This window comes from Cololabis saira, chromosome 23 (genome assembly GCF_033807715.1).
Source record: "Cololabis saira isolate AMF1-May2022 chromosome 23, fColSai1.1, whole genome shotgun sequence".
NCBI classification, from domain to species: Eukaryota; Metazoa; Chordata; class Actinopteri; order Beloniformes; family Belonidae; genus Cololabis; species Cololabis saira.
The window spans coordinates 33,844,737-33,916,825 of NC_084609.1; the positions used below are offsets into that span (position 1 = coordinate 33,844,737).

General features: G+C 41.4%; 2 protein-coding genes across 3 annotated transcripts in view; one reads left to right on the forward strand and one right to left on the reverse strand.

The window, feature by feature from the left end:
- Positions 1–2,937: 2,937 nt before the first annotated feature.
- On the reverse strand, positions 2,938–50,468 carry sult4a1 (sulfotransferase family 4A, member 1). Its single transcript, XM_061714866.1, has 7 exons — positions 50,116–50,468; positions 42,978–43,108; positions 42,012–42,092; positions 19,770–19,896; positions 19,564–19,658; positions 7,570–7,708; positions 2,938–4,291 (listed from the first exon to the last, which is right to left on the reverse strand). Exons 1-7 carry the CDS (start codon positions 50,282–50,284, stop codon positions 4,179–4,181), a joined length of 855 nt encoding a protein of 284 aa, XP_061570850.1. The 5' UTR covers positions 50,285–50,468; the 3' UTR covers positions 2,938–4,178.
- Positions 50,469–55,678: 5,210 nt separating this feature from the next.
- Positions 55,679–72,089, forward strand: part of pnpla3 (patatin-like phospholipase domain containing 3) — a 17,720-nt gene continuing 1,309 nt past the window's right edge. Inside the window, exons 1-10 of one of the 2 annotated variants that reach the window (XM_061714781.1) lie at positions 55,679–55,991; positions 57,937–58,169; positions 58,273–58,338; positions 60,852–61,061; positions 64,078–64,138; positions 64,249–64,425; positions 65,113–65,245; positions 67,436–67,543; positions 68,465–68,582; positions 69,771–72,089. The exon at positions 69,771–72,089 is cut by the window's right edge and continues 1,309 nt beyond it. In XM_061714781.1, coding sequence (XP_061570765.1) covers positions 55,805–55,991; positions 57,937–58,169; positions 58,273–58,338; positions 60,852–61,061; positions 64,078–64,138; positions 64,249–64,425; positions 65,113–65,245; positions 67,436–67,543; positions 68,465–68,582; positions 69,771–69,923 — 1,446 coding nt within the window. In that variant the 5' untranslated portion in view covers positions 55,679–55,804 and the 3' untranslated portion in view covers positions 69,924–72,089. The remainder of the gene's footprint in view (positions 55,992–57,936; positions 58,170–58,272; positions 58,339–60,851; positions 61,062–64,077; positions 64,139–64,248; positions 64,426–65,112; positions 65,246–67,435; positions 67,544–68,464; positions 68,583–69,770) is intronic. The other variant, XM_061714782.1, reaches the window with a different exon arrangement.

Sequence of the window (72,089 nt, forward strand, 5' to 3'; positions counted from 1 at the left end):
ATGCACAACTGTGAGAAAAGTGACTGACTCATGAGCCCCCACCCTCTTTTTTTCTCTGTCCAGTTTTATTCTTTTTTTATTTCTATCTACTTTATGCAGGCTTGCATGACTGTAATAAGTGAGTAAGTGGAAGGCTGAGGGATGAGGTTCCCAGCTGGGCTCTCTTAGTTCTTGCTTCAGCTCTGGCAGCTCTATTTTTGGATGTCGTTGCAGTAACCACTCTTGAAATTATAATGCTTTATATTAGATTCAAGATAGCCAAGTGAAAATAGCTAACTTGCAGTGACTGAATTAAGCCTTGCTTTAGAAAATCTATAGTTGATGTAACATTTGTCATTTGCCCTGTGTTTTTTTTATAGACACTCTGCTCAAATTTGATCAGTCAAGAGGCATTGTGGAACACATTCACCAAGGCCCAATCGCTCAAAAGGTGTAATCTGGATAAAAATGTCCAAATTTAGTTAACTTTAGTGAAAATGTTTCTGTATTTTTGCAGAAATACAATTTCTGCACTGTTTGTCTTTGTTTTTACTAATTTGGGCCTCAATTGTAACCGAAAAAAGACCTCAAAAATGATCAGTGGATTACCAAAGAACATATGCAAAAATTTGAATTTTCAAATGATTGAACCTTTATTTACTGTGAACACTTTCAACATTTTTAATTCATAGCCTTTTTTTATTTACCATACATATCACACTTGACTGTATTTTTATTTTCTTTGTGATTTTGATGTATAAAATGTATGAAATAAAAAGCATCATAAAGAAACTCATGAAAGCAGCGCATGAAAATACATTTGTGTGTACTACTTGATACAAATTGTAAAAGAAGTGGGAATAAAATGCAGTTTTTCATTCTCTTAACTCTTAACCGTTAACATAACTCTGTTTTTTCAGTTAGTTCTCTTTCTGAGGTTTTACTTAATGCTTCCTCATCTAGCCTTTTCTGGCACCAGGAAAATCCCTGTATTTTGATACTTTGGATCAAAATGAATTTTACTCAAAGGTTCTAAGCACCAGAAAGTGGGTCTTAAATCCCCCCTGCAACGTCAAAAAAAAAGAAAAAGAAAATATAGACTTTAGGTTTAATCCTTTTGATTCTATTTAATAGGATTAAGGCTGCCAGATTTCTCTTGAACAACCGGGCCAAGGTGTAAACATCTGCTACTTACTGAGCACTTTTGATTGGATTGCACTACAATACAGACCTATATCCACAACTGGCACCTAAAAAAACATAACCATATATTCATCTTGCCCAAGATGAGATCAACTTTTCTGGAAATAGAGACATCTGGGACTGTAGAAATGTGTATTGTGATCAGACAAATCAATATTCTAGACATTTCTTGGAAGTAATGGGTATGACATGTACTGAAACAAAGCCAAAAAGGACTTTCCAGACTGTTGGCAAAAGGTCCAAAAGAGTGGGATTTGATTGTATGGGGTTGTTCTCATCAAAGTTAATTTCTAAGATGGCGGTATTCTGTTATGGCAGCGCAAAAGGATAATGAGATTTTAGGAAAACATATAGTGCCTTCAAGATTATATCTTGCAGAGGACATCAATACATGTTTTTATGTCACACTGGCATAGATGAGGAAGAACACGAGTACTTGACTAGCCTCCAAAGACGTGAAAATATTGATGCTGCACTGTTTCACTCTTTAAGTCATGTTAACAGGAAGAATGTTACAAAATAACATTTGAAATGCTTCATGTTTTCATTTTTTCAAAGCAGCATCAGTGTTGTATCTCCAGTCCAGTCTGCTGTTCAGGTGAACAACAAAATATTTATTCTCCTGCACCCAGTACTCAAGTTGAGGGGGGATGAGGCGGGATGAGGGGAAATGGCATCCCCCCCTGAAATAAAAACGGTCCAAATCATCCCCCCTGAAATAAAAACAGTCCAAATCATCCCCCCTGAAATAAAAACAGTCCAAATCATCCCCCCTGAAATAAAAACAGTCCAAATCATCCCCCCCTGAAATAAAAACAGTCCAAATCATCCCCCCTGAAATAAAAACAGTCCAAATCATCCCCCCTGAAATAAAAACGGTCCAAATCATCCCCCCTGTAAAACTGCCATCCCCCCTTTCCATCCCTTATGTCATTTCATCAATGAATGTGGTTTTACTGCTATTTCAACATTTAGAGTCATCGCCAGAAAAATAACGTATTTGACAATTTTCACCTGTTTCAAGTAAATTTTCACTAGAAATAAGTAGAAAAATCTGCCAGTGGGACAAGATTTATCTTCTTATTACGAGCAAAAAAATCTTGTCCCACTGGCAGATTTTTCTACTTATTTCAAGTGAAAATCTACTTGAAACAGGTGAAAATTGTTGTTTTTTTCCAGTGATGAGTCTTGTTTTAAGTGTAATGAGATTTTTTTACTAAAATGAGACATTTTAACTAGAAATAAGACAGATATTCTTGTTAAGATTGTGAGTTTTTGCAGTGATCCATGTTACTTATCCTGTGAAGGACAGAGTCATATTGATAAGTTCAGAAAAGTGTTTTTTATTGTTGTGTTTTGATGTATTTGATGTAAATGGTAAATGGTAAATGGCTTACACTTATATAGCGCTTTCCAGCTGTACTCCTACAGCCCCAAAGCGCTTTACACTGCAAACATTCACCCACACACTCACACATTCACACACCGGTTGTCGGCGGAGCTGCCATACAACGGCGCTGGCCTGACTACCGGGAGCAACCGGGGGATTCAGTGTCTTGCCCAAGGACACTTTGGTGGACACAGGAGGAACTAGGGTTCGAACCACTGACCTTCAGGTTCATGGGCGAACGCTCTGCCAACTGAGCCACCTTCCCACCATGTAAGCCCAGTGGATATTTAAAGCTTACAGAAGGCTGCATTTAACTGCTGCTATGTCATTCCTGCAGTATTTCTGCAGGTGTTTTGGTCACTGCTATTATTTGTAATATATTATATTATTTGTAATCAGCACAAATTATCTGTCCCCATATGATCAAATCCACCACCCCCCCTGATTTATTTTTACAACTCGAGTACTGCCTGCACCACCTTAACCTTTTCCCCCATAATGGAGAAATTATACAACTTAATCCTGGTTCTCTTAAAATCTCCTTTGTTTTGTGCGGCATTGTTTGACTCTTTAAGTCATGTTAACAGGAAGAATGTAAGAAAATAACATTTGAAATGCTTCATGTTTTCACTTTTTCAATGCTTGAATGTCTTGGAGTTGTTGGAAAGTGGAATGGCAACATTGCTAATTGATGAAAGGTTATTAAATTAACTTTGTAATGTGATGAAGGCCAGAAATTCAAAATTGTATCTATGTTGGATATATATACAGTATATGGATGCATTCTTAAGTAGTGTTTTATTCCAACAATTGCACATTTTCTGTTTTTCCCACTCTTGTCCTGGACATACTAAACATTTATCATCTCACAAATAAGGCTTTTAGCGTCATTCTTTCCAGAAAAACGGGTATTCTCATTCAAATCAGATGAATCTAGATGCAAAGGCCAAATGACTCTACTACCACTTAATGTCTGTAGTTTTAAGAATAATGTTTTTTTCCATAATGGCACTGAGTAATATGGACTAAATTAGGGTTCAACTTTTCTTTAAAAAAATTATTCAATGTAAAAAAACTTTGAGCTGAAACATAGTGATTGATAAGTGCTACGTGAGAGTGTGATGAACTATTCTGTTCCTACCTAGCGATGTTTTTAACCATATTCCACCACACGTGTGATTATTAGAAGAGTCTAATCATAGATATTTACACACAAATGATTGGATCTGAGCTTTGAGGTTTATTCACCTTGAAAAATTAGTACCAGTCCAACGCTTTGCAGAATATACACTTACATTGCACAGAAGTGTGAATATATATTGAAGGCTGGAGTGACAGGAAACTTGATTTAAATATTGACTGAGAAAAATTCAGTAACATTTAAGGAATTCTCGAGTGATTTCTTTCAGGCCACAAATATGTGATATTTAAAATCTTGTTAAATTGTTCAAGACTGAATTATGTGAGAAGTCTTACAATTGATCCCAGTAATAGACGACATGATTTAACTTATGACTCATTCACTCAGATTGACAAGCATGGCTTAGGGTTAGCACTGGTATCGTCAGTAGAAGCAGGGCCGGATGGAGAGAGCAGTCCAGGGCAGTCACAGGCAGAAGTCAAACGTTAGGTCGGACTTGCCCATCTTCTGTCTGTATGCTGCATCAAATTTGTCATTCATGGCTACTGTGAAGACATCTTTCCACAGACCCACACGACCTGCAGAGAGAGAACCAAAAGTTAGGGTTTGCACAGACGGAGTTTTTCTGAAAAGTGTTTTTTTTTTTCATAAAGAAAACATCACATTTTATTTGACTTGATCCACCAGCAGAGGAAATGCAACTTGCCACGGCAGCAACTTAACTCACCTGCTACACTGATACAAATATTGTGATTGATCTACTTACAAAAAATAAGGCATGACTTTTTGCATGAGATTATTATGTAGATCAAGAAAAACTAGTCTTTGTTTAAACTACTTAATTTTTTGTATGTAAATAATACATTTTACAAGTACAGTCAACTTAATTGTGTTAAGTTTACTTTATTTATCAAAATTAAGTTGACTTTACTTGCAAATGAATTTTGTACATACTAAAAATTAAGTAGTTTATAGAAAGACTAGTATATATTGATCTGCATAAAAATCTATATTAAAATCTCATGCGAAAAAGTCGCCTTAATTTTTCATTAAAGTAGATCAAGCAAGATATGTTTTACTGTGGTGTTCTACTTAAACAAATAAAGCATGTTTCATCTGCATGTTGATCAATCTGCCCAATAGATTAAAATTGTTAAAGGAAAATGCAACCAATGCTGATTAAGTTCAATGGAACTGAACAAAATCTTTTTGCAAAATTAACTGATTCCTTATGTTAAAAAAACAAATGGAAAAAGGTATGCATGTGAACTTCCTAATGATTTCAATAAAGAGACTTGGTCACCAAATTTAAAATCCAAATCCTGTGAAAATGTAATCCAGTAGATGATACTCAACATCTTGCTGGAAACACTGAAGGACCTAATCGTCTTTAAGTAGAGTCTGCTCTGTTGTTTCTTAGTAACAGCATCAGTCTTGCATCTCCAGTCCTGTCTGTTGTCCAGGTGAACACCAAAATATTTATTCTCCTGCCCCACCTTAACTTTTTCCCCCATACTGGAGAAACTACAGAACTTAATCCTGGTTCTCATAAAATCCACAAATAAAATTAAATCTCCTCTCGTCTTGTTGACATTCAAGCTGAGATGATTATTCCCACACCATGCCACAAAATGGCAAGAAGCTGCAAAACAGTTCTTTTTCAAGGGTTTTAGCTCCCCAGCCCCAGTTTAAGCCTAACAGGGTAGTATAAGACCCTGGAATGACCTGGAGTTATTTTAATAGATATATTTATTGAGGGCAATAAGAGAAAAAAAAAAAGATTTACAATAATAGAAATATCAATATTTTCCTCTTTAACTTTTCAAAACATTAAATAAAAATAAATATTAATAAGAAACAAAGAAAAAATAAATTAATTAATTAAAAACAACACACCACTCTCCCTTTCAAATAAACAATCAAACTTGTTTCTTTATTAAAATATAAAATTAATTAATTTATACATTTATCAATATGCCATACCATATGTCTTTGTTAAAGAGCATAATACGAAGTCTTTCAGCATAAAAGTACGTATTTTTAATGTGTGACAGCGTCCTGTATCATAACTAAATCTCTGCCGTTTGTAACAAACCAAACCGTGTGAAAATCGGGTAAAAATTCAGGGAGTTGTGGGCCGCTCGGTGGCGCGGTGGGTTAAGCAGCGGCTCATATACTGAGGCTACAGTCCTCCTCCTGCAGCGGTCGCAGGTTCGAATCCCGGCCTGCGCACCTTTGCTGCATGTCATCCCTGATCTCTCTCTCTCTACCCCTTTCATATCTGCAGTTTGAATAAAGGGCCACTAGAACCCAAAAAAATCTTTAAAAAAAAATAAAAAATTCGGGGAGTTCTGGATGATTGTAGTCGGGGATAAAACCCATCCAAGATGGTGGCCGCGCTGGATGTCAGCTCCAATAGGCAGCATCAGTGTATGAGGCGTCTACGTATATGTCTATACAGTCAGTACCCTGACACACACTGACACATTCACACGTTTATGATCTGAAGTTTGTGCTTAATGTTTGCTTATGTAGCACATATAATCAGGCTACCATCAAGTGTGGGCTAGTGACAGGCTCGACTCAAGGAGCTGAATGAAGGACAGTTAAACACTGAGACCAAGGTTTGAATTTAACTACAGTATATTGTTAAAATGATTAAAACAAACATTACAAAAAGGACACAACATATAACATAGAAAAAAACTAAAGACAAAGGCCTTTCAAACAGTAACTAGATTAGAAATTTGAAATAGTATTTAGAGTTGTCAAATGAGTAGTGCACTTTAACTTCAGTTCTCAACCACAGTCAAAGTGAGTCAAGCCAAGCCAGGAAAGTCCAAGGCTTGAGGCTAATTGAGCTCTTGAACAAACGCTCAAATCCTTTCTGCAGGTATTCAAGTTTCAGGGTTTGCTCGACAACCAGTTAGATCAGGTCAAAGAAGTTCAGAACTTCCAATGAAGCCTGACCAATGCAGAATGAAGCACCGTACACCACAGCATAATCCTCAATGATTCACCTCCTCAGCTGTGGGAACTAGTGGAAATAGCTGAATTAGCATTGAAACACTAAATGATTTCAAATGCTGAAGTGGATCTGAGCTCACCTAGTCCAGGTGGTTTGCAGATTTCCTTCAAGGCTTGAGAGAAAATGTTTGGTGATGGTGGCAGCAACAGTGTCTGAGCAAATGAGTATGTTTGAAAAGTGACAAAAGCTTTGAGTTCAAACTTGTTCCTTGGACTTAACTGGATAGAGTAGATTATGGTAGTACTGTCTTAAAAAGCTCTCAAAATCACATAGAAGTTAATGGGTTTTTTTTACATGTACTCCCCTTATTAGGTTATTAGTCATAATAGCAATTGTCCATGTCCATAACTGATAACGAAGCTGAGAGTGGACTTCAGTGTATCTGTCCATAAAGTATAAACAGAGAGCTTTGTAACTTCTACACAATCATAAAAATCAAGCAGGGGTTTATCTTTCGTCAGTGTTACCCTCACTGTGACATAGTTTGTTACTGAAGCTTTAATTATTCTACCTTATTTTGTCATTTTATAGAGGTGAGATGTCACGTTAGATATTTTTCTCTCTTTTTTGCTAAGCTCTTGGAAAAGATTGACGAGAATCAAAGCACTCTTTGTGGGGCTATAGTTTGAGCATGTAAACTTGGCACAAAAAGTAAGGACATTTGTGTTTGGAAGATTATTTCTTTGTATTTCCAATGATGTAAGATTTATTGCCAAGAAGCATTCATACAAAAAAGAAATAATCTACCAAACACAAATGTCCTTACTGTTTGTGCCAAGTTTCTATACAAGTACCTTCTTGCTGTCTTCTGTTCACCCTTTCACTCACCCCTGCAGATGGACAGGGCCTCAGTATTGCAGCACTGCTCAATCAACTGGTTGCAGCTCTCCACCATGCCTTCCACTTGAGCTTTATCACAAGAAACACCTAGGAATCTGGCCAACTGCTCCACCATTGTCTGCAGATCCTGGAGTGAAAGAAAAAAGAGAGAGGCAAAGATTTTGTTTCGTTTTTTTGTATGCATACATATTATTGGTTAATACCAAGTTGGTAAAAACCTGAAGCATATATATGCATTTGAATATATGACATAAATAATTGTTTTTAAATATATAAATACATATATAATATATATATATACATATATTATATTATACATGTATGTATGTATGTATATATATATATATATATATATATATATATATATATATATATATATATATATATATATATATATATATATATATAAATTTATATATATATATATTAGGGCTGTCAATTTCTGGCGGTCAACGGCACCCGTAGTTTGAGGAAAAGTCTGGTGAACTACTGCAAATTTTTTTGAAAAGCGAGGAAAGATGGAGAATGAAAAGAGACTTTTGAACGGCAAGTTCACTTTCAAAAAGATGCCATATGGTTCGCAGGACAAGACTGAAGTTATTTTCATGTACTGTCGATTTAAAATTAATTACCATCGAAGTACGTCACTCACTCTCACTCACTCATCTTCTCCCGCTTATCCGTTACCGGGTCGCGGGGGCAGCAGCCTCAGCAGGGATGCCCAGACTTCCCTCACCCCAGACACTTCCTCCAGCTCTTCCGGGGGGAGTCCGAGGCGTTCCCAGGCCAGCCGAGAGACATAGTCTCTCCAGCGTGTCCTGGGTCTTCCCCGGGGTCTCCTCCCGGTGGGACATGCCTGGAACACCTCCCTAGGGAGGCGTCCAGGAGGCATCCGGTACAGATGCCCAAGCCACCTCAGCTGACTCCTCTCAATGTGGAGGAGTAGCGGCTCGACTCCGAGCTCCTCCCGGGTGACCGAACTCCTCACCCTATCTCTAAGGGAGCGTCCAGCCACCCTGCGGAGGAAACTCATCTCGGCCGCTTGTATCCGCGATCTTGTCCTTTCGGTCACTACCCAAAGTTCATGACCATAGGTGAGGGTAGGGGCGTAGATTGACCGGTAAATCGAGAGCTTCGCCTTTCAACTCAGCTCCCTCTTTACCACGACGGTCCAGTACATCGACCGCATTACTGCGGACGCTGCACCGATCCGCCTGTCAATCTCACGCTCCATTGTTCCCTCACTCGTGAACAAGATCCCGAGATACTTGAACTCCTCCACCTGAGGCAGGACTTCTCCACCCACCCGGAGAAGGCATGCCACCCTTTTCCGGTCGAGAACCATGGCCTCGGTCTTGGAGGTGCTGATTCTCATCCCTGCCGCGTCGCACTCGGTCGCAAACCGCCCCAGCACATGCTGGAGGTCCCGGTCTGATGAAGCCAACAGGACAACATCATCTGCAAAAAGCAGAGATGAAATCCTGAGGTCCCCAAACCGGATCCCCTCCGGCCCCTGGCTGCGCCTAGAAATCCTGTCCATAAAAATTATGAACAGGACCGGTGACAAAGGGCAGCCCTGCCGGAGTCCAACATGCACCGGGAACAAGTCTGACTTACTGCCGGCAATGCGAACCAGACTCCTGCTTCGATCATACAGAGACCGGACAGCCCTTAGTAGAGGGCCCCGGACTCCATACTCACTCAGCACCCCCCACAGAATGGCACGAGGGACACGGTCAAATGCCTTCTCCAGATCCACAAAACACATGTAGACTGGTTGGGCAAATTCCCATGAACCCTCGAGCACCCTGCGGAGGGTATAGAGCTATTCCAGTGTTCCGCGACCGGGACGAAAACCGCATTGTTCCTCCTGAATCCGAGGTTCAACTATCGGCCGTAATCTCCTCTCCAGTACCCTGGCGTAGACTTTCCCCGGGAGGCTGAGAAGTGTGATCCCCCTGTAGTTGGAACACACTCTCCGGTCCCCCTTTTTAAACAGAGGGACCACCACCCCGGTTTGCCACCCCAGCGGTACTGTCCCCTTCCTCCATGCAATGTCGCAGAGGCGTGTCAGCCAAGACAGCCCTACGACATCCAGAGACTTGAGGTACTCAGGGCGAATCTCATCCACCCCCGGTGCCCGGCCACCGAGGAGCTTACGAACCACCTCGGTGACCTCGGCTTGGGTGATGGATGAGCACGCCTCCGAGCCCCAACCCTCTGCTTCCTCAGTGGAAGGCATGTCAGTCGGGTTAAGGAGATCCTCAAAGTATTCCTTCCACCGTCCGACAATGTCCCCAGTCGAGGTCAACAGCTCCCCACCAGCACCATAAATGGTGCCGGCAGAGTACTGCTTCCCCCTTCTGAGGCGCCGAACGGTCCTCCAGAATTTCCTCGAGGCCGACCGAAAGTCCTCCTCCATGGCCTCCCCGAACTCCTCCCAGACCCGAGTTTTTGCCTCCAAGACTGCCCGAGCCGCGGCCCGCTTGGCCTGCCGGTACCTATCTACTGCGTCAGGAGTCTCACCGGCCAACATAGCCCGGTAGGACTCCTTGCCGAAGTACGTCGAGTCTCAAATATCACTAGCAAGCCAAACACACGACCGATGCAGAGAACGCGCACACACACACCCCTCGTCAAAAGCAGACAACGCTGGATAGGAGAAGGGGATATTTTCCTCCATATGAGGTTAGACATAATTACATGGAAAATGTAACTGACCAATGCACTTCTTGTACAATGTTTGTGATGCATATGATTCATTGTTTTACATTCAGCTATTAAAAAAACAAGGAATCTTAAGTTAGTCGTTATTACAATTGTAAAGTTGGGGACTGCATTGTGTTTGTATTTATGAAGGAATGTTACAGGTCAAAAGCTTTTTTTTGTGGAAAGTGGAAATCCGCTGCTAGTCTGAAATGAGAAAAACACAGGGCACACAAGCCTTTGAAATCTGTGAGAGAGAAAACAAAGAAACAAACAGACACAAGAACAGGCAGAGACACAAACAGCAACCATTCCAGGTCTCTGAGACTGAATCAAGACTAGACTACTGCCATTATGTGTCCCCCAATGTGTAGGTGAGGTGAGTGAGCAGGTGTGTTTGTCTGTGTATATGTGTGTGTTTGCAAAGTGAAAACAAGTTTTTACCTGAATTACAACTATAGTGAAGGAGGGAGGGCACAACCACGCCACCCGAGGGATCAGAAGCCGACAAGGGAGACCAGCAAGCCCTGCAAGACCCTAACCCTAACCCTAGCCCTAACCCTAGCCCTAACCCTAACCCTAACCCTAGCCCTAACCCTAACCCTAACCCTAGCCCTAACCCTAACCCTAACCCTAGCCCTAACCCTAGCCCTCCAAGCGCCAACAATCGCACTTCCGGGTTGAAGCTCACGTGGATCCATTGAAGTTCCTTGACTTGTTCCTGGAGTCTGGCTCCAAAAGTGACTCAATCTCCATAGACTTCCATGTTAACATGTCCAACTTTAGAGCAGAAATAAAGGTATTTACAGCCTGGTTCAAAAAACTGTTTTGATCTAAATTGGATTTTCCACCCAGGGGGGGGGGGGGTGAATTTCTTTTGGTATAATGCCAGCAGAATTTATATAAAGCATTAAAGCAGTAACTTTTCCACCTTAATCTAATATTTCATCATCATCATTGTGATGGTACATCAACTTCCAACAGGTTTAATGAACCTCTGTCATGGTCTGAGGGGTCTGTATCTCCTTCACTGGCACTATGTAACTTTGAGGAGCATGGTAGGAACCCTTCCACACTACTGGTAAAGCACTACCGCTTTTGTCCAAAGGAGCCGCCAAACTCAACAAAAGCTGAAAAAGTTACATTGTGCTGCTTTAAATGTATTTCTAATATGATTAATTGTCGACTAAGCCAAGGTTACGGTTATCACTTCCTTCTTTGTAACTGTCAGCTACTGTGCTTAGCGAAGCAATCACCCGTTTGTATAACACAGCGTCAGCTAAACTTGGCGGCCATTTTTGATTTTTTGAGTCAACATGAAAACCTGTATATTCTGCTGTATACATCTGATGGCTGAAGGCACTGGAAGCCAAAGCTAACTTTGGCCTAAGGTGGTGATGTTCCCATCAGCTTCCCAAACAACATTCTGCAGCTGCTATGAAAAATGTTGGAGTTTTTTTTACATCCAGAACCGGACTCTTGGCATAGGCGTAGGGAGTTGCCTAGGGTACCATCTGCTGGATGGGTGCCACTGCAAGCCATTAAAAAAAAACAAGAAAAAAACAACAGAATAAACATCATAATTTGGAACACTGACTGGATTTGAACTTACAAAACTTTAAGGAATAATGGTGTTCATGTATATTTAATAACATTCAATATAATAGCTTAAAAAACAAAAAACAACCTTACAAAAGCACCGCAAAAAATCATCCACCTCCATGTAACCCAATCCTCTGCATTGTCTTCTCTCACGCCGACTAACTTAATGTCCATGTTCATTTTGCTAAATATCTTAAACAGACTTGGAGTTATGGTCGCAAGAAGTACTCTGAATTCTGAAGTCTGTGAACCTTTGGCAGTAATGTATTGCATCACTTGCTGTTTCTTACAGCCATAACAGTCTGCCGTTTGCACAGTGTCACAGGCTCCAATTCTTCAAATCTTTCTCCAAATCTTTTAAATCTAGGCAATAAGCTTGTTTTCTCGTAAATATAAAACTATATTTGGTAACTTCCTTTTTTCAATTGAGCACTTGAACCTTTTCCCTTCTGTAACTTTCATTGTCACCAATCACCGGTACATTTTCAGTTTACTAGCCTGTAAGCCTGGCCTCCTCTCTCCTCCGTCTTACTGCTCAGTTTGTGAAATGTTTAGTTATTCCTATGCCTCCTTTGGCGAAGACGGTAAGTGTCTGAAGTGTAGTTTAGTCATAGCGCTGGAGGCGAGGCTCAGTGAGTTAGAAATCCGTCTCTACCAACAAAGCCGTAGTCCGGTAGATACTATAGTTAGCAAGGCTAAAGTAGTGGCAGACCGACCTAAAGGAGCTTCTGTTAACCGTTGCCCTGCATCTCCCGAGCAGTGGGTTCCTTCAAACCTCTGGGTGACGGTTGGAAGGAAGCGTAGTCCTTAACAGAGGCACACAGAACACCACCACTTTCTTCATGTCATGTCATTTTTCCTCACTCAGCGACACACCTGCTGTGAAACTGACCTTGTTGATTAGCGACTCTATTTTGAGACATGTGAGGCCAAATCCAGCAACCATAGGAGCGAGAGTAGGCGACATCGAAGCAAATGCGAAGCTGCTGGCAAAGAGTGATCAAAAATTCAGTAAAATTATCATACATGTGCTAATGACAACCGTCTACGCTAGTCGGAAGTCACTAAAATGTATAATGTGTTGGTTGGTAACTAAGCCAAAACCATGTCGGACTCCTTCCCAACCTGACGAGGTATGTTTATTCGTATGTCATCGCTCCGCCGCTGGTTTTCTGAAAACGATATGGCGTTTATTGACAATTGGAAGACATTTTGGGTAAGGTTAGTCTGATTAGAAGAGACAGCATTCATCCTACCTGGGATTGTCCAGCTCTTATTTCTAGAAATTTGGCTGATATAATTTAATTAGACACTCCCCCTGACAATCAAGGCCAGGACGCAGGGTTGCGGTCTTACATGCATCTCTGCTCCTTCTGGAGGACTACCGCTTGCCAATAAAATAGAAAATAGAAGTAGAAATCTCATATATGTAATTAGCGATCCTAACAAGGTCCCAGCAAAATAGAATTGGTGTTGATTCCCTGCCCTAAAAGTTCATCAGCATGATATGAGAGGGGTGTGGATCAAACTGATCTTGTAATGCATTTAGTGCAAATTAAAGACCGAAATATTAGATGTGGACTACCAAATATATGATCTTTAGAGATCTGGAGATGTCTCTTTCACTCTCTCTCTCTCTCTCTCTCTCTCTCTCTCTCTCTCTCTCTCTCTCTCTCTCTCTCTCTCTCTCTCTCTCTCTCTCTCTCTATATATATATATATATATATATATATATATATATATATATATATATATATATATATATATATACATATAAATATACACACAGATATACACATAATATATGTATGTATGCGTGTGGGTTTGTCTGTATGTATATATGTGTGTATCTGTATATAAAAGTAGGATAAATTAAGAATTAAGGTGTAATTTATCTCATGATATTAAAGAAAAGAATCATATAAAAAGACTATATATCTTATTGTGTACGTGTAGTGAGAAGACATCCCTTTATTTCTGGAGCACCACCATCATCTGGTGGACAAATAAGAAATTACATCAGTACACAGCTAACAAACTCCCCCTGGTGGAGAGGAGGTGTACTGCCCTCTTGCGCCATCTGGTGGACAAACGCTGCAATTAATTGATAAATATATATTTTTTTTAAAAAGGAAGCAGGCTTACATTTTAACCAAATAGTTTTTTTCCACTCACAGAACGATTTGTTATAAAACGTTCAAAATAAAGTTCAAACACACACACAAACAAATGATATATTAAAGAAGAATAAGTGCATTTACAAAATATACAAGCATATATATATATATATATATATATATATATATATATATATATATATATATATATATATATATATATATATATATATATATATATATATATATATATATATATATATATATATATATATATATATATATATATAATATATATACATATATATGTATGAAACAATAATAAAAGGACAATATAATATAATACACACTGATATAATAAATAAATAAATAAATAAATAAATAAATAAATAAATAAATAAATAAATAAATAAATAAATAAATAAATAAATAAATAAATAAATAAATAAATAAATAAACAAACAAATAACATTTTCAAAAACATTTTTAAAAAAATTCTGAAAAAGGTTTTGCCATTCGGAGAATTTAAATTTGACCCAAGATCACGACATCTCGGGAAGATGAAGATACATGATCAGTGAAGAGGACACCTCTAGCACACAAGCCAAGAAACGGATTTTCAGCTGGAAGGAGAACCCACAGAAAATGACAGATCTACGCCATTGACGGTTGACCGGAGACTCCACCACCAAGAAATTAAAGAAGAAAAAAAGACACAATGAACTCCAGGTCACCTGCCCTGGGGAAGAACTGAAGGCCTGGGTGCTTCAGCAACTAGTGATCCTCCGACCAGGAAAACAAAAGGTTTTGGACAAGAAACTCAACAAGATGTGGCAGAAATGGCAGGATCGCAGAATCATATCCAAGACCACAGATGGCCCTCTCCAAGCCACCAAGACATCGCCAGTATTGCTATAGTAGCTAAAGGGGCTTACAGAGAAGAAAAAACTGTTTGAAAAGATGCTAGTCTGCATTCTTGGTTTCCATTGAAGAAGGGAATGGAGAAAGAAACGCCGAGGCTGGACTGACCATGTCCATCTGCAACCTTATGGCAAAAGTAAAGAAGGATCATTCCAAAGCAGCAGAGTTTACTCACACACAAGAATCTGAAAAACAACAAGGTGAAGATGGCAAATCAAGGCAGATAAACTACAAACCCCACCTCCTGCATCAGGGGCGGTGGTTTATCCATTTCTGCATTCACCCCACAGCCCAGAAAACCCCACTAACAAGGATCCCGACAACGATCCTTCCATCATGGCCCCTATACTCAGAATTCAAGGAGGATTCCTGGATGTAGAAGAGAAGGGAGTTGAACAGGGCAGGAGACAGGTCAATGATCAGACTTCAAGGACATTGGAAACAATTGATTGGTAACTCATAGAACAAGAGAAGGCTACAGCTGCATTGGAAAGGTCAGTCTTGAACTGGTCCCATTGAAACCTACAAAGTGAGGAAGAGGAAGACACAAAGGTTTCCAGCAGAAGTTGACCAGTCGGTCCTACAGTACTAGCCGGTCCTCCACATACACCTTGCCCAAAAGACCTGACCGCACCCCCACCCCACCTGGCCTAGACATGGACAGTCTATTCCGGATTCTTCCTGCACCCTCAGAACCTCTCACTGACATACCCACAGGAGAAGAGGAACTATGGGAGGCTGAGGCTCCTGGACTGAGAACCCTATGCCATCCACCCAAGAAGCCCACAACATCAACTTACAAGGGAAAAAAAATGTATGTCCTCTTTGGACATCGAGACATAGAAGGACTGTTATAGAGTCTACAACCACTAATATCTGGAGTTCACCTTTGGATCTCTGCATTTGAAGATTCCACTGCAGGGGATGTTTTGTGTCTTGGAGACATTCAAACATTGTTGTCCAGAGCAGACGGGAACAGACTGATCAAAAGGATCCTGAGCAACATTAGAATTTCTGAGGCTCAATCAGACACAGCAGAGAAAGATAGCCAAGATCGGCGACGAAAACAAGAATCTCACCTGGCTAGATGCCTTACCATTGGCACTGATGTCAATGAGGAATTCCCCCAGTGGCAAAACTAACTTTATTGAGACTGGATATGCGGATAAAAATACCTGGTCAACAGAGTAATAACATCAACTTTGTCTAAGGGTCACCAGGGTCCCCCTCCTTATCAACTGCCTTTTTTAGGTGCTGATGGGATGGGAAACGGTGCCGCTGGAATCGAGGTAGGAAAAGAAGGAGACGTTTTCAATCTGAGACCATACCATATTCAAATCAAATCAAATCAAACTTTATTTATAAAGCACCTTTCATACATAAAATGCAACACAAAGTGCTTTACATAAAACAAATAAACATAAAACGTATTAAGGCCCTGCCCCCCTCCCCCCTCCCCGCACACACACAGACAGACACAAGCACACCACAATTCACCCAAGTTACACACACGGACACACGGTGCAGGCCCGGTTCTACGAGGATGCATAAGCATTGCACCCTCAGTTTATGTGTTTGCATGCTCAGTTGAAAAGACGAAAAGAAAACTGACAAATGCGCCCGCGTTAAGCCTGATTTATGGTCCACGTTAAATCGACGACGTAGCCTACGGCGTAGGGTACACGGCCACGCACTCCGTACGTTCGCGTCCCCGCGTATCCTACGCCGTAAGCTCTGCGTTGGTGCAACGCGGAACCATAAATCAGCCAGAGTACGTCACTCATCTGTTTCCTGCACCAGCAAGACGCTGCTCTCTGCTGCTCCATTAACACAAAGTAACGATTTATATTCGTTAGTGGTTCAAGCACAACGACGCAAGCAAGTTTACAGGACTGTCTCAGAAAATTACAATATTGTGATAAAGTTCTTTATTTTCTGTCCTCTTGGCTTGGTTTCGCGAACGAAGATTTTATGAAGGGGGCTGTCCACGTCGACTGCAGGCCCGCTCGTGGCTGACAAGCCCGATGCGGGACAGACAGGTCCGGCCGCAGCGGCTGCAGTCAAAGGTCACGTCAGGTACAGCTGCTGAGGCTTTCAGGTTCTTCCTCCTGCGGCGTTTCTCCTTCAGGTTCTCTGTGCGGGAGTCCTCAAAAGCGGTGACAGCCTGGTGGACGGTGCGGCGCCAGGCGTCACGGTCAGCAGCGAGAGTGGACCACTGGTGGTGGTCAATGTGGCAGGCACCGAGGGACTTCTTAAGAGAGTCTTTGTAGCGTTTCTTCGGTGCCCCTCTGTCACGATGGCCGGTGGAGAGTTCGCCATACAAGACCATATTGGGTAGGCGATGATCCTCCATTCTGGAGACATGCCCTGCCCAGCGTAGCTGCGATTTCTGGTGAATTCGCCTCATATCCCGCCCTCTACCTCAGTCGCAATTAATTGCATTATTTTCTGTAATGCAATTAAAAAAACAAAAATGTCATACATTCTGGATTCATTACAAATCAACTGAAATATTGCAAGCCTTTTATTATTTTAATATTGCTGATTATGGCTTACAGTTTAAGATTAAGATTCCCAGAATATTCTAATTTTTTGAGATAGGATATTTGAGTTTTCTTAAGCTGTAAGCCATGATCAGCAATATTAAAATAATAAAAGGCAATATTTCAGTTGATTTGTAATGAATCCAGAATGTATGACATTTCTGCATTACAGAAAATAAAGGACTTTATCACAATATTCTAATTTTCTGAGACAGTCCTGTATATTTATGGTTACATTTATTTTTGTTGATATGTTTTATTTTCTGTTGCTAGATTGTCTGATGGGTGAGGTAGCCCAGACTAAATGCAGCATTTTCTTTGTTCTGCAGCCATATTGCTGCAATAAAGCATTTTAAATACACTTTAAATATTCTTGTTTTGCTAGTATCATTCCACTTGAAATTATGGGAAAATGCATAATTTAGTGTTGAATAACGTGCCAGGAATTTCTGATCTGAGATGCAGCCCTAGTCATCATTTTCTAGAACCGGCCCTGGTGGCCTCTGGGGCCATAAGTGCGAGGGCCCAATCAACGCTTTAACATTCAAAGTATCTATTTTTGCCTAATAGCAAGGCAAATATTATATTTGTTAAGTGCTGTCAGATAAAGCTGAAGAAGAACTCTACCATAGTTATTGATTGTAGTTATTGATTTGATTTGGGCCCATGTCATACACAGCAACTACTCTGTATTTAAGCACTGAATCAGTTTTAACACCTGGAGCCAGGGCCGCCGCAAGGGGTGTGCGAACCGTGCGACCGCACGGGGCCTCACGTCACAAGGGGCCTCGCGCTATGGGCCGTTTTTTTTTTTTCCCTTATAAATATCAACAGTCGCGTTCCATTACAGACCTAAATGTGTACTAGTCTGTGCATATCAATAAATATATGTTCAATACAACTGTTCAGACCAAGCGCAGACACAAGCTGCTCTGATCCAGATGGGTGGGGTGTGGAACAAACTGTCACACAATGTCGAGAGAACGAGACAGATTCAGGAAATTTCCATCAGGGAATGAAAAAAGAAAAAAACTAAAGAAAATGGAAGAGTTTAATGCCTCTCTGAAAGGCTGGTTTGATAAATTTGTTACAAAAATCATGGATCCGACCGGGTCTCAAGCAGCCGCCGGGCCCCGCATCGAGGCAAGCCCAGATGATGATGAGGCAGGGGAAGGTATCCAGTATTTTGCTAATTGGAGAGTTAATATTGCGCATGGGTCAATGACGAATAAGGATTTTCAACAGGTCAATTTTAAAATAATAAAAAAAGAATATCTATTGCAGTAGTTCAAACATTAAGAATGTTGAACTACATAAATTCATATAAAAATTTTACATGAAGTGATTTCAGAGTTTTTTGTCAAGATGAATTGGCACTAGCCTTAAAAAAGGTCATGTGGTGCAACCATGATTCATATTAAAATAAATTAATTTCCTTAACATCTTGACATCTTTTTTTTCCAAGTTTTCAGTATTATACAAAAATGGTTGTTTTTTCAATGGTCGCGCCACATGATATTTCATACAATGGACGTCAGTCAAACTTTGTTTGTATATTATGATGGAAATATAAATACAAATGTGTTGCAATCTTACACACTACAAGATATTTCAGAAATCATGCCAGATAGAACAAAAGATTGATTTAAATACATTTAGAGTAATTTCAAATAAGTTTTCAAAACAAGAGTCGTGATCGCACCACATGACATTTTAGCGCTTAAAAAAACAACAAAATCCCAGATAACTAGGATTTTTTTGTAAAATTCAAGTGAGTCCATATGTGAGACAGGTAGGTCATATATCTGGTATTTTTTTATCCATTTAAACCTTTTTTGAATTGAAAAAAAAATCAGTTTTTCAGAAAATATAGGTGTCACGTCATTGACCTGCATATAGACACCCAATCCGACCCGAAAAACCCCAAAATGTTGCGAGGGCCGCCCCAGCCATTTCACACAGGGCCTCGTAAATCTCCCAGACGGCTCTGGCCGGAGTAAATAGAATAGTACGTTTTCAAAGTGATCATATTTGATCATATTTGTTTGGTACCTTTTAGACACACAAACTGGAACAGGAGACAAGCATATTACCTTGTACATATCTTCATATTTCAAAAATAGGACATTAGAATCCATACGATGTTCCCAAAATTCCTGAACATGTTCAAACCAGGAACCATATCCCACTGCAGAAGAAATTCAGAAAAAAACAGTAAGAAAAGGCTGACCAGAATAACGACAGACAAATGAAATGAAGTGGGGCAGTGGCTCATTCCTTCAGTAATATATATACTTACATTTGTCATTCATGAAGCGCCGGCAGAACTCCTGGAAGGTTCCCCGGTAACTCATTGTCCTGAGACAGCGGTGGAACTGGTAGTAAGAAACCACCAGGTCCTTGGGGTTTCTAGCCATATAGATCACCTACAGATGAATCACAACAACATGCATCATGAAAACAAATAACAGCAAGTCAGTATTACCATACAATAATCACATCATCAGGAAACAGACTAAGCTGACATGTACTCAATGTATTTTCTGGTGTAAATTCCAGCACCAAAAGCCTCTTACACACTGCACTTTCAATGCAGCACTTTTGGGCCAATATTTCTTCCAACAATTCATATGAATTTCCCTGTGGTACAATGGTGGAGCAATACGTTGTGCCTCTGTTCTGCCAAAGTAGAAGCTTTCAGTAATCACACACTAATGAGGCGCTGTGCAACTTCTGTTTGATCCATTTTTTTAAGAAAGGAATCAGGGGAAGGCTTTTATGTCATATGATTAAAGACACAGACTAGTTTAGACTAGTACAAGGGAAAGTAAAGCGTAGTCAGAGCTGGGTAGAGGAGCCAAAAATTGTACTCAAGTAAAAGTACTGTTACTTCAGAATAATATAACTCAAGTAGAAGTAAAAAGTAATCATCAAAATAATTACTTGAGTAAAAGTAAAAAAGCACTTGGTGAAAAAACTACTCAAGTACTGAGTAACTGTTGAGTAACGTCTGATTTATTTTTTTAACAGAACCATTCAAACAGACAAAAGTACAAAATAATCATCTTCAGGCAAATTAAATCAATAAAATAAATTAAAATAAATTAAAATTAATAAAAAATAGCTTAAATTAAAATAATCTTAAAGTAAATTCAAGTACTTTAATAAATAAATAAAATAACAGAATAAAAAAATGAATTAAGCACAAGTAGCACAACATTTCCAGCCTTTGTACTTTTCTTTTTTAACCAGCAGAACTAGAACAAACATGAACTCATAGAAACTCTGTGTGTGTTTGAGTCTGTGTAAATGTGACAAAACATGCAAAAACAAACATTTTTCCCAAAGAATCACCCAGTGATGTCATGAGATTGACGCGTACGTGGATAAAAGGAATAAAAGAAAAGTAACAGCTCAACGTAGCCTAATGTAGCGGAGTAAGAGGAACAGTTTCTTCTTCACTAATCTACTCAAGTAAAAGTAAAAAGTATAGTGATTCAAAACTACTCCTAAAAGTACAACATTTCCCAAAACTTACTCAAGTAAATGTAACGGAGTAAATGTAAGTTGTTACTACTACCCGGCTCTGAGCATAGTATGTACTAGTGTAGTATGAAACTGTTGGTGCATGGTATCCCACTGTGAGAGTGCTGAAAATAAAGCATTTTGACAGTGGCATACAGTAGGTTTTTTGCTGTGATTGAGTTTTAGGTTTTGGGAACCAGGAGCAAATAATAGCATCTTTGTGTTTAACATTGAACAAAAATATTATAACTTCAATGATTGTGCCAAACAATGATTTACATAAGAGAAAAACATTTGATGACCTGTTTGCTAATTGGAGGGAACCTCAGTCGCTATCAATGTGCATTACTTCGCTACATATAAAGGCCAGGCAAATTGATGTATTTCTGCTGACAGCTCAGTGGCTGTCACTTTTTGCTCACTCATATCAAAAGGGATTTTTCCTTGAAACTAACTTTTGATTAATTTGACTTATGAAGAAAAAAGTCAAATGCAGTTATACCTCAACTGAACCAAAGCAAGAACATAATATAATAATATCACATAAGTCAAGCAATAACACTATGATAAAGTATCAATGAGAACATTTATTGGTATGAAAAAAAATATTTTTGACTGTACCGAAGTAAATAACATTCAAAAAAGGTGTGATAAAACAGACATGTACAACTTCAATCTACATCCATATTACATTAGTAAAACATCTCTTCCCTCATTAATTTCAAAAAATAAACACAGTCACACATTGAATAAACTGATCTGGGGCCTCATTTATAAAAGAGTGTGTAGGATTCATACTAAAAGTGTACGTGCGCTCAAAAGCCGAAAATGGCGTGCGCACAAAAAAATACTGATTTATAAAACTGTGTGCACGCACACTTGCACGCAATGTTTCGCTTTATAAGTCACAGTCCAGCTGGAAGGTTGTGCACGTGAAATCGCCTCATATCCCGCCCTCTACACGCCCACTTCATACCATAAATGGTCAATGCAAACTACATGATGACTGTATTTGCATATAAATGAGGCTGCTGAGCATGCGCAGCAGCTTCCTGCAGTCTGTCTCTGCTGTGCGTCAGGATGAATGAGACATATGTTATCCTGCTAAATAATTTAGAAATATATTTTGGTAATTTTAAATACTACCGTATTTTGACGACCATACAGCGCGCCATGTGGAAAAGCGCAACCTCGGTTTTGTGTGTCATTTCTGTATTTAAAACACACAAACGGCGCACCGACCGAAAAGGCGCCGTCTAGACACCCACGCGCACAACACACAAGCATACAAGTGTGCGTATTTAAAAATAGAGCGGTAGCAAAACTTAGTTTGATTGTACTTTATTTAAGTTATTACATTATTCAGTTGTCAGGACTCAGCGCTTCGGGCTTTATCCGAGCCTGATCAGCTGAGACCGGGAGAAGTGATCAGCTGAGACCGGGAGAAGTGATCAGCTGAGACCAGGAGAACCGATCAGCTGAGACCGGGAGAACTGATCAGCTGAGACCGGGAGAACTGATCAATGAGACCGGGAGAACTGATCAGCTGAGACCGGGAGAACTGATCAATGAGACCGGGAGAAGTGATCAGCTGAGACCGGGAGAACCGATCAGCTGAGACCGGGAGAACTGATCAGTGCAGCTCTGGCCGTGCTGAGCAGCCGAGTCACTTTCCGATGCCGGCGTTCTGCCGAGTTGTCCTACCTTTGGAATCGTCCTACCCGTAGGATGAACAGAAAACCAAGAGTGGTCAGCACCTGTATGTGCACTGTGTCTGTGTCTGTCTAACACTGGACCACTTCAGCACAGAGATCCAAGACTCTGCTCTAGGGAATCACAATCGGCTCATTAGCCAGTCATCATGGGCCAGGGAATCTTCATGGTCCCTGAATGCTCTCTCCATCCTGATCCATTTACGTGATCTTCAAGCAGTGCCAGTACATCCATGGTGCAGCATTACACACGGCTGTCACCACACAATTTATAATCTTACTCAGCAATGAAACTGATTGTTACACACCTTGTCACAATTATTAATCAATCTGGTGCTATTCACCACTCCATACCATTTGAAGATGGACGTATGATATATGAACGTAGTACCTACTGCAAATACCTGCGTAATGGCTCACTTACGGAACACATAGATCTATAACACTGCCGGCTTGGGTGTACATGGATCTATAAGTCTGATATGTGATGACATTAACAGTATGACATGAATCTGGCTTCATTTCACCACCTCACCGTCTGCGTCACCAGTTCCCCATATCTTCAAAATGTTTGTGTGCTAGGATCAAAGTTTACGTAAAGATACGCACATTTTTCGGTTAGTTTTTTTTTTTTAAATCCCAACCTTTGCGTAGAAGGTGGCATGTGCATCTTTCAAGCCCTGTTTTGTGCGCAAGCAAGCTTTATAAATGAGGCCCCTGTTCACTAGGGTAAATGGCCTCGCATAGTGAGACTGAATTCACAAAAATCACTAGGGCAAAAGGATGATAGACATGAACAACTCTTGGGAATTGTCTTATTAGCTTTGGCTGGTGAGAGCCACTTCCTCTCACGTGTTGCTACAAGGCACTTGATGCATCACCACCAACACCATCGCCAACGGACCAGTCAGCATCATTCTGACGGGAGCCTCTCTTCTGTCAAGTGGCTGGCAATGCTCATTTAAATTCCACCTGTGGAAAAATAAATACAACTGTAATGAAGGAAGCTTAGGTTTCATGTGAAAGAAACCTTTGAACATGTTTTTTTTTTCTGCGTACAAGAAGCTTTTTGGATTCAGTTTAACCCTTGTGCTGTCTTTGGGTCAAGGGAGGGTGAAGGGAGAAAAGATGGAAGGAAGGAAGGGAGAAAAGATGGAAGGAAGGAAAGAAGGGAGGAAGGAGAAAAGATGGAAGGAAGGAAGGAAGGAAGGAAGGAAGGAAGGAAGGAAGGAAGGAAGGAAGGAAGGAAGGAAGGAAGGAAGGAAGGAAGGAAGGAAGGAAGGAAGGAAGGAAGGAAGGAAGGAAGGGAGAAAAGATGGAAGGGAGAAAAGATGGAAGGGAGGAAAGAAGGGAGAAAAGATGGAAGGAAGGGAGAAAGGAGAAAAGAAGGAAAGGAGGAAGGGAGTAGGAAAGGGAGTAAGGCAGGGAGAAAAGATGGAAGGGAGGAAAGAAGGGAGGAATGGAAGGAAGGGAGAAAGGAGAAAAGAAGCAAGGAAGTAGGAAAGGGAGTAAGGAAGGGAGAAAGGATGGAAGGAAGGGAGAAAGGAGAAAAGAAGGAAAGAAGGAAGGAAGTAGGAAAGGGAGTAAGGAAGGGAGAAAAGGTGGAAGGGAGGAAAGAAGGGAGAAAGGATGGAAGGAAGGGAGAGAGGAAATGGAGAAAAGGAGAAAAGAAGGGAGGAAAAGCAAAAAGGTAATAAGGGAACGAATGACGAAAGGGAGGTAGGAAGAAAAAGGAGTAAAGGAGGGTAAAAAAGGAGGAAAAGAGGAAAGGAAGAAGGAAGGAGAGAGCAGGAGGAAAGAAGGATAGAAGAATTGGGTCATTTTGACCCAAAGACAGTACAAGGGTTAAAGCAGGTGATCTGATCACTCTCTCAAAGACATTTGGAAGTGTTTGGGGTTTATTCCTACCTTGACTATAAAGAAAAGCCTTTTTTTCCAAAAAAATAGTTGTAGTTAACATAAAAAAAGAAAAAGAAAAAAGAAATGGTAGGCTTTCAACAGTGTTTCTTCCAATATTAGGACTCTGCAGCTCTATTGGTGCAGTCCTGATGTGCTTGTTCACTATTGGACAGATAATGTGACGGCTGGTTTGTTGTTGGGGTTGGTTGAACCTGGTTGAACCTGGTCCCAGCGATGTAAACCATCAGTCAAACGATGGGTGGAGGGGTCACACAAATTACAACTAATCAATGGAATGGAATTCTGTGTCTTGAAAGAAAGGTATCCAAAAGATTTATGTAAAGCCATATGCAAACACAAATTCGTTCTGTAGATTATGGCCCATTCCCATTCCCCCTTACCCGTACTTTTCATCTCTACCCCTAAATTTTGCGCGTTCCCATGAGGGTAGTGGTGTCCCAATTCCTCTTTTCACAAAAATTTCCCAGAATGCTTTTCGTCGTCATTTGCGGACTGAATCCAAAAAAAAAAACATGGCGGACATTTCTTATTTTTTAGTGAATAAAATCAATATTTTGAATTAGTTTCTATGGAAGCCCATAGGGGACTTTATTCAAATGCAAATGTAATTCCACAATAGCATTATAATTTTCCACATATGCATGAGTTATTTGGGACAAAAATGAAATTAAAATGCCATAATTCAATTTGAGTTTTCATTTTCACATACTTGTATGGGCATTCTATGACAATATTAAAATGAAAATGGAAAAGCTGTTTCACATTTTATTTTGAAAGATTTAACCTGATTTACAGAGGACAATATTCAAATGCAATAAGAGAAACAGCGCCCCCAGGCTAATGCATTTACATTTAAATGTCACCAAGCTCTTTTCTGGACAAAATTTAAATTAAAATGCAATTTTCTAACAACTTGCAAATTAAAATGAAAACGGCATTTCACATTTCATTTTCAAAGACTGAAACTGCTGCACAAAGTACAATATTCAAATGCAATAAGAGAAACAGCGCCCCCAGGCTATTGCATTTACATTAAAATGTCACCAAGCTCTTTGTTGGACAAAAATTAAATTAAAATGCAATTTTCTAACAACTTGAATGTTCAAATGACAAGGGCATTTCACATTTCATTTACAAAGACTGAAACTGCTGAACAAATGACTATTTTCAAATGCAATAGGAGAAACAACGCCCCCCAGTCTATTCCATTTTACATTTACATATTACAACGCACTTTTAGGGACAATATTCAATTTGAAAATGCAATCCTTTACTTTTCCTTTGCCCTGAGCTCGGACTCACAGGCTCACGCCAGGCTACAGTAGCAATACAGCCTTCACCCCACTAGTCGGCGAGTAGCTCTCACTAAGTCAGTACGTTTACATGCAGCAGTTCGTAATGATAAACATTTGTATGTAAATAAAAAAGTTGTACCCCAAATTCTGCTGTCACACACATGAGCCTGATAAATTATTAGGGTTAGGATTGTTTTTATGTGAGTAAGAAATTAGGTAAGAAATTTACCTTTTAGGTCTCATTTATTCATTCACACACGAAAATAGTCATTTGTTCAGCAGTTTCAGTCTTTGTAAATGAAATGTGAAATGCCCTTGTCATTTGAACATTCAAGTTGTTAGAAAAAATTGCATTTTAATTTAAATTTTGTCCAGAAAAGAGCTTGGTGACATTTAAATGTAAATGCATTAGCCTGGGGGCGCTGTTTCTCTTATTGCATTTGAATATTGTCCTCTGTAAATCAGGTTAAATCTTTCAAAATAAAATGTGAAACAGCTTTTCCATTTCATTTTAATATTGTCATAGAATGCCCATACAAGTATGTGAAAATGAAAATTCAAATTGAATTATTGCATTTTACTTTCATTTTTGTCCCAAATAACTCATGCATATGTGGAAAATTATAATGCTATTGTGGAATTACATTTGCATTTGAATAAAGTCCCCTATGGGCTTCCATAAGTTTCAGCATAAAAATGCGTTTTGATTAAATTTCTAGCGAGAAACATATATTTTACTTTCATAATATTCACTTAGTGAATGTACATAATCACTCGTTTGCCAGTTGTTGCGAAGATCACGCCAGAATAAAGGCTGATTTATGGTTCCGTGTTACACCAACGCAGAGCCTACGGCGTAGGTTACGCGGCGACGCGCGCCGTACGCCGTACCCTACGCCGTACCCTACGCCGTAGGCTCTGCATCGATTTAACGCGGAACCATAAATCAGCTCCCAAGCCGGCAGCCGGCTGTACTCATCTCGAAATTTTCTGAGCAAATTTCTTAACAGGCGTTATTTGGATAAACTGAGCCCAGGTTGGGGATCTTAACGGTTACTTTTACGCCTGAAAAAATATTAAAACTTAATAAAGTGGCATATTAACAGTGCTACAGCTGAAATTAAAACAGCTTTTAGCTCTGGGATTCCTGATATGGTGTGACGTTTGTGCAAACGTAACTACGCAGTCGCTTACGTACCCGAACGTAAACCACGCAGTGACGTAGCAAGCAGAATTTAGGGGTGGTGCTGAAAAGTAAGAGTAGTGGGTGTATTGGGACTGGGCCCTGGGAAGATTTTAAGGGCCCTAAAAATTTGTGGCTTGATTTTTAGGGGTAGTGGTAGTGAGGAAGGGCTAGTGGTAGAAAGTAGGGGCTGTATTGGGATTGGCCCAAAGTTTACCTGTGTATCCTTCACTGACTTCCTCTAATGTCTCTTCATTTAATTGATGACATGGCGGAAGATGTGGATGGGTAGGTTATCCAGAAAGTCAAACTGGTCTGAAAACAAGACATATGACATGACATATTTAAAACAGGGTTGCAGCATACAATTATTGTATGTGGAATGTCATCTCTGTGTAACAGAGTTGAAAAATCCCACTTTAATCATTTTTGTTTTCAAATTATATTTAGGGATTTTATTTATCATTTATTTATTTTGTTGAATGTTTGTGAATTTTATCTAAATTAGTTATTTTATTTTATTGTTATTTTTATTTGCGTATTTTGAGGAAACTGCCTTTTTGGCCCTACCCTTTTTTTTTACCTCCTGGGCTTCCGTATCTCTTTACTTCAGCTCCTCAGTGCTGCGTTGCTCTGATGAGTGTAAGTTGTGTTGGGAACTGCTGCTGCTTTTCTTAAGAGATTTCTTTAAGAAATTATCCATATATGTTGATATTTTTGGCGCATGTTGTATACTTTAAATACTACTGATATTACGTGGCTGTTTTGTGTTGTTTTGATGATTTAATATGCTTTTTGTGGATGTTTTATTTTCGCGCCCTTGGTGTACAGCGGCGGGCGGTAACCGGTTTAAACCAGTAGGTGGCAGTGTAAACCAGACGGCGCTGCAGAGCCTCGATCTGAGTGTTCACTTTCCCGTTTTTGTTTTGTTTGTTCAGGGAGCAGGAGTTTAAAAGAGGGTCCAGAAGACTTATTCTTGTGTTTTTCTGTCTTCTGCAGGTATGTTTCCTTTGTCAAATTAATTGTTTTTATTGTGTTTAAATTAGAGAGTGCTGCGTTGCTCTGATGAGTGGAGCAGGAGTTTAAAAGAGGGTCCAGAAGACTTATTCTTGTGTTTTTCTGTCTTCTGCAGAAATAAACGTAGCAAAACCTATTCATGACTCATCATTTGTTGCAACGGATCCAAACCTGTTACACTGGTGCCGTGACCCTTTGGATCTTCAGATCAGCTTGATGCTCATCGCCGCGGATGCTGTGATGCTGTGCTGCTGTCCTGATCTGCGTTTCAGGATTATTGTATGGTCAGGTTTTGATGGACTGTAGATTTTGGCGTAGTGACATGACCTTATTTTATTATTTTTATTTCTTGCATTTGTGACTTTGCTTTCTGTGTTGACTGTTTCTGTGAAAAAAAAAAAAAAAAAAACACAACGCAAGTGCTTTTGAAAAAAAAAAAAACGGCAGCTAAGGTGAATATGGATGGGTTTAATACTTTTAACCTGTCAAAGGGTAGGGGTATTTGGCTAAATGATGTCCCTGTTAACAGAAATGTGGGACATACTCAGTTCATGGATGATGGTTGTACAGATACGGGGTTGGGTCAGAGCCCGGGTTGTACACCTGTTACTGGGTCCATGAGGGAGGGTCCCCATACTTCCACACCCGGCAGTGATATTAATGCCGTTCATCAGCTCACCAACATGATGGGGCAGTTAGGTGCTCAGATTGGTGAGTCCATTGTTACAAAGCTGATGTCAGCTGGTGTTCTGAATAATAGTAGTGTCCCTCAGACGTCTTCTGCCGCTCAGAACGCACACTGTGATGTTAGCGGTCTTCAACCTTCACAAATGACAGTTCATGTTAAATCTGACAAGGGGCTTCAGATGTTCAGAGGTGACAACGCTGACAAATTCTCGGTCCAGGACTGGATTGACATGACCAAGTCTCATCTCAGGAGACATGACATTCCTGTATATGACCAAGCTGAAGAGATTATGTGTTATCTGATGGGCAAGGCAAAAGATGTTGTGAAGATTGCTCTGCGTAGTGATCCTACACTTGATGTTAAACAGAAACCTGAACTGATATTTGATGTCCTTCTCCACTATTTCAGTGAGGCCCCCTCGTGTCTCCCACTCGCTGATTTCTATGCTACTCTGCCTAGACACAGAGAGAACCCAGTAGACTACTGGATAAGACTGAACAAGGCGGCAGACCTGGCTCTTGAGGGCCTGCACAGACGGGGCAAGCGGACGGAGAAGATGAGTGATGAAGTGGCTCTCATGTTTGTCAAACACTGCCCCGACCCAGAGCTGTCCTACATTCTCAAGTGTAAGCCAATTCATGAGTGGACTTCACGTGACGTTCAGGTGAGGATTGATGATTATCAGAGTGAGTTGAGGGCTAGTGGCAGGATCAGTGGGGCCATGCAACTAAAGAGCCATGTCACGTCCATCGCTTCTGAACAGTCTAGTTCACCATCCTCTAACCTGACGGCGTCTGAGTGGCAATATTCTCAAAATCCCCCAACTTCCTCTCTGCAAGCACACCATCATGTGTGTCGTCCTCCTTGCCCCTCTCCTGCACCTGCCCTGGCTCAGGATCAATTACACCATGCCCTGGGCCATGCCTCTGTGCCTGCTGTGGCACAAAATCTCCAGCAGTCGGAGGAGAGACTTCTCGCTCGCATGGTCGACATGTTTCAGGACATGATGGAGAAGATGCAGCAACGCCATACTGCCCGTCCAATTCGTGGTGGGAGGTTCCAGCGTGGGCCCCGTGACAGACATCCTAGAGAGACGGGTTGTAGAGTCTGTAATGACTCGAGTCATACCACCAGTTCACACTGCATGTCTGAGAGACTCTGTTTTGCCTGTCACGCTCCTGGTCACACCAGACTGAACTGTCCTGCTGGTAACCCTTCCCTATCCAAGCCTGAGGGAAACTAGCCGACCTGTGTTTGGAGGGAGGCAATACAGGTCACACTACAAACTCCCAAACTGATGACATGTCTGATGCAGAGACGATTTACACATCTCTAAGAGGCTCCGGTAGTGATGCTGACATTGTGTTTCAGAATATTCACAGAGTTGGCAGTAGTGACAGCCTTTTCTACACGCCTGTGGCAATGAATGGGACATTGGTGATGGGAGGAATGTTGGACAGTGGTTCTATGGCATGCAGTATCAGTGAAGTAGCTGAGATTAAATTGAGAGAGGCTGGGGTAATATCTGACCAAAAACGGATTAATGTGGATGTGGTGCTTGTGGGATGTGGAGGACTTCGCGTTAAACCGAAGTGTGTTTTTGATGTGGAGATGGAAGTGTATGGCTGTAAAATGTTAGTCCCCACACTTGTTGTTCCAGGACAACATGATGAACTGATTCTGGGGACTAATGTGATAAAACACGTCCTGCGTAAGTCTAAGCAGTGTGAGTCATACTGGAAGACAATGTCGGGCCCCTGTCCATCCAGAGACACAGAGGTTGAGCGTTTCCTGTCTATGCTCTCGGGTTTGAGCCCCTGGAGGGGTGATGATATTCCTGACAGGATTGGCACAGTCAAGTGTAATTCAGCCACCTGCCTTGAGCCTGGCCGCGAATATCTCATCTGGGGAAAACTGCCGAAGAACACTGCTGTTTCTCCGGGTAGCACTGTTATGACGGAGCTCACGTCTTCTCGTTCAGCTCCCAGAGGTGTTCTGGTTGCAAAGATTGTAACTCCGCTGTGGGGTGATCGGTGGGTTCCGCTAAAGCTCATCAATACATCTGACAGACCGGTACTGCTGAGACGCAATGCAAAGCTGGCTGATGTCTACCCCTGTGTGGCTCTTGAGGACATGGATGTTGCTGAACGCTCGCAGGTCCCCCTGGTCAGCTGTCCCATGTCAGTTGTACCAGCTGCTGCTGGTGTGAACTCTCCCCAGGACAAGCTTAGTTCAATCGGGCTTGGTACTGTTGACATTGGGTCATGTGAAGTGTCGGAGGACTGTAAGGGGAGGTTAGCTGACCTTGTTTTGCAATATGAGGATGTCTTTTCACGCCACCATCTGGATTGTGGGGAGGCAAAGGGCTTTGTACACCGCATACACCTGTCGGACAGCAAACCGTTCAGGCTCCCATACAGGAGAGTGCCCCCCAGCCAGTACCATAAGTTACGTCAGGTGCTTACTGAGATGGAGGAAAGGGAGATCATCAGGAAGTCGACCAGTGAGTATGCATCACCATTGGTGCTTGTATGGAAGAAAAATGGGGATCTCCGCATCTGCACGGACTTTCGCTGGTTGAACAAAAGGACCTTTAAGGATGCTCATCCCCTCCCCCATCAAGCTGATTGTTTGGCTGCACTGGGGGGCAACTGTCTTTTCAGCACGATGGATTTGACCTCTGGCTTCTACAACATGCCGCTCCACGAGGATGACAGGAAGTACTCAGGCTTTACCACTCCTATGGGCCTTTATGAGTACAACCGTCTGCCACAGGGCCTCTGCAACAGCCCTGGGAGCTTTATGCGCATGATGACCAGCATTTTTGGGGACCAAAACTATCTGAGCCTGCTATGTTACTTAGATGATTTGCTGGTGTTTGCATCTGACGAAGAGACTGCTTTGGTGCGCCTAGAAATGGTTTTTGACAGGCTGCGTGGCAATAACTTGAAGTTGGCTCCCAAAAAGTGCTTCTTCCTCAGGAGGTCGGTGAAGTTTCTGGGCCACGTTGTGGATGAGAGGGGTGTTTCGACCGATCCCAGTAAGGTCGAAAGCATCGCCAACATGACAAGTGCTGACCTCATGGAGCCTGATGGTGTGACTCCATCCCAGAAACGAGTGAGGTCCTTTTTAGGGATGGTTAATTACTATCAGCACTTTGTGCCCGGATACTCTGCGAGCGCCAAGCCGCTCTTTGATCTGTTGAAGGGTGCGAAGAGGAAGAGCGGCCGTCACAAAACCAGAATGTCCAGCAGGAAACTGTTTGCATCTGACTGGACTTCAGAACAGCAGCAGGCTTTTGAAAGCCTGAAGACTTCGTTGGTTCACAGTGTTGTTTTGGCTCACCCTGACTTCGGCCGCCCCTTCATGTTGTCAACTGATGCATCTCTGGATGGAATAGGAGCTGTTTTATCTCAGGTTCAGGAGGGTGAAACACGAGCGAGACCCATTGCTTTTGCTAGCAAGTCATTATCTCAATCTCAAAAGAACTATCCAGCTCACCGTTTAGAATTTCTGGCTCTGAAGTGGTCAGTCTGCGACAAGTTCAGTCACTGGCTGAAAGGCAACAAATTCACGGTATGGACAGACAATAACCCGTTGACTCACATTCTGACAAAACCAAAGCTGGACTGTTGTGAGCAGCGCTGGGTGGCCAAGTTGGCAAGCTATGACTTTGACATTAAGTATGTCCCAGGTCAGCAAAATGTCGTGGCTGATGCTTTGAGTCGCACGCCGTTTGTCAGGGAGAGTGTTGGCCATAGATTGCTCGCTGAGCCATATACAGGTCTGCTCGCTGCTGTCAAGGATGTGTCATCTACGTCGGTTCAGAACGCTTTCCGTTCATCCTGTGGCCGCAATAACACATCTCCAGTGAGTGAAATATGCCCAGTCCTCATGCAGCCCACTTCTCATGCAAGCTCAGTCTGTTGCGCTGGAGGATGTGTCTGCTGTACTTCAGTCGCACATTGAGTGGGATGCTGGTCCACGAACTCGGGCTGTAGCAGTGTTGCAGTTCCTACCTCAGCTGGTTCAAACTGGACATGACGCCTTGCCTGCCTACACTGAGGGGGACCTCCGTGATAAGCAGTTGGAGGATGGATGTCTCTCGCGTGTTCTGTTCTATGTTGAGAGGCATCGGAGGCCTTCGAGGAGAGAAAGGTTTAAAGAGTCTGTCTCTGTCACTAGATACCTTAAACACTGGGATAGGCTCACTGTGATTGATGGTGTGCTGTACAGGGTTTCGAGGGACCAGAAAACCAGAGCAAAGCGCTTCCAGTATGTTGTCCCTGACTCGCTGAAGACTGAGGTTTTGCAGGGTGTTCATGACAAAGCTGGACATCAAGCCCAGTTCAGAACCCTTAGCTTAACTAGACAGAGGTTTTTCTGGCCGAACCTCGACAGGGATGTGAAAGATTATGTCCGTCATTGTCAGCGATGTGTTGTTAGCAAGACTGTTGAGCCTGAGGGGCGGGCTCCGCTAGAGAGCATTACATCAACAAGACCGCTGGAGCTTGTCTGTATAGACTTTTGGTCTGCCGAAGACTCCAGAAACAGATCTGTCGATGTTTTGGTGGTAACAGACCATTTCACGAGGATGGCTCAGGCGTTTCAATGCAGAGACCAGACAGCTAAACAAGTGGCGAGGGTTCTTTGGGACCGGTATTTCTGTGTCTTTGGATTCCCGGAAAGAATTCATAGTGACCAGGGTGCTAACTTTGAGAGTCAGCTGCTGAGTGAGCTTCTCAGGGTTTCTGGTGTCAAGAAATCTCACACGACCCCCTACCATCCAATGGGAAACGGGAGTGTTGAGAGGTTCAATCGGACCCTGGGTGGCATGATCCGTGCTTTGCGTCCTGAAGAGAAAGCTGACTGGCCACGACGTTTGCAGACTCTGACATTCGTTTACAATTGTACAGCTCATGAGACGACGGGGTACCCCCCCTTTTACCTCATGTTCGGTCGTGTCCCCCGCTTGCCGGTAGATGTCATCTTCCGTGCTGTCCTCCATGATTCTGCTGTGACATGTTATGAGAAGTACGTGGCACGCCTCACCGACGATTTGAAAGCAGCGGTGGTGATTGCTCAGGAACATGCTACAAAAGAGCAGAACAGACAGGCCCGCCTGTACAACAGGGCAGTGAAGGGATCTAAGGTTGAGATCGGTGACAAAGTGCTCTTGGCCAACAGGACGGAGAGAGGAAAAAGGAAGCTTGCTGATCGGTGGGAGTCGACCATCTACACTGTTGTGGATGTGAACTCAGGGACACATACATACAGGATCCGTGATGCAGTTAATGGACGGGAGAAGGTGGTTCACAGGAACCTACTGATGCTGGCCAATTTCCTCCCTGTGGGGGATGCTGTTGTAATGTCTGACCTTGCCTCATCCACGCCTAACACAGAATCCTCAGTTCCCGGTACTTCTGACATTGGAGGGACGGGAGAGGCCCTGCTTGGGACTGGGAGCGTGGTTCTTGCTGGGGCTAGTAACTGTCTTGACACTGAGATTGGCCAAAGCTCACCTGTGGCTGTGGAGGACAGCAAAGCTCTCTTGGCGGACCTGGGGTCTGTGGACTCTGAGGGGAGGACGATTGATTGGATTACACAGTTATCAGCGCCTAGTTTTTCAGACTTGACTAGTTTGACCCCTGACCCTAAGGACTCCTCAGTCTCGCCTGTGGACGAATTGACTGTTCAATCCGAGACTGCGCCGGCAGCTGTGAGACAATCAGACTCTATTCTTGACACTGTGACCATGACAGACGCTACATCAGACACTCTGCGCACTGTTGACCAGACCTCACAGACACAGGTCAGGTCTAGAGTTGGCCGTTTAGTCAAGCCTGTGAATAGACTCATACAAACTATGTCCAGACAGGATGTTGTTCAGGACTAGTTCAATGTTAAAGATGTTTGCAACTCTGTGTTCCGGACCTTTAATGACTGAAGCCTGATTCCATAGGCTTAGGTTTTTGTTTTCTTTTCTACATTGTGCGGTTGGGTCTGGTGGGGTGTACAAGGCACCCTGTTGCCAGTTGTTGGATTGAGGGTTAAGCGCTGCTCTCATACCACTTCATCCTTTTGGGATACATTCAGTGTTGGTTTCTTCTTGAAGTTGACCCTTTGTGTTGTGTACTGTACGTTTGTAATGTTTTCCGTGCTGGATACTTTGTATCTGCTGGTAAATTTTGATAAAATTCAGTGGGGGTGGATGTAACAGAGTTGAAAAATCCCACTTTAATCATTTTTGTTTTCAAATTATATTTAGGGATTTTATTTATCATTTATTTATTTTGTTGAATGTTTGTGAATTTTATCTAAATTAGTTATTTTATTTTATTGTTATTTTTATTTGCGTATTTTGAGGAAACTGCCTTTTTGGCCCTACCCTTTTTTTTTACCTCCTGGGCTTCCGTATCTCTTTACTTCAGCTCCTCAGTGCTGCGTTGCTCTGATGAGTGTAAGTTGTGTTGGGAACTGCTGCTGCTTTTCTTAAGAGATTTCTTTAAGAAATTATCCATATATGTTGATATTTTTGGCGCATGTTGTATACTTTAAATACTACTGATATTACGTGGCTGTTTTGTGTTGTTTTGATGATTTAATATGCTTTTTGTGGATGTTTTATTTTCGCGCCCTTGGTGTACAGCGGCGGGCGGTAACCGGTTTAAACCAGTAGGTGGCAGTGTAAACCAGACGGCGCTGCAGAGCCTCGATCTGAGTGTTCACTTTCCCGTTTTTGTTTTGTTTGTTCAGGGAGCAGGAGTTTAAAAGAGGGTCCAGAAGACTTATTCTTGTGTTTTTCTGTCTTCTGCAGGTATGTTTCCTTTGTCAAATTAATTGTTTTTATTGTGTTTAAATTAGAGAGTGCTGCGTTGCTCTGATGAGTGGAGCAGGAGTTTAAAAGAGGGTCCAGAAGACTTATTCTTGTGTTTTTCTGTCTTCTGCAGAAATAAACGTAGCAAAACCTATTCATGACTCATCATTTGTTGCAACGGATCCAAACCTGTTACATCTGCACAACATGCTAGATCACAAGATCAGAAACAGTACTACTTCTGATATCCCCAGAGGTTCATCACTGTTTGCAGTATTAACCTTTGTGAATTGTTTGTTTTCCATTTTCATTCATTCAGCATTAAAATTCAAATAGTTCTATGTAAGGAGTTGAGGCTTTTTTTCTTTCCCTTTTCTAATGAATCATTTAGCGAATGCAGAAGCTTGAATTTTGGAAGGAGCTGCAGTTTCCCCTGCTAGCACAGGACTAAAATGGAAAATGCTCCACACTATAATCTTATTTAAGGGTACTACCAAATGTTTTACAGTGCGTTTCTCATTCACTTACAGCTTTTTTACAATTGTTTACACACTAAAATAAAAATGTCCATACATTTTGCGAAATCTTTCTCCAAGGAGCCAAACACCTGCACAGATTTGCACAACATTACACACAATGTCTGCTTCCCCCTTTTCTGCAAAACATTACACCCAGTGAATTGTAAAACTCTACACACATTTTCACGTCTTAGACACAGATAAGGATTGTGAGGTTACTTCCCTGTCATTACAAAACCCCGGATTGCCAATGACAACATGAACTAATTGGATAATCACATCCACCAAGTGTGGAAGCACGTGGGCTAATTTCAAAACGCAGCACTCAGGTTTGATATAGTAGCAGGTGAGTTCACCTGTTTTCAACAAAAATGGAAGGAGCTAGACCAGGGGTCGGCAACCCAAAATGTTTTAGAGCCATATTGGACCAAAAACACAAAAAACAAATATGTCTGCAGCCGCAAAAAAATTAAAAGTCTTGTATAAGCCTTAGAATGAAGACAACACATGCTGCATGTAGCTATATTAGTTAGAACTGGGGGTAGATTTTTTTTTTCATTATGCACTTCGAGAAAAAAGTCAATGTTGAGAAAAAATTTGAAATGTCGAGAAAAAAGTCGAAATGTTGTGAATGAATGGGATGCCTGGGTCTGGGGCCCTCCGTTGTCGGGCCTGCGCGGGTGTCGCCTTGTTGGGGGGTTCCCTCTCTCCGGGCCCGTCTCCGGTCCCCCCCGCTGCCTCTACGGCGGGGCGCCCCTCTGGTCTTGGAGGGCCACTTTCGTGGGGGACGGGTGCGCCTGCCCGCGTCGGCGGCCGGGGCGGCTCTGTCTCTCCGGGCGGGCTGGCCCCCTGCCGGGTGGAGGTCGCTGGCCTGAAGGGTGAGGGCCTCCTGGCCGCGTGTCCGGCCCGGACCGGGTGGCCGGGGATTGCCTGGGTCGCGGTCCGCCGCCGCGGGATCCCTGGCTGCTTCTTTCCGCGCCGTGGGGGCCCCGCCCGCGGGCCCCCTCGGCCGCCGCCGGGTGGGGGGGGGGGGCCTCGCAGGCGGTGGGTTGCCTCCCTCCTACTTCTCCCCTCTGTGGGGTTGCCGGTGGCCTGGGTTCCGGGCTCTTCCTTGTCGGCCTCTGGTCTCACGGGTGGCGGGGTTGCTCCCCCCCCTCCCCCACTATAGATACACTTCAGGTGGAGCTTTGTTTGGTTTATTACACACACACACACACACACACACACACACACACACACACACACACACACACACACACACACACATATAGTAATTTAGTCACACGCATACACACACACACACACACACACACACACACACACACACTCACACATGCATGATCATATACATACACACACACACACATAGACATACACACTGGCTTGTTCACCTGCATGCTGGCTCTCTAGTTTTTGGGTTTAGGTAGCGGTAGCGATAGCTTAGCTCAGACTGCGATCAGATCTCAAGATTTAGGTCGATTGCTGTTCGTGTTTTGGATGGCTCCGTGCCGGTTTCGTGCTTTGTTTGTGGTTTTTTTGTTGCAGATTTCCAGTGCTTGACGTGTGTCTCCGTGTGTTCCTGCTTCCTGGATTGGCAGTGGATGTCGTCACCACCCCCCCCCCCCACCCCCTCCCCCCCCCAAAAAAAAAAAAAAAAAAAAAAAAAACACTGGGTTTGTATGTGTATATTTATGTATGTGTACGCATATGTGTGCGTATATATATATGTATATATTACATATAGTAATAATGCACATATATACACTTTTGGTTTCTACCGTCATGGTATCAATCAATAATATGTGTGCAGACAAGGTAAAAAAAAAAAAAAAAAAAAAAAAAAAAAAAAAAAAAAAAAGAAATGTTGAGAAAAAGTCAAAATATTGAGAAAAAAGTCGAAATGTCGAGAAAAAAGTCGAAATGTTGAGAAAAAGTCAAAATATTGAGAAAAAAGTCGAAATGTCGAGAAAAAAGTCAAAATGACGAGATTAAAAAGGAAAGGAAAAAGGAAGAAAAAAAGAGAAAAAAGGGAAAAAAGAAGAAAAAAGAAAAAAAGGAAGAAAAAAAAAGAAAAAAAGGAAAAAAAAGTCCAACATTTATGAAAAAGCTCCAGGGAGCCACTAGGGCGGCACTAAAAAGCTGCATGCGGCTCTAGAGCCGCGGGTTGCCGACCCCTGAGCTAGAAGAAGAGTGAGAAATGTAATTGGACACAGGGCAATCACCACTGTGCCAGGGCAGTGAGGGGGTAACATCACCCTGTGCTGCTGTTGAACTAAATGGGGCAAATCTGGGACCCTATAATGCAAATCTAATACTTGAATTTCTTGACAGATTGCATGACATGGTCACAGCATTAAACCAAGTGGACCAGATGCAGCACATCTTCATTTGGGACAATGTCTCAGTCAATCGGGCTGCTCTGGTCCAGAATTGGTTCCATGAGCACCCTGAACTTGAAGTCTTAGGGCCAATCCCAATACACCCCCTACTTTCTACCACTAGCCCTGTTCTCTTCTAGCTGTTAATATGCCACTTTATTAAGTTTTGATATTTCTTCAGGAGTAAAAGTAACCGTTAAGATCCCCAACCTGGGCTCAGTTTATCCAAATAACGCCTGTTACGAAATTTGACCCGAAAATTTCGAGATGAGTACAGCCGGCTGCCGGCTCGGGAGCTCATTTATGGTTGGCAGAGCCTACGGCGTAGGTTACGGCGTAGGCTCTGCGTTGGTGTAACGCGGAACCATAAATCAGCCTTTATTCTGGCGAGGTTTGATAAAGACTTCGCAACAACGAGCAAACAAGTGATTATGTACATTCACTGAGTGAATATTATGAAAGTAAAATATATATTTCTCGCTAGAAATGTAATCAAAACACATTTTTATGCAGAAACTAACTCAAGATAATGATTTTATTCACTAAAAAATAAGAAATGTCCGCCATGTTTTTTTTTTTATTCAGTCCACAAATGACGACGAAAAGCATTCTGGGAAATCTTTCTGGCCCTAGGTCAACTAGTGTGAATCTGAAAACCCTCACTGTGAAGGGCCAGATTCATATCCACTAGCGCTAAATAAGCCACTACCACTAGATGCAAAGAGGAATTGGGACACCACTACCCTCACAGGAACGCGCAAAATTTAGGGGTAGGGATGAAAAGTAGGACTAGGGGGGGATTGGGACTGGGCCTTATACATTCCCCCAAACTCCCTCTTCCTGAATCCAATAGAAGAGTGTTTTCAGCATGGCAGTGGAAGGTACAGCGTACCTGCGGCCCTAAGCTGCTTCTGTGCAGGGCTGAATCTGTTGGCTCTTCCAACGGTGCCTTCCCAATGAAGACGTGACCTGTGATGTGGATGAAATCTTCTGGCCTGATCCAGCCAGACGGAGAGATGATGAATAGTTACAGTATTCTTATTGCTTTTACAGTAGTTTTTTCCTCAGAGTCAGAGTGTATGTACTTCATGTAGTCATGTAGTCTACAGATTTGATTTGTTTCATTGATTTCATTGTTGGTTGATTACTGTAACTGATTATGGTAAGAAATACTGTAAGTATTGAAATAAATACTTAAAACATTCAGAACTCTCAAACTAATCATGAAGAATGTTGTTTTATGTCACTATTTTTTTGTTATCTAAATCATCTCTTACATAACAATGTTTGGCCAAAAATCTAGCACAAGCTATTTCCTCAAATTATTTTTTTACAAATGTTTTTATTTATTAGTAGTGTCTGATTATTGAGGACTGTGTTGGTTAAATTAAACTAATAGCATTTTCACTAATATCTGTATATGTTTTGACTGAATTGTCATTTTTCCAACAATCTAGGAATTATGCAAATTGAGTGTGGTGTTTGGATAATTGTGATTTATATTTTTTTTAAAAGAACCTGGTTTCCAAAATGGCGTGTAAACAATTGAACAAAAACTGTAAACCACCTGAGTGCACATTTTGCTAGCTCAGTAAGAGCAACAGACTGTTTCAGGTAACATTACAATCTAACATGTAACCTTGAGTAATATCATTACAGTCCCATACATTTGAAACAAAGACCTTACAAGTTATTACGGAGTAGTTAATATCTATAATCCCAAACAGTCACTTTGCTGGTTTTGTGCTGGCGTATTAGCTTTGTCACAACTGTTTAATTTGGTCATAACTGAAGGTTAAGATAAAAAGGGAAAAAAATGAATAGGGCACTTACATTTCTTTTCACCATGTCCTCCAAACAGAGCAAGGCAAAAGTTGTCCACCTTTGTTCGTGATGTGGAAAATGCCCATATTGGTAATACATAGTTGGATGCAGTACATGACTAGAAGTGACCGTATAAAATGATTCAGTTTGTGTCACACCACAGTCATGCAGACCCATATCTCAGGCCACATTTATATCATGCACACATCTTCATATCTCACACACCCTTACACACACAAGAACATGACATCCCTGCCTTATGCATAGGTGTAATCATCAAACTGTGAGCTGACCCCAGGGGCCGCCCCTAGGTGAAGCAGACTAGGATGTTCTAGACCAGGGGTCGGCATTCCGCGGCCCTAGAGCAGCATGCAGCTCTTTAGCGCTGCCCTAGTGGCTCCTGGAGCTTTTTCAAAAATGTTTGACCTTTTTTTTCCTTTTTTTCTTCTTTTTTTCCCTTTTTCTTCTTTTTCCTTTTTTTTCCTTTTTCCTTTCCTTTTTAATCTCGACATTTTGATTTTTTTTTCTCTAAATTTTGAATTTTTTCTCTAAATTTTGACTTTTTTCTCGACATTTTGACTTTTTTCTCGACATTTTGATTTTTTTCTCAACATTTCGACTTTTTTCTCGAGATTGTACTTCAACATTAATCTCGACATTTCGACTTCTTCTCGACATTTTGACTTTTTTCTTGACATTTCGACTTTTTTCTTGACATTTCGACTTTTTTATCAAGATTGTACTTCAAAATCTTGACATTTTGACTTTTTTCTCGACCTTTCGACTTTTTTTTCAACATTTCAACTTTTTTCTCGAAGTGCATAATGAAAAAATAAAACTTCCCCCAGTTATAACTAATATAGAAACATGCAGCATGTGTTGCCTTCATTCTAAGGCTTATACAAGACTTTTCATTTTTTGCGGCTCCAGACATATTTGTTTTTTGCGTTTTTGGTCCAATATGGCTCTAAAACATTTTGGGTTGCCGACCCCTGGTCTATACAATCCCTAAATAACTTGGATTCGGGCAATTGATGCACCTGTGTGTGAATCTCCCTCTGCAGAGCACTCTTTTTTTGTACTTACAAATATAAGGCTAGATATTTCCATTTGTTTTTTTTTGTTTGTTTTTTTACTGCTACATTTTAGAATATTACTACAATACTGTGTGGATTTAAAAAAATCAGCATCAGTTGATGATTTGTGACCTCAACCTACACGATTGTCTCAAAAAATTTGAATATTGTGATAAAGTTCTTTATTTTCTGTAATGCAATTAAAAAAACAAAAATGTCATACATTCTGGATTCATTACAAATCAACTGAAATATTGCAAGCCTTTTATTATTTTAATATTGCTGATTATGGTTTACAGTTTAAGATTCCCAGAATATTCAAATTTTTTGAGATAGGATATTTGAGTTTTCTTAAGCTGTAAACCATGATCAGCAATATTAAAATAATAAAAGGCTTGCAATATTTCAGTTGATTTGTAATGAATCCAGAATGTATGACGTTTTTGTTTTTGTAATTGCATTACAGAAAATCACAATATTCTAATTTTCTGACAGTCCTGTATCTGATGAATTGAGTTTATAAGTTTTAGAAAAGCTGCTACTGCAGTAAAGAGCAATAGGTACTCTAGTTTGAGTTTGAATGCTCACCTTGGCCTCTCCCTTGTGCATAGCTGTAGGCAGAAACCGGTAGGGAAGATGGCTTTTTATCAAGCGAGGCGATGTCAGCTCCTGTGGGAACAAAGTGAAAGTGCGTACAGGTATGTACTCCATCATTCTCTTAGAATATCAAGCCTGCTTTAATGTTATGTATCCAAGAAGTCTTTCTTGTAAACACATTTAAATTGAAATATGGTCTCTGTTATCTGCCTTGAAGAAGGCCTACATGGCCCAAACATGTTGGCATTTTTTTACTTTTACAAAGCCATGATTTAATAAAGGCGTTTTATATCTTTCTATCCTCTTGAGTGCCTCTGTTTTTCTAAATTGTCTTTCAATCTTTTTGATCCCCATGCCGAAGAGCACCTGAAGTACAGGACTGTCTTAGACAATTAGAATATTGTGATAAAGTTCTTTATTTTCTATAATGCAATTAAAAAAACAAAAATGTTATACATTCTGGATTCATTACAAATCAACTGAAATATTGCAAGGCTTTTATTATTTTAATATTGCTGATTATGGCTTACAGTTTAAGATTAAGATTCCCAGAATATTCTAATTTTTTGAGATAGGATATTTGAGTTTTCTTAAGCTGTAAGCCATGATCAGCAATATTAAAATAATAAAAGGCTTGCAATATTTCAGTTGATTTGTAATGAATCCAGAATGTATGACATTTTTGCATTACAGAAAATAAAGGACTTTATCACAATATTCTAATTTTCTGAGACAGTCCTGTACACTTTTTTTGTTTCTCACACCCAGCAGCACTCCATGCATTTGTAGTTAGACTTATATTTACAAATATGTTTGCCTGTTTGTGAGACAATTAGAAGAAAGTACATTTAAAAATGAATTTGACTGTGAAAGCACAACAGTGGAGAGTCTATGATTGTTGATAAGAATTCATCATCAAGTCCTCTAGCAGATGTGTCTAACGTCCTTTTACTGTACCTGTATGATATCCAGGCCCGGCTGTGGATATTCTAAGACAGGCAACTGTTCGTCAATATTCATGAGGCCGATCTCATCAGGGTCTACTCCCTGACTCACCAGATACACTATTTCCTGGAGAAGACTGGTACCTGGAGAGAGACAGACAACACAGGACAACTAGACATTTAGACTGCAGAAGAGAACAGAGTTCATCACTGTTGAGTGCTGAGAAAAACTAAATTCAACATTAAATGGGACCTATTATGGCATCTAATACATATTTTCGGATTCGGATTGGGATTCAACTTTAATAATCCCCAAAGGGGAAACTTCATTGCCACCATGGCCACAACAATACAACATAAAACAATCAACTATACACATTAACATGTCTCCACCTAGGGACAGCAGTGGATCAATACAACAAAAAAATAACCAGAAAATGAGCCCCCAAAAAAGGGAGATAAAAGAAAAAGAATACACATCCATTTAAAAGTGCAATGTGCAGGACAAGTATAGCAGCAAGTTAAACATCTAAGAATATAGCTGCAATTAAAAGTGCACTGTACAAGAGAATATGGCAGCAAGTTATGACAGTCTGAAAGAGTGGCTGCAGTTTAAATGCAATGTGCAGTACAAGGGTTAATATATATTAGTATTAGTATATATTAGTATAGCAGCAAGACATGACATCAGCAGTCCAAGTTAAAAAGTCTGGTTGCTGCAGGAACAAAGGACTTCCTAAATCTCTCTGTGGAGCATTTGGGCAAAAGAAGCTTCTACTTCTGACACTTCTGTAAAAAAGCTGTACAGGGGATGATCATCTTGGGACAGGAAAGCTCCGAGCTTCCTCCTAGTACTGGTACTATAACTGGTACTATAACTGGTACTACTGGTACTACTGGTACTATAACTGGTACTACTGGTACTAATAGCTATGAGTTTCCTCCTAGTATAACTGGTATTACTGGTACTATAACTGGTACTATAACTGGTACTACTGGTACTATAACTGGTACTATAACTGGTACTACTGGTACTAATAGCTATGAGCTTTCTCCTAGTATAACTGGTATTACTGGTACTATAACTGGTACTATAACTGGTACTACTGGTTCAATTCAATTCAATTCAATTTTATTTATATAGCGTCTAATACAACAGATGTTGTCTCTAGACGCTTTCCAGAGATCCAGAACATGAACATAAACCCCCGCGCAATTATTACATAAACAATGGCAGGTAAAAACTCCCCTAGTGGGAGAAAAACCTTAAAGGGGACATATTATGGCATTTAATGTATATTTTAAACAGGCCTTGAATGTAAAAACAATCTAAAGCTTGTTTTTTCTACATAAATCAGAAATCCAGCCTGTGGGCCCTGTCACTAGTTTTACCGCTTCTAACCCCTTTTTCTGTGCTCCATTCTAAGGGAAGGGGGGGGTATGATAATGAGGCTCTGTGCTGATTGGCTCCCTGAATGGCTAATAATATAAAATAACATTTATGCACTATTTCAGCCGGATCTGCCCGGCGGATGCTGAACGATGGCCCCGCAACCCCACGCCGGGCGCCCAGCATGGCTCTGCGGCGCATCGCCCGTTACCGGAGATCAAACGGACAGATTTCGCTGAAAATCTCGGAGGGTGAAGCTGGTCCAGCCTGGGACGTACCCCAGAAATCCCTGCTCCCTAAGCGGCTGGGAACCTGAACTATTTAGTCGGACGGACCGCGCTTTGGAAACCAGGAAGTAGGCTGGAGCAGCGCGCATCACCGCGGCTTTAACGGGGGAATCTGACCGGTTCCGACCGGCCGGGACCGCAGGAACCCGCCTGGACTGGTAGCAGGGACTCCCGGGGACCGACCAGCGGAATTTCAGCCGGATCTGCCCGGCGGAAGCTGTGCGACGGGCGCCCGGCGCACAGATCGGCTCCGGGGCGCATCCTCTGCGCATCGCCCGTTACCGGGGATCAAACCGACAGATTTGGCTGAAAATCTCGGAGGGTGAAGCTGGTCCGACCTGGGACGGACCCCCAAGGACCCAGCTCCCAAACCACCCGGGAACCTGGATGATTTAACCCGGATCCGCTCTGCCGCGGCGTCCGACTGGCTGAAGGAAGGACCACTCCAGCCGATGGAGAGAGCTGGTTGTGGGCGTGGTTTCAGCAGCGGAGGCCGAACCTATGCACCTAGGGTGACGTCACCCTAGGAAAAAAAATCACGTGACACTGGGGGATTCTGTCCGGTGGGGGTCAGAGACCTTGCAGAAATTCATGGTATTTTGTCTCCCCTCTGCTGGCAGGGTGAGGGGAGACCACTTTATATATGTTAAAACAAGAAAAAACGTGTTTTTCATAATAGTTCTCCTTTAAGCCAAACAGTGGCAAGGAAAACTCCCCTTTAGGAGGGAAGGAACCTGGACCAGGACCTGGATCATAAGGGGGGACCCTCCTGCCGAAGGCCAGACTGGGGGGGTCAGGGACGTCAGCAGCACACAGCAGGCAGGTGGAAGCAGCAACGGGATGACCGGGGTGGCAAACATGCACAAAAGAGAAAAAAGGGGGGCCGGCACAAGAAACTACAGGAGCGATGAACAAAAATGATGGCTATAAGATATTTATAATAAATAAAAATGGTAATGTAGAAGAGAGGAAGGGAAAAGGAGAGGAGAAGAAGGGTGAGAGGCACCGCCCAGCGGATCATGTCGGTGCCCCCTGCAGCATAAGCCTATAGCAGCATATCTACCAACAAGCTATATTTGAGACTAACTATTATAGTCTTGTTCTATAGCTGCAACTATGACTACTGACTCTAACACACTAGAGTTTACACTGCCAAGAGATTTACCAACACCAGCTAGAGGTTTACTAAACACTAACTATAGGCTTTACTAAACAGAAAGGTTTTAAGTTTAGTTTTAAAGGTGGAGGTGGTGTCAGCCTCCTTAACCCAGATTGGAAGTTGGTTCCAAAGTAATGGTGCCTGATAGCAGAACGCCCGCCCTCCAAATCTACATTTAGATACTCTAGGAACTACGAGTAAACCTGCACCCTGGTAGCGGAGAGCTCTGTCAGGAACATAAGGCACTATCAAAAATTTTTAATTGGATTCTGAATTTTACAGGTAGCCAATGGAGCGACGCTAACACTGGAGAGACGTGGTCTCTCCAGTCGTGCTGCTGCATTCTGGATCAGCTGGAGCCTATTCAGCAAATTACTTGGACATCCTGCTAACAACACATTACAGTAATCCAGTCTAGAAGATACAAACGCATGAACTAGTTTTTCTGCATCACTCTGCGAGAGGATTTTCCTAATTTTTGCAATATTACAGAGATGGAAAAATTCTATTTTACAAACCTGATTTCTCACAGGTTTCTCACAGTTGCACTGGAAGCCATCGCAACACCATCTAATCCCTTCCTAAGACGCTCTGGACAAAGAATGATAACCTCTGTTTTATCTGAATTTAGAAGCAAGAAATTTCTGGACATCCAGTCCTTGATGTCCCTAAGACATGCCTGAAGTTTAACCAACGGTTCTGTTTCATCCGGCTTCATAGACAAGTAGAGCTGCGTATCATCAGCATAACAATGAAAGTGTATGCCGTGATTCTGGATTATACTTCCCAACGGGTGCATGTATAAACTGAACAAGATTGGCCCTAGCACTGAACCCTGCGGAACACCATAACAGACCCTTGACTGTTCTGAAGAAACCTCATGTACATGAACAAACTGGAACCTGTCAGATAGATATGATTTAAACCAACGTAGAGCTGTCCCTTTACTCCCATCAACATGCTCTAACCTGTGCAGTAAAATGCTGATCTACAGTGTCAAAAGCAGCACTGAGGTCCAGTAGAACCAGTATGGACACTAATCCCTTATCTGAGGTCCAGTAGAACCAATATGGAAACTAATCACTTATCTGAGGTCCAGTAGAACCAGTATGGACACTAGTCCCTTATCTGAGGTCCAGTAGAACCAGTATGGAAACTAATCCCTTATCTGAGGTCCAGTAGAACCAGTATGGACACTAATCCCTTATCTGAGGTCCAGTAGAACCAGTATGGACACTACTCCCTTATCTGAGGTCCAGTAGAACCAGTATGGACACTAATCCCTTATCTGAGGCCATAAGAAGGTCATTCGTGACTCGAACCAGTGCTGTCTCTGTGCTATGATGCATTCTGAACCCTGACTGAAAGACTTCAAACAGATCATTTCTATACAAATAGTCACATAACTGGCTTGAAACTGCCTTTTCCAGAATTTTAGATACAAATGGAAGATTGGAAATTGGTCTATAATTAGCTAAGGTGTCTGGGTCAAGAGAAGGTTTTTTAAGTAAAGGTTTAATTACTGCCATTTTGAAAACCTGTGGTACATATCCTAAGTTTATGGATAGGTTGATTTGGTCCAGTATTGTCGCACCAATAAGAGAAAAAACATTTTTGAATAGTGGAGTCGGGATGGGGTCTAACATACATGTGGTAGACTTAGCTCTATTGACGAGTGAAGTCAGCTCAGGGAGGTCTATAGGATCAAAACAGTCTAGAGTCAAGTCAGAGCCTAGGGAAGTCGCTAAAGCTGAAGAAACACCTACAACCGGCTGGTTGATTTCTTCTCTAATTCTCGTGATTTTACTGTTGAAGAAGCTCATAAAGTCCTCACTACTGAGAGCTGCAGGAATACACGGCTCAACAGAGCTGTGACTCTTTGTCAGCCTGGCTACAGTGCTGAACAGAAAACGATGGTTACTTTTGTTATCCTCTATCAACGTTGAATAATAAGCTGTTCTGGCTTTGCGAATGGCTTTTTTATATACTATTAGAATATCTTTCCATTCACGATAGAGGTCTACAAACTTACAAGAGTGCCACTTCCTTTCCATTTTACGCACGCTTTGTTTCAACATGCGAATATCTGAATTATACCAGGGAGTTAAGCTCCTATGGTTGGAAACCCTCCTTTACAAAGGAGCAACTTCATCTAAAGCTGAGTGCAACAGATCAGCAGTGTTACTAACAAGAAAATCAACATCAACATCAGAGGTAGAACCCAGGTCACTGGCCTCTATTGCTTCAGTAGAGGCTTCACTATTTTCCACTGTCGCAAGATGAGCAATGGTCTCCTTAAATTTAGCAATAGCTTCATCAGACAAACATCTGCTAAAATAATACCTCCTGCCCTGCACTTCAACATCAACAACATTAAATTCAAACGTTATTAAGTAATGGTCGGATAAAAGAGAGTTTACAGGTGACACCAACAGATCATCAGTTTCAACACCGTAGGTGAGAACGAGATCGAGAGTATGACCAAAACAATGCGTCGGCCCGTCCACTTTTTGTGAGATACCCATTGATTCTAGAAGAGAATTGAAAGCTAATTTAAGATTATTGCTTTCAACATCCATATGAATATTAAAATCACCCACTATGATGAATTTATCTGTACTGATCAATAATCCAGAAAGGAAATCTGAAAATTCAGACAAAAACTCTAGATAAGCACCAGCAGGGGGCCGATACACTACCACTAACACAACTGGCTTCTCTGATTTCCAGCTCGGAAATTTCAGACTAAGCGTGAGGCTTTCAAATGTATTATAATTGCACTTAGGTTACAGGTACTATAACTGGTACTACTGGTACTAATAGCTCTGTTTTGACCTCCAGAGAAAAAGGGCTCATACCGATGACAGATCCGGCCTTTTTAATAAGTTTGTTAATCCTGTTCCTGTCCTCCAATGTCAGGATTTTAAACGGGCCTTGAATGTTTTAAAAACAAGCTTTTGATTGTTTTTTTAAATAAATTAGAAATTCAGCCTCTAAACCATGTCTTTATCTTCCCATTCTCTAACCTCATTATCTATGCAGGATTCTGTGAGGGCGGGGCTATGATAATGAGGCTCTGTGCTGATTGGCTGCCTGAATGACGTGTAGAAAATGGCGGAAGCTCCGGCCGGCTGAGATAGTTGTTGTTCCGATCAGAGTTAGTTTTGGGCGTGGTTTCACCAAACCTCTCCCATCGTTACGTAACGACGGGAGCAGAATCTTATTGGCTCGTAGATCCACATGACACTGGACGGCTCATCCTGTACAGACACTGCAGAATTTGGTTGTTTCCTCCTTGTCTGAGTTGGCAGGCTGAGGGGAGACCACTTTATATGTTAAAGCAAGAAAAAAACACTTTATGTTAAAGCAAGAGAAAACCTGTTTTTCATAATAGGTCCCCTAAAAAAGGTTCCTCAAATCCTGGTAATTTTGGCTTTACAACATTTAAGTATAATGTGCTTGTGCAAGCGTGTCTTGCTTACTGAGTACACACACACACACACACACACACACACACACACACACACACACACACACACACACACACACACACACACACACACACACACACACACACACACACACACACACCTCATCAAACACCATTTGGGCTTAATCCCTCCGAGCAGAGAGATCACCACAGCGGATCATGGTCCACACATCCATATTAACCAATGCCCTTCCCTATGATGCAAACCCACACGCCAAGGGAGAGACAAACAGCACACTATCAACAGGACATATATGTTTTTTGACTGTGGGAGGAGGCTGGAATACCGGGAAAAAACCCACACAAGCAAAGAGATAACATGCAAACTCCACACAGAAACACTCCCACCAGATCTGGGAATCAAACCAGCCACATAGCCATGCAACAATAACACCAACCTTTAAACTGCACAAGTAATAGAGGTAAATGTAGAAGCCCAGACTATGATAATCACATTATTGCATCTGACTCATTCAAATGCTGACATTTGAATATTTTTTTTAATTTATTTATTATTTAGGCTTCCCTGTATGCCATTTCTGTCTCAATAGAAGCCTGTAAACCCCAACAGGAAGTAAAGTGATGCATAAACATTGATATGAAATCACTGTGATACACCCATCACTGTTACCTGGAGTCATTACCAGAACTGCAGCTGTGAAATGTTGTCTTTGCACACAAAACAACAAAACAATATCACTGCTGAAAGGTACACTTTGTGTTTAATTGGCACAATAACAAGGGGAGCTAGAGCTCTGCATCAACAAGCAAGCACTCGCATGACTGTGGAGAATGATGCACACTTCTTTTTTCTTTTTTTTTTACCTGACTTTGGATATGTGACAATCCATATATCGCTACTTCTGAGGGAGAAATCTGCGATCTCCTCCATCTTGCCTTTGCAGAAGGGCGGCAGTCGCACCCCGTCAAACTCGAAGTATCTGCTCTCAAACTCGATCGGTGTGCTCGGCGTGTCCGCCTCGCTCTCGGCCATCCTCCTCCAGACGAGCTGCGGGGGGAAAGGACAGGCAACCAGCACCCGCGCCGACACTTAATCCCCTCTGTTCTTCCACAGAAATAAATATAAGGATGGTAATAATAGTGCTGGAGGAGCTGACGTAAAACGTCGTTGCTATTAACACCGGGATGCTAGAGCTGGAGCTGCATGACGCGCTGCATAGACGTGATGTAATGCGCGCTCCCGAGCCCTGCAGCCCTGCATCAGGACCAGTCCCTGCATCAGGACCAGTTCCTGCATCAGGACCAGTCCCTGCATCAGGACCAGTTCCTGCATCAGGACCAGTCCCTGCATCAGGACCAGTTCCTGCATCAGGACCAGTCCCTGCATCTTAACGCAGCAGTAGTCTCGATGTGAGAAATCAACCTGTGCATAAAAAGTGGATATGAGTGGATATTATGGAGCCAAATCAAGGCCAAAAGTTTTGCTAATTTGAAAATAAAATTGAAAAAGTAAGATTTGAACCTGAAAATTCAAGTTTTGTTCATGAACTTATTTTTTTACATTTTCAATTTTTTTTTCAGTATCAGATCTTTTTTTCAATTTCACATGTTTTTTTCAGTTTCAGATCTTTTTTTTCAATTTCGCATGTTTTTTTTCAGTTTCAGACTTTTAGCCCCGATCTGGCGTAGCATCAACTGAGAGGGGCGCCTCTAATTTTTTGAGATAGGATATTTGAGTTTTCTTAAGCTGTAAGCCATGATCAGCAATATTAAAATAATAAAAGGCTTGCAATATTTAATTTGATTTGTAATGAATCCAGAATGTATGAGGCGACTTCCTCAGTCATGTTGCCTTCAGGAAACGTAGGTTATCAGTAGATAAGTTATCAGTAGAAGTATGATTCAACACTATACACCATATTCACGTGATTGGCAGTGGAAAAAACTGATATTAGTGACACACAGTGGTGTAAAGTAACGAACTACAAGTACTTCGTTATTTTACTTAAGTAAGATTTTTGAGAATTTGTACTTTTATTGATACTTTCATTTTTCTGTACTTTTACTTTTACTTCGTTACATTTTCGTTACATTTTCATGCGTTCGATTTAACGCGGAACCATGAGGCGGACGGGAAGGAAGGGGGGCGCGTGAATATACCGAGAAGGAGCCGCAGCTCCCGGGAGAGTTGCGCCGTAGAGGCGGGCCGGAAGGCCGGAGGAACCGCCGTCGCGTCGAGTACCGAGGAGGACTGAAGCCTGAATTATGGTCCGCGTTAAATCGACGCAGAGCCTCACCGTAGGGTACGTTGGTGTAACGCGGAACCATAAATCAGCCCTGAGCGGCAGCCGACGCGTGTCCATGCGCACCATTCTTTGATTCCACCCCTTCTAAGGTGGTTTTGGCATTTAAAAGTTCAAAAGTCTCATCCTTTATCAGCTGGGGTTGCTTAATGTTGTCACTGCATACTACAGGCTGGGGGTGAACCTGTCAGCGGGTTTAATATATGCCCTGCCATTTTCTTTCTTTTTATTTAATTTAATTTATTTTATTATATTTATGTTACTTATGCACGTCATCCACTTTATGTCTCATACTGTATTTGTTTATTTAATTTCTTGATGCCTGACTGTTTTGTATTGTCCACTGTCAATGTTCTGACTGTGATTGAAACTTTTAAATAAAGTTTGAAAAAAAAAAAAGAACCTGTCAGCGGGGCCAATGGGGTACAGCAGCAGTGATGAGCAAAGGGAGAAATTAAAGTGGGGTAATGGAAACAAACACTAAAGGGGTCAGAATAATATCACCATTATTTAGAGTTGTAAGCAAATTCTTGGATTCTTCATTTCTTTGCAATCCTTTTGAAAATAATTTTGTACTTTGAATTTTGTACTTTGTACTTTGTACTTTTTACTTTTGTACTTAAGTACATTTTAACCCATGTACTTTTTGTACTTTATTATATTTAAGTTGAGGTACTTTTATACTTTTACTTAAGTAATTTTCTTAATGGGTACTTTTTACTTTTACTTAAGTAATTTTCAAGCAGAAAATTTGTACTTTTACTTAAGTACAATATTTTTGTACTTTTTCCACCTCTGGTGACACATTTCTGTTTAAAAAGCTGTTTTAGACAGTACTTGGCACCAATCGCAGTATAAAAGCAATAAACTATGCCAGACTGTCCCGTTCAACAGCCACACTTTAAACTTATTAACACACACTTTGTAACTTATTAACAGTCAATTTAATTTTCTTTTTTTTGATTGTTAAGGAAGCAGAATATCTGGGTGCTCCTGCCGGCGCCTCCTTCAGGCCTGGAGGAGCATTGCAGAGACCTGGGGAGCCACAGCTGAACTGAATTCTATTTAATTTTGTTTGATTGTCTCTTGTCTCCATACACCCTGAGGAAGGCGTAAGCTGACACGCGTTGGTGTTTTTTAGTATGTAGCCCAGTCAAATAAAGGTTTTTTAATTTTTTCAAGCCACCAGAGTGCCTGCATTTTTTCATTTTGAGATTACAGCCACACTTTAAAGTTTGACATTTCCCACTTCCACATAGAATAGAATAGAAGACTTTATTGATCTCCCAGAGGAGAAATTCAATCGTGCAGCAGCCAAACACACACACGCTCAATGGTTTATACAAAAAATTAAAATAGAACCGTGAACGCATCGCAGTATCATTTGCAATGGCGTCCGTTCCGCCAGGACAAGCCGCGGGCCCCAGCACTCAGGTAAGAAATGTTAGCTACTTTTTCAATAGATGCTCTGGGGAAATATCTGATTATATCTCAATTATATCTGATATTCCTGAAGGCAACATGACAGAGGTCCCCAGCCTTCTCTGTTATGCTGTCACTCATGATGCCACGCCCCTCTCAGTTGATGCCACGCCCCCTACGCCAGATCAGGGCCAAAAGTCTGAAACTGAAAAAAAAAAAAGATGTGAAACTGAAAAAAAAGATCTGATACTGAAAAAAAATGAAACTGTAAAAAAATAAGTTCATGATCAAAACTTGAATTTTCAGGTTCAAATCTTAGTTTTTCAATTACAATTTTATTTTCAAATTAGCAAAACTTTTGGCCTTGATTTGGCTCCATAGGATATGAGGGGTGGGGTAGAAGATGCAGTAGATGATCAGCAACCTTGGTAAAGGAAGCTGGATGGGGCATTTCTTCATATAGCTGATCGGTAGGACGATTCCGTGTTGTTTCTGTCAAGGCGATGCTGTTGACTTGTGCGCCGTGCACATGCGCAGTGACGGAAAGTAGGACATCTCGACGGGTAGGATAATTTGGCAGAACACCAGCAGCCGAGAGAGTGCTTTTTCTGCGCAGGGCACCTCAACCAGTAATGGAGTTGAGGGGGGATGAGGGGGGATGCCCCCCCCCCCCCCCCCCCTGAAATAAAAACGGTCCAAATCATCCCCCCTGAAATAAAAACGGTCCAAATCATCCCCCCTGAAATAAAAACAGTCCAAATCATCCCCCCTGAAATAAAAACGGTCCAAATCGTTTTTTCTACTTATTTTTAATTTCAGGGTGGCTGGACGCTCCCTTAGAGATTAGTTTCCTCCGCAGGGTGGCTGGACACTCCCTTAGAGATGAGTTTCCTCCGCAGGGTGGCTGGACGCTCCCTTAGAGATGAGTTTCCTCCGCAGGGTGGCTGGACGCTCCCTTAGAGATGAGTTTCCTCCGCAGGGTGGCTGGACGCTCCCTTAGAGATGAGTTTCCTCCGCAGGGTGATTGGACGCTCCCTTAGAGATGAGTTTCCTCCGCAGGGTGGCTGGACGCTCCCTTAGAGATGAGTTTCCTCCGCAGGGTGGCTGGACGCTCCCTTAGAGATAGGGTGAGGAGTTCGGTCACCCGGGAGGAGCTCGGAGTCGAGCCGCTGCTCCTTCACATTGAGAGGAGTCAGCTGAGGTGGCTTGGGCATCTGTACCGGATCCTCCTGGATCCTCCCTAGGGAGGTGTTCCAGGCATGTCCCTCCTCCCTAGGGAGGTGTTCCAGGCATGTCCCTCCTCCCTAGGGAGGAGTTCCAGGCATGTCCCTCCTCCCTAGGGAGGAGTTCCAGGCATGTCCCTCCTCCCTAGGGAGGAGTTCCAGGCATGTCCCTCCTCCCTAGGGAGGTGTTCCAGGCATGTCCCTCCTCCCTAGGGAGGTGTTCCAGGCGTGTCCCTCCTCCCTAGGGAGGAGTTCCAGGCATGTCCCTCCTCCCTAGGGAGGTGTTCCAGGCATGTCCCTCTTCCCTTGGGAGGATTTCCAGGCATGTCCCACCGGGAGGAGACCCCGGGGAAGACCCAGGACACGCTGGAGAGACTATGTCTCTCGGCTGGCCTGGGAACGTCTAGGACTCCCCCCGGAGGAGCTGGAGGAAGAGCTGGAGGAAGAGCTGGAGGAAGAGCTGGAGGAAGAGCTGGAGGAAGAGCTGGAGGAAGAGCTGGAGGAAGAGCTGGAGGAAGAGATGGAGGAAGAGATGGAGGAAGAGATGGAGGAAGAGATGGAGGAAGAGATGGAGGAAGAGATGGAGGAAGTGTCTGGGGTGAGGGAAGTCTGGGCATCTCTGCTGAGGCTGCTGCCCCCGCGACCCGGGAACGGATAAGCGGCGGACGATGGATGGATGGATGGATGGATGGAGTCTTGTTTTAAGTGTAATGAGATTTTTTTTTACTAAAATGAGACATTTTAACTAGAAATAAGACAAATATTCTTGTTAAGATTGTGAGTTTTTGCAGTGATCCATTTTACTTATCCTGTGAAGGACAGAGTCATATTGATAAGTTCAGAAAAGTGTTTTTTATTGTTGTGTTTTGATGTATTTGATGTAAGCCCAGTGGATATATAATAGAAAGCCTTTATTATCATTATAGTATAATGAGATTAAGCAGCAGCTCCATAAAAGTGCACACATGTAAAAGGCTATGTAAAAAGAATACAAGAAAACAGACAATATAAATATATATATATACTATAAAAATGATTTGATTTGAAGATTTTTATTTCGAACATGCATGTAAAAAAAAAAGAATACGAAAGAGTAAAAAAATAAAATACAGATAATACTCAATTATATGTATGTATAAATATAGTCAAAAACAAAACCAATCGAAGGAAGGAAGGAAGGAAGGAAGGAAGGAAGGAAGGAAGGAAGGAAGGAAGGAAGGAAGGAAGGAAGGAAGGAAGGAAGGAAGGAAGGAAGGAAGGAAGGAAGGAAGGAAGGAAGGAAGGAAGGAAGGAAGGAAGTGAGAAAAGAGGAAGGGAGAAGGAAGGAGAGAGCAGGAGGAAAGAAGGAACAGGAGAATTAGGTCATTTTGACCCAAAGACAGTGCAAGGATTAAATAATAAGTTTATTCCAAGAAAAGGAGGAAGGTCACGTATTGGGTAACGTCGGTCACGTGATGAGGGTAAACAGGAAGAGACCGCAGCCCGGAGGCTGGTAGTGGTCACATCACACAGCAAGTACAAGAAGGAGCTTTATGTCCTGATTCTATCCAGGATGGGCTATCTAATGAAGTATTAAGAGAGGCCAGCAGCAGGACATGTACAGCCATGTTGGACCTGAAGGGCGGCTGGAACCTGTCCTTCGCTGGGTGCGGGTTTCTGGGGGTTTACCACATCGGAGTGGCCGCCTGTCTGCTGGAGAGAGCTCCGTTCCTGGTGGAGGGAGCGAGCCGGCTGAGCGGCGCCTCGGCCGGGGCGCTCACCGCCGCGGTGCTGGCCAGCCGGGCCTGCATAGGTGAGAGAAACCAGCTCTTATTAAAAAATTGTGTTAAAAAAAAAAAAAAAAAAGGGAAGATAAACCATTTCTTGTTTAAAAAATTGTGTTCAATAAAAAAAAATGGTAAGATAAACCATTTCTTGTTTAAAAAATTGTGTTCAATAAAAAAAAATGGTAAGATAAACCATTTCTTGTTTAAAAAATTGTGTTCAATAAAAAAAAATGGTAAGATAAACCATTTCTTGTTTAAAAAATCGTGTTCAATAAAAAAAAATGGTAAGATAAACCATTTCTTCTTAAAAAATTGTGTTCAATAAAAAAAAGAATAGGTAAGAGAAACCATTTCTTCTTAAAAAATTGTGTTCAATAAAAAAAATAGTTAAGATAAACCATTTCTTGTTTAAAAAATTGTGTTCAATAAAAAAAAATAGGTAGAATAAACTATTTCTTGTTTAAAAAATTGTGTTCAATAAAAAAAATAGGTAAGATAAACCATTTCTTCTTAAAAAATTGTGTTCAATAAAAAAAAGAATAGGTAAGAGAAACCATTTCTTCTTAAAAAATTGTGTTCAATAAAAAAAATAGTTAAGATAAACCATTTCTTGTTTAAAAAATTGTGTTCAATAAAAAAAATAGGTAAGATAAACTATTTCTTGTTTAAAAAATTGTGTTCAATAAAAAAAATGGTAAGATAAACCATTTCTTGTTTAAAAAATTGTGTTCAATAAAAAAAAAATAGATAGAATAAACAATTTCTTGTTTAAAAAATTGTGTTCAATAAAAAAAAATAGGTAGAATAAACAATTTCTTGTTTAAAAAATTGTGTTCAATAAAAAAATAGGTAAGATAAACCATTTCTTCTTAAAAAAATGTGTTCAATAAAAAAAATAGTTAAGATAAACCATTTCTTGTTTAAAAAATTGTGTTCAATGAAAAAAAAAAAAAAAAGTAAGATAAACCATCTGAGTACAAAGGATACGAGATAAATACCTCTAAACCGGCCACGTAGAAGAACATTTTAACATTGTTTAGATTTATACATTCATTCTTATTATAATTACGATGGAATTGTCCAGCATAGGGCAACTGATTTAATTTAGTCTGTTAAAAGCGCTACATAGTTAAGTGCACAACTGATAGAACTGTATGAGCAGGCTGACCTGTTAATAGATAGGCATGTACCTGTGGACATGTGTATGTATATATGTATGTGTGTATATGCATGTATATACAGTATGCATGTGTGTATGTATGTATATGTGTAGGTATGTGCTTATATATATACTGTATGGAATGATATTTAGTAATCACATGTAGAATATGCTGTTTGTGAACAGTTATTTTGTTTATACTCGGGCAACTTCTCATATGGATTTATTTATGGATGTTGTTTCATTCTCTAAATCAGGGGTCCTCAATCCTGGTTCTCAAGGGCCGGTGTCCTGCATGTTTTAGATGTTTCCCTGCTTTAACACACCTGATTCTAATTAATCATCGTCATCAGCTTGTCATTGAGGGCTGCACAATTCTCTTAATGACACAGTCACTTTTATCACGGTGCAATGAAGCAGGGAAACATCTAAAACCTGCAGGGACACCGGCATATAAATTATATATTTTTTTGTATTACACTGACGATTTACACCTGTATTTTGGGTTATTTGTGTTGAGGAAATTGAAAGGACCAATAAACTAAACTAAAGTCAAACAGATAAAGTGGTTGCACTGAGATCAGCGATCAGGAGAGCCTTGATCAGGTCTGACATGCTCCCTGACTCCTGGTAGTAGTATAAAATAATAATAAAATACCTGGTAGTAGTATAAAATAATAATAAAATACCTGTAAAACATTGACCAGTCACAGGTTCAATCAGTGAGTTTATTTTATCTTTTTATTTTTTCTTCCATATATAGGTATAGCTTATCCTAAATGAAATCCTTACTTATTTTGTATATTTTCCAGCTAAATGCTGTGAAGATGTGGTGAAGGTGGCAAAGGAAGCCAGGAAGAGAAACCTGGGCCCTCTCCACCCAACGTTCAACCTGGTGAAGGTGCTGAGGTCTGGGCTGGACCGGGACCTGCCCCCTGACGCTCACGTCCAAGCCTCGGGGAAACTCTGGGTCTCTCTCACCAGAGTCTCAGACGGGGATAACGTGCTGGTGTCAGAGTTCAGTTCCAAGGAGGAGCTCATCCAGGTACTGGGCTGTGTTTATTACCTCGTTATCGTTACTGTTGTGCTGCTGTTGTGCAGCGGTGTAATAATAATTATGTTATAATAATCCTGTGCTCTGCTGTCAGGCTCTGATCTGCAGCTGTTTCATTCCCATTTACTGCGGGCTGATTCCACCGCCCTTCAGAGGAGTGGTAGGTATATGCTTGAATCATGCTGGTAAACACTTATTTTTATCTTTTTTTTTTTAGGTTTATATTTTTCCAGGTTTAGTTTGGCTGCTTGTCACCTTATTATCATGTATATTGTGTAGGGCTGAAACGATTCCTCGAATAATTCGATTACAAAAAATGATTGAGGAACTTTCTCTGCCTCGAGGAATCGTTTAATTTTGCAGCTCAAAGCGTATTTCACCCAGACTACATTTAATGTGGCACAACACGCTGACTTCACGCTAGGGCTGGGCGATATGGACCAAAAGTCATATCTCGATATTTTCTAGCTGAATGGCGATACTCGATATATATCTCGATATTTTTTCTGTGCCTTAATTGGGGTTTCCCCCAAAGCATTATAGCATAGCATCTCTGTTAGCATCTCTGTTAGCATCTCTGTTAGCCTCTCTGTTAGCATCTCTGTTAGCATCTCTGTTAGCTTCTCTGTTAGCTTCATTTGTTTCTGAGGCAAACCCTTAAAAAAACAGTGAGTTTTAATACAAAGCCTCGTGCCAAATGTCACACAGGTTCCTTTATTAACAGAGGCCTGCACAATATCAAAATGTATAAAACAAATGAAATAAAAATAAACTGCCTGCATATATAGAATAAAAATGCTTCTTGAATAAAATAAAACAAATATCCCTTTCCTGCATAACAATTAAATTAAAATACACTGTACAATTAATACAATGTAGACAGTAACAGGCAGACTTTTCCACTGAGGTTGACAGTTGTGCAAATAACAAAACATTTGTGCAAATCTCAAATAAAACATTCAAGTCAATTTGTCACAAAATAAGCTTTATCAAAATCATAAAAAAAAAAAAAAGTTAAAAAAAAAAAAAAATCGATATAAACGATATTGTCTCGTACCATATCGTGTTTGAAAATATATCGATATATATTAAAATCTCGATATATCGCCCAGCCCTATTTCACGCACGTAAAGGTAGAAGGAAGAGGCGGCGGATATGTTTGGTTTTAGTAACATGCCATGCTCAGGCATAATATATATATATATATATATATATATATATATATATATATATATATATATATATATATATATATATATATATATAAAATCTACAAAAATTCCAACAGTAATCAAACCAACTTCCTATCTTCTGTTGTCAAGAAATCATGACTAAATTCTGCAGATTGGATTCAGTGCCAGTTATGTAGGACTCATCAAAAACTGGAGAGCATGGTTGTAAAAACAGATAACAATCAACCATTATGATATAATGTATTACACAAATTCAGAGAAAAAATCCAACCCTCGGTCCTGGAAATGTGCTTTTATAAAACCGAAAGTCAACACAAAAAACCACCCTGTAGCGGACCCTTGGTTCCAAGAAAAAGGCAGAGAGATTCGTACGGGTGCTCAAAAAGATTATTTCATAACGGGCACCATGAAAACTGATTGGAAAACAGAGAAAAAAAGAAAAAGGGTGGATTAATGTAAATTTACAAACATTCCACAATCAAACATCACATACTAAAATTCCATGATTCCATCTGTAAACATAGAAATATAAAAAAGATTCATTTATTACAGCACAGTCAGTGACCACTGTTAAAATTCTAAATGTATTACTATTAAAAATAGCACAAGCAGCATCATTTAATGAAAAAGAACATCCAAAGATTTAAAATAATACAAATTAAATACCTCGTTCCACTACCAAGGGAGCTTGTTTGGAAAGTGTCAAAGTGATCGATGCCTTCAGGGAACCATCCCGACAACTAATCAAATTAAATAAAGGTCATGAAACAAACAAAGGAAACGGAGCAGCACAAGCCGAGCCCTCGGGAGAAACAGCTGAGATGCAACAGGTGGAGATTACAGCAGAATCATCACCAACTTTCTACCTTTACCTCTGCTAAACCACACTGGTGAAAACTGACCACCAGGTGGCAGTTAAAACAATTTACTGTCATTTACACTCCCTGACTGGCTAATGCTGTTTATTGTTAATATAATGAATATCCTTCCTCCCCGCTGCCATCAGACTTTACAACCAGGCCTGCAAAAATAAATTCCCAATAACGTAATAAGGTATTACATTATTTGTAAAATTATAATCATTGCAATCATCATTACAATATCCGTCAGGATATTTTATTACATTATTGGGGAAGTTATTACATTATTGGGTTTTATTACATTTTCGATTGAGTTAAGTGCAAATTTTATTACATTTTGAGGCGTTATTACATTTTCAGGAAATTATTACATTATAGGAAATTATTACATTATAGGAAATTATTACATTATAGGGTGCTACAAGGAGTGACTGAATAATGTGAACTTTGAGTGTAGAGAAAAGCACGATATAAATCTAATCCATCATTATTATTATTATTGTCATTGTTATTTTATTTTATGATTGAATTCTGTAATGGATTAAACAAATTAAAAGTGCATTTACTAAACTTATTGAAGAAACAATAAAAAAAAAATGTAATTAATTTTGTGTCTCCAGCGTTACGTGGACGGTGGAATCAGTGACAACCTGCCACAATCAGAGCTGAAAAACACCATTGCCATCTCTCCCTTCTCCGGGGAGAGTGACATCTGTCCTCGGGACAACTCCATCAGTTTCCATGTGTTGCACTTCACTAATACAAGCATCCAAATGAATCTGGGTAACATGTACCGGCTCGGCAGGGCTCTCTTTCCACCGGAACCTAAGGTAGGTAACAAACACGTTTTACATTAACATTCTGCTTTTTTAGATAGCGTGAACACATGTGGATTTGGAGGATGGTCTTATGCTACCAGGCACCATTACTATAGAACCAGCTAGCATTTCTAATGTCAGTGTAATTGATGGCATTTGGTCAAATCAGTTCTGACCAACTTTTGATAGTTCCCTAACATCATGTTCTGCAAACTCCTTTTCAATTGAAAGAAAATATAGTTTTATGTTAACAAATAATCAAACTACTCAGTGTGAAAATAATTTTTCATGAAAACTAGTTGACGATTTACAGGAGCCGTCTGTAAGAAATGTCCAAAACTGGTACTGCAGTCACTTTCAAAATATTGTTGAGCGGCGTGTACCCTCCCCCTCCTCCCCCCGACCAGAGGTTGCCAGGTAGGCTGCAGAATGCAGCAGGAACGTAGGCTGCCATGGCTGCGATAATTAGAGCCGAGCTGGCAACCCGGATGCCGAAACAATACTGACTTGGTGATTGGGAGATAGGTGGAGGGTGGAGCTTCAGAAACAATACTGACTTGGTGATTGGGAGATAGGTGGAGGGTGGAGCTTCAGAAACAATACTGACTTGGTGATTGGGAGATAGGTGGAGGGTGGAGCTTCAGAAACAATACTGACTTGGTGATTGGGAGATAGGTGGAGGGTGGAGCTTCAGAAACAATACTGACTTGGTGATTGGGAGATAGGTGGAGGGTGGAGCTTCAGAAACAATACTGACTTGGTGATTGGGAGATAGGTGGAGGGTGGAGCTTCACAAACAATACTGACTTGGTGATTGGGAGATAGGTGGAGGGTGGAGCTTCAGAAACAATAGTGACTTGGTGATTGGGAGATAGGTGGAGGGTGGAGCTTCAGAAACAATACTGACTTGGTGATTGGGAGATAGGTGGAGGGTGGAGCTTCAGGCCAAAACAAAAAATGACAACATAAACATCAGTTGAGGGCTGCAACTCCTCTTTTTAAACTGGAATATCCTGGCTTGAGTGCTGTTGTCAGTGACAAAAGTATTTGAAATGAACATGATTTTTAAATGTCTGTTGACATATCGGGGTCATTTTATGATTCGTTTTATTATTGCTCTTACATACAGCTCCTTTAATTTAAATTAAAATGCATTCATATAGCATCAGTAACAATACTAATTATCTCTAGGCGTTTTTCTTAAGCGACCCAGAGCATGAGCCCCAAGAAAATATTATCAAATGTTAGTAATATAATTCAATATTGAGAGAGAAAAAAACTCCCCTAGCTAGACAAAAGAGGAAGGAGATAGGACAGAGAGGGTGAAAAACAAAGAGGAGAAACACAAATGTTTTGTCATTATAAACAGCAGAAGTGGAAAGGAGGGGGTAGAACAAGGGGGAACACTCATGTTGGTGGACCCTGCAGAGTTGGCCTATAAGCAGCATTTCTACGACCAAGCTATGTTTACGACCAGCCTGCTCTAGTCTTGTCCTGTAGCTGTCATGATCATGTCCTGGCTGTGCTGCTTGCTCCTGCTACCACACCTAAACGGTATTAACCATCATCTCAACCGCTATTCAAGACCTCTCCGGATTGCCCTTGGTTTTCATGCTAGCCGACAAGAGCCAGGACTCCTCTCATCGCTAGCCCACTGTCCAATCCAGAGGACATGTCAACAGCAGTGCATTTTCCTCATGTCAGCCGCTGGAGGAAGCAGCCCCTATGCAGCTGGGTCCTTTTTCTATTAAGAACTCTCCTCAAACAAAGAGCCCTCAGCTTCAGGCCCAGTTCCTCCCATCTGGTGGACCCCTGTCCCTGCCTACACTCATATGGCCCTTTTCCACTAGTACCTACTCAGCTCGCTTCTACTCTCCACGCCCCCCGTCTTGCGCTTTTCCACTACGGGCCGAGGCGGGTGGAGCCGCTCCAAGCAGATACTTTTTCTGTACCGAGGCTGCCAAGATTCTAACCGGGCTAAGTCGGCACTATATCTGACGTCACCACCCTCCGCGCCACTGATTGGTCGGGGGGTTGGAGTCAGACGTTTGAATCAGGAAGCGGCAGTCAGCGCGAGAACGACTGGCGGCTCGCGGCGATTTTATTATACAGCGCAAATGTCTGTTTGGTGATCCAACTCTGAGGTGCAGATGTTCATAAACCTGGTGCTGAGGAGAAAATTAAAAAGGGATCTAGACGGGAGATAAGGAACGACCAGATCTACCAGGAGCTCTGTTTCTTCTCAGCCACTCGCGGCTCCAGCTGATTTCTGATCAGCACCGACATGAACAAAGGGGTTGTGCAATCGAGTACGTCACAGCAGCTTCACCTCAACCCCCCCACTTCTCACCTGGCTGTGGAAAAACAAACGGGGACAAAGCAGGTGGAGCCGGGACGATGCGTGACGAGGCGTACCGAGGCGAGTCGGGCTGAGTAGGTACTAGTGGAAAAGCGCCAATAGACTCTGGCGTCTGTATCATGGACAAGGGGTTGGTTCAGCAGCTGGGGCTCAAAGTGGGGCTCCACGCTCCTTACGCTCGTCCAATTCTTGCTCGGGCTCTTGACAGTTTACATCTGCATTTCTCTTCTTTTTCTTCACACTTCCATCCATCCATCCATCCATCCATTATCTATACCCGCTATATCCTTTGCAGGGTCACGGGGGTCTGCTGGAGCCTATCCCAGCTACCTTCAGGCAAGAGTCAGGGGTTCACCTGGACAGGTCACCAGTCCATCACAGGGCCACATATACAGACAAACAACCAGACACACTCACACTCACACCTACGTGCAATTTAGAATCACCAATTAACCTACTACGAATGTTTTTGGACTGTGGGAGGAAACCGGAGTACCCGGAGGAAACCCACACAAGCACGGGGAGAACATGCAAACTCCACATAGAAAGAGCCTGCTGGGGCAGGGAGTGGAACCGGGAACCTTCTTGCTGTGAGGCAACAGTCCTGACCACCAAAAATTACCGTGCTGCCCTTTCTTCACACTTATACGAATTATTTTCTTTCCCCAGGTACTGGCAGAGATGTGTCAGAGTGGTTATAAAGATGCACTGAGATTCCTTGAGGAGAACAGTGAGTTGCCGTGGCTCCGACTATTGAGATGATCAAATAGTTAAATAGTTGTCTGTATGTACATAGACCTTTTTTTCTACTGTCACTGATGTCATGTTGTGTGTCGATAGATCTACTGATGCTGGCGTGTCCGACCACTGGCCTCGTCCTGCCAGAGAGCTCTACTGACTGTTGCTGCAAGTCCACTGAAACGACGGAAGAGTGGCTGCTCCAGAGACACCACTTACTGCATGAAAAGCACTTGTGGTTGGATGAAAAGATTGTTCTTCCCACCCCAATAAAGAGAGGTCTTTCTGCAGTTCATACCAATACAGGAACATACAGTATATGAAAATGACATCATATGTCCTTAACCCTTGTGCTGTCTTTGGGTCAAGGGAGGGTGAATGGAGAAAAGAAGGAATGAAGGAAGGAAGTAGGAAAGGGAGTAAGGAAGGGAGAAAAGATGGAAGGAAGGAAGGAAGGAAAGAAAGAAGGAAGAAAGGAGGAAAGAAGGAAGGAAGTAGGAAGGGGAGTAAGGAAGGGAGAAAAGATGGAAGGAAGGGAGAAAAGAGAAAAGAAGGAAAGAAGGAAGGAAGTAGGAAAGGGAGTAAGGAAGGGAGAAAAGATGGAAGGAAGGGAGAAAAGGAAAGAAGGGACGGAGGAAGGAATGGAGAAAAGGAAAGAAAGATGGGAGTGAAGAAGGAAGGAATGGATAAAATAAGGAAATAAGGAAGGAAAAGCACTGAAGGTAATAAAGGAACGAATGACGGAAGGGAGGTAGGAAGAAAAAGGAGTAAAGGAGGGTAAAAAAGGAGGAAAAGAGGAAAGGAAGAAGGAAAGAGAGAGCAGGAGGAAAGGAGGATAGAAGGATAGAAGAATTGGGTCATTTTGACCCAAAGACACTACAAGGGTTAAAATGATGAAATGCTTATTGATGTTAACATCACATTGTTACGTGGTTATGTGACTGGTCATATCTTTGTTTATGTCAGTGTTCGGCGAGGCCTGCCAAAGTAAATCCGACCTGTACACCAAGGTGTCTGGGACTCTGCCGCTGAGACTGGCGTCCTACATGCTCATGCCCTACACTCTTCCTGTCCAGTCAGCCTACTCAGTGGCTCAGAGGTGAGTGGAGATCTTCTCAATGGCTGTCTTTACATCCAAACAAATACTTCGACTAGCGGACTACAGTACTTGTAATTAAAGGAGCTTGAGCCAAGAATAAGAAATGAGACTCATTAGCGCCACCCTTCACCACGACGGCCGTCGGGGGTACTGCAGCCAACAGTGAAGCCGGCACGGGAGACAGCGCGGGAAATTCCGGTCACAGTTGCAGCACATTTTGCAGCACACAGCCTGTTCAAGGCAACGGAGAGATACACTAGAGGAAACATTCTTTTGGGTTTGGAACGCTTCATCTGACATTATTACTAGAAAACTTAAAACGTATACGGATTTTTTTATTAAATCCTGCCTCAATCTTGCCTCATGCTCCTTTAAGAGAATATTCCAGTTATGACGTTTAAGTCACAAGTAGATTGTTATACAACAAAATTGAGTGCTTCTTTGGTTATTAATAATTGTCTGATGACAGTTAAAGGAGCTTGAGGCCGGATTGTGGCAAGATTTATGAAAAAAATCCGTATACATTTTAAGTTTTCTAGTAATAATGTCAGGTGAAGCGTTCCAAACCCAAAAGAATGAGCCCTCTACTGTATCTCTCCGTTGCCTTGAACAGGCTGTGTGCTGCAAAATGTGCTGCAATTCGGGCCCGAATTTCCCGCGCTGGGCTGTGGATGTGACGTCACATGATGCTGCATGCACGTTCTCCCCGTTCTCCCGTGCCGGCTTCACTGTTGGCTGCAGTACCCCCAACGGCCGTCGTGGTGAAGGGTGGCGCTAGAGAGTCTCATTTCTTAAAAGGAGCCTCAAGCTCCTTTAACATAAATACATTTTTAAAATGATCAAAATGGAGCACCACCTAAATATTAAGATTGAATAACCAAATGGCACAATCAGTCTCAAAGCAGCTGGTATGCTAGTGACTTAAACCAAGAGGAAGGGGTGTGAAGGGTATCATTGAAAAAAGATCATTTATTTTTGGTAAAACCATCATTTTGATGGTGACAATTCTCCCCATGAGTGAAATGGGAAGAGAGTTCCATTGGGTAAGATCATTGAGAACTGAACATCATTTAGTTTTCTTAGCTCTGACAGCCTAAGGGAGATGTTGATGTGAGGCCTTTCTTAGTTTGAATACATGGTTGTGACCCAGCAGTTAATTCCTTTCTTAGTTGTAATACATGGTTGTGACCCAGCAGTTAATTCCTATCTCCATTGTTAATATCTCAAAGCATTTTCTGAATAATGGGTCATATCTAAATGATGCTCTACTATGCCATTGTGATGTTTGTGATCATCCAAAACCATCTTTAACATCATCTCTCATAGCAGATACTCACACTTATCACTCACCATTTTTTTCCTTCACCCTATTCTGTATTGAGTGGAATTTAAGCTTCATTTAATTTGGTCGTAAAATGGAGCTTGAAATTACATTGTTTTTACTTTGCATTAAACATATTCTCATTAGCTGGGGTTTTTTGTTTGTTTTGTGACAATAAAAGGAAAAAAAGGAAATTGGGATTCTGGTGGAGTTTTCTTTCCCTATATCCTACTTATCTTATACTTATACTTATATCTCATCCCCATTTCTGCTCCCACTCATGAACACACCACAAGGGGAAAACAACGTTTAAAGGGAAAGAAAAGGGAAACTGAATTGTACAAGTTTCAGTGTAACCTGCAAAGGTCCAAACATTTGGAATGAGATCGATAAGAGCTATAAAAGAGTCTGGATCTCTCTCAATTTTCAAAAAGAGACTAAAACAAAAATTGTTATTAAATTATGTCTCTTATTAAATTTTTTATGTACCAATAATTTTTATAAGAATATCTTTGTATCTAGGAAATCTGAGGAGGTCTCAGGGTTTTATTGTGTGTTTTTTCTTATTTAGGTTATAAGGTTATTATATGTATTATATGTGTAATGTATAGTAGTTCTGCTGTGTGACTGGTCTATTCATAAGCTACAGTAGCTTCTGGGGAGTCCCATTTTACAAACCTCAATTGATTGATTATTATCTGTATTTGTGTTTTTTAATTATTTGTAAATAAACTTTAAACTAAACTTCTCAGTGAAATGTGTGAAGCTAGGTAAATGTTCACATTTATTATTGTATGATGTTCCCATCATTCACAGTCATATAGTATTCATGACCAGGCTGCTTATGCATGTTTCTGGTTCTCTCCTAGGCTCATGGAGTGGATCCCGGATGCGCCTGCTGACGTGCGCTGGTTGTTTGGTGTGGCAGGTGACGTGTACAGACACACCTGGAAAGAGAAACCTGCCAGCTCTATCAGGTGATGGATGACAGATGACATTAAAACAACGTTTTTTGCTGTCTCGGGACCTGAGCCAATTCTCATCATAGAGGGGGAAATTAATTCCCAAGCTTATCAAAATATCTTGTTGTGTAATGTCAGAAAGGCTGTTTTCCAGATGTGAAGCTTGGTAGAATGTGGTTGATGCACTGGGACAGTAAAGTCCTGGAGGGCTGTTGTCCTGCATGGAGATGCTTCCCTGCTTTAACACAACCCTGATAGACACGGCTGTGTCACCAACAGAGTTGTGCAGACCTCCATGACAAGCTGATAATCACCATTAATTAGAATCAGGTGAGTAAGAGCTGGGAAGCATCTGAAACATGTAGGACACCAGCTCTCCAGTACTGGAATTGAGGATCCCGGCACTAGCAAAATAGTCCAAGAAACAAGGTAAGTCAACCACTACGGAAGAGCTTTAGGGCCATGCAGGAGAAAAAATATTTTGAGGGGAAGATTTTTTTTTTTATTGTGCACTTCGAGAAAAAAGTCGAAATGTCGAGAAAAAAAGTCACGATGTCGAGATTAATGTTGAAGTACAATTTTGAGAAAAAAAGCGAAATGTTGAGAAAAAAGTCGAAATTTTGTGAATAAAGTCAAAATTTCGCCTTTTTTCTCGAACGTCAACATTTCGACTTTTTTTCGACATTTCGACTTTTTTCTCAACATTTCAACTTTATTCACAAAATTTTGGACTTTTTTCTCAACATTTCGACTTTTTTCTCAACATTTGAATGAATGAATGAATGAAAAACTTTATTTTGAACATGCTCAAAAAAAAAAAAAAAATCTTCCTCTAAAATATTATTTTTCTCCTGCCTGGCCCTAATACTCCTAATACTAGTACAACCACAGAATGCCTTCATTAAAAAAAACTATTCTTTTGCTGTGCCCAGTCAGAGCCCATACACATGCTGTGGAACGACCTGGAGCTGCTCACACCTCACATCCTACAAGCGTGACTGACTTGGACCATTCTGTTAAAAGAAATGGTCAAACATTCCTGAAAGTTGTACAGGTATAATCCTAATCTACCAAAAGCAAATCTTAGTCATTGCTGCCAATGGTTTGTCCAGCTATCAACTCCAAGGTTCACCTACATTTTCCTCCATTCCTGTAAATATTAAGTGGGTGTGTTTTATTAAAAACACAAAGAATTAGGATTGTTTGTGTCTTATCAGCTTAAGCAGTGTCTTAAATGGGAATGATGTGCCATTTTCTTTAAAAAAAAAACAAAAAAACAATTATTTAAAAAATTGCATAAAAAGTTAATTCCAAGGTGTTCATACTTTTTCTTGGTACTGCTTAGTCAGACACCATGTTAGTGTGGGACCTAGGGTCGCCATCTTTCAGAAATAGAAATAAGGGACGACCCATTTCAGCAGCGCAGGAGCCAAAAAAAGGGACATCCCCAAAACTTCTAAAATGCATAGAAATGTATTTATTTTATATGAAAAAACAAGATGCCTTGATTTAAAGTTTAAAGTGCTTTAATAGCATTGAACTTGCACAACTGTACAGACAGACAACCATACTAGCTGAAATATCCTCCTATTCTACGTAGTCCACATCAGCCCAGATGTATAATATTATATAATTATATAATTATTATATAATATTATAGCCTACAGGTGAAGAATATGGTGTAAAAGTTCATTTATTTCAATAATTCAATTTAAAAGGTGAAACTAATATATTACATAGTCTCATTACATGCAAAGCAAGATATTTTAAGCCTTTATTTGTTATAATTTTGATGATTTGAATTGTTTATTGATTTCATGAAATATTTTTTATTGGGTTTTTCATAAACTGTGAGCCATAATCATCAAAATTATAACAAATAAAGGCTTGAAATATCTCACTTTGCATGTAGTGGGAAATAATATATTTGTTTCACCTTTAGTTGAATTTACTGAAACGAATGAAGATTTGCAATATATTCTAATGTTCCGACCTTCACCTGTATATTATTACATCAATAAATAACAGAGCGAACCAACATATGTTGCTGTCTTTAATGTATCCTGTCGTTTATTTTGTTCATTATTGTTAGTTTGTTGTTCATGTTTGTGCGTGTGTGACAGACGTGCATGGGACAATTGTGAAATACAGAATAAACTGCGTTCTAAGGGACGGGTGTTGACCCTGGTGGGACACATGTTGAAACTAACCCCCCCTCCATATTTCTTTATTCTCCTTACAGTCCCGGGCTGCCCACAGTTTGAAGAGCCGTTCATACTGCATTACGACGCATCACAGCAAGGCCTCTGTGCCGTCCCGTACCGGAGGCAGCAGGGGAAGATTGTTGTCATGGCAACAATGGCTCCTGGACTCTGACAGAACCAGAGAAAACTGACCACCTCCACTCAGGAGAGGGGTGACATCCGCTGCAAATCTGAAATGAGAAACACAGGGAAACACACAACGGGCACACAAGTCTTTGAAATCTGCAAGAGAGAAAACAAACGAACAGACACGAGAACAGGCAGAGACACAAACAGCAACCATTCCAGGTCCCTGAGACTGAATCAGTACTAGACTACGATTATCTGTCCCCCAAAACTGTGGGGTGAGTATGTACGGGAGCTAGCAGGTGTGTATGTCTGTGTAATTGTGTGTGTGCAAAGTGAAAACAAGGTTTTACCTGAAATGCAACTAGAGTGGAGGAGAGAGCCACAACCACGCCACCCGAGGGATCAGAAGCCGACATAGTCCATGTTCCAGACCACTCAAGCTGACCAAACTTACTTATGATTTTTGAAAATATCCATGTCTGTAGATGATATTCTGGTATGATAACCTTCCTGAGTGGCAGCTGGATCAGAGTTATCAGCTCATGAAGTTAAAACCCCCTTCAGGTTAATGGATGATTCTAAATTGGGTGTTTTATACATTTCCTGAATCCTTATGGTCCTGTTCACGTTCACGTTTATGTATTTTTTTTTATTTTTGTATTTTGTGTCTCTAATGTTGTTTATAAAACTAAGCTGGTTCTTTATCTCATTGTTATGTCCTTTATGTCGTGTATTTGCATAATAAAGACCAGTTTGTGACATTAGTGTCTGTTATAGTTTCATAGGAGCCTAATGATGCTCTTCTAGTTTAAGGTTCACAATGACCTGTAACAATGATATAGTAGGGGTTTATTATACATTTCCTGAATCCTTATTGTCCTGTGAGTATTCCAGTTTCTGTATTTTGTGTCTCTGTTGTTCCTAGATGACACAGGGATAAAAGATAGTATATCATTTAGGTGAAAATGTGTGTTGTTTATAGTTTAAAGAGCTGCAGTGACCTCTATGTTGGTCAGAAAGATTCACATCTTAGCTTGAATGAATGATTAAAAGGTCTCCTTTAAAATGATACCAAAGACAATATAGTGAAACATTAACAGATTTCCTGTACATGAGTCTAAACCAGGATATGCAGCAGCATCTAGTGTAATGTTCTGAAGGAGGTGGAAACTTCATGAGCTGATAACTGTGATCCAGCTGCCACTCAGGAAGGTTATTATACCAGAATATCATCTACAGACATGGATATATATAAAAATCATAGGTAAGTTTGGTCAGGAGTGGTACTGACAGGTGAAGTTTCGGGCTCTGGCCCCTGGACTAACAAGGAAGAATCCCAAACCCAGGTCACCAGCCGCCCACGGAGGGCCAGAAGAGGGCGGGAGGGAAACCCCCCCCCCCCGCCAGCAAGCCCCCATGACCACCCATGAGTCCCATGAGTCAGCCAGGAAACCCCCGGTGATGGACCAGGACCAGCCGAGCTGCAGCCACCCGGCATAGAGCTGGCCCATTTAACTTCTCCATCAGATATCGGCCAGGGAAGCACAACGGAGATGTGGATGGCTTGTCCCCAATGCCATTGGATATAGGGAAATAGATAGAACAGTGATCTCAGGAGGTGCAGCCTGAAGTGAAGAGCAGTATGACACAGACACTATCAACTCTTCATTAACGAGGATGGCATTGTGTTTAGAAAAACAGCCACACGATCTCAACTAGTGCTTCCCAAGAACTTTCAACCAATGATCTTTGTAGGACTGCATGGGGAGTTGGGGCACCTTGGTCTGGAGCCGACCCTGCATTTAGTCCCTGACCGCTTCTACTGGCCGCACATGCAGCCAGACATCCAGCATTACTTCACAAAGATGTGTAGCTGCCACAAACACAAACGACCAAATAGGCCAACAAGGGCACCATGTGAAGAATATAGGGACGTCTTATCCTGTCGAACTGGTGGCCATTGACCATGTCCATGTTGAGAGCTGCAAAGGGGGGTATGAGTACACCCTGGTGGACATGGATCACTTTACTTTGCTCAAGCTTATGCCTCCACCAACAAATCAGCAAAGACCAGCTGAGAAGGTTTCGGGGACTTTGTACTAAGGTTTGGCATTCCCACCAAATTGCACCACGACCAAGGCAGAGAATTCCAGAACAAGCTGTTTGCCAACATGGAAAGATACTGTGGTATCTGCAGAGCCGCCTTAACCTAATGTTAGGCCCCAGGG

What these genes read in the sequence shown, in the direction of transcription:
- sult4a1 (XM_061714866.1), bottom strand. Translation starts at nt 50,284, where the DNA reads ATGGCCGAGAGCGAGGCGGACACGCCGAGCACACCGATCGAGTTTGAG. An exon ending in GCGCTTCATGAATGACAAAT is followed by an intron (nt 19,659 to 19,769) that starts GTAAGTATATAT and finishes TTTCTTCTGCAG; the next exon opens with TGGGATATGGTTCCTGGTTT. An exon ending in GGCCCTGTCCATCTGCAGGG is followed by an intron (nt 4,292 to 7,569) that starts GTGAGTGAAAGG and finishes CTCTCTCTGCAG; the next exon opens with GTCGTGTGGGTCTGTGGAAA.